The sequence below is a fragment of the Lissotriton vulgaris genome, chromosome 11 (genome assembly GCF_964263255.1).
Source record: "Lissotriton vulgaris chromosome 11, aLisVul1.2, whole genome shotgun sequence".
NCBI lineage: Eukaryota > Metazoa > Chordata > Amphibia > Caudata > Salamandridae > Lissotriton > Lissotriton vulgaris.
In genome coordinates this window covers 502,345,412-502,417,500 of record NC_141699.1, presented here as the reverse complement: position 1 = coordinate 502,417,500, position 72,089 = coordinate 502,345,412, and positions in this window count along the sequence as shown.

The window sequence follows — 72,089 nt, the reverse complement described above, 5'->3', positions numbered from 1 at the left end:
TTTTCACTGGCATCGGTGAATAAAATTGTAGGTAGACCTGGCACAAATGCCTGAAGAGAGGGAGCCTTGTTCAATTCAGATTTAATCCCAACAAATTCAGATTTGCATTCATCAGACCACACATACTCCACATTCCTCGATGTCAACCTTCTCATAAACTGTGTTTTGTCTGCAAAATTAGGAATAAACTTTCCATAGAACTCCACCATACCAAGGAAGGAAATTAATTCCTCCTTATTCTCTGGATCTTTTATTTTGTTGATGGTGTCAACTAATTCTTTTTTTGGAAAGATGCCTTTGTCAGTTATTCTATGCCCTAAGTAGTTTACTTCCTTCACACCAAATTTACATTTATTCTTTTTTAGTGTCATACCTGCATCCTCCAAACGTTTAAGCACAGCACACACACGACCGAAATGTTCTTTTGAACTATTTCCATAAATAAGTAGGTCATCTTGGTAACATCTTACACCAGATATTCCCTTTAAAATTCTTGCCATAATCCTTTGAAAGACGGAAGCCGCTGACACAAGGACAAAGGGCATCCTTTTATACCTAAAAGTACCCATGGGGGTGATAAAGGCAGTTAAGTCCTGAGAATAATCATCTAATACAACCTGATGATAGGCTGAGGCAAGATCAAGTGTGGTGAAATATCTAGCACCTTCAAGGGTGCTAACCATTTCATCAATATTCGGAAGGGGAAATTTGTCCACAACTACTTCCTTATTTAATGCTCTTAAATCAACACAGAGCCTAATCTCACCAGTTGGCTTCTTAACTATGACAACGGGAGCCAACCACTCAGTAGCCTCCACTTGTTCAATGACATCATTCTTTAACAATTTGTCTATTTCTTCCTTTACCTTATCCTGTTCCATCAATGGTATTCTTCTAACTTTCGCTATGACAGGAACAGCATTCTCTCTTAATCTAATGTGATGCTTATAACCTTGCAAGCAACCTAAATTTTCTCTAAATACTTTTGGAAATTTATTAGCTAAATCCTCTCCCAATTCCTTATCCGACTCATTCCTCTCCACTATATCTACTTGATGAATTTGTACTTGCGGATCTGCATTAGGATCTAAAGTTACACCAAGTTGACCTTGATGAACCCAGCCCAACAAGATATCACCCTTCTTTGCCACATATATTTTTCCTACGATAATTCTACTCCCAAGTTCAATCTCCGCCATGAAACAACCAACCATTTTAATCGGGTTATCTGAATACCCAAGAGGCCTAACATCCGATCTCATTAGTCTTACTTTACCAGCAAAATGATTATTGAATAATTCTTCATCAATTAAGGTAATACGAGAACGTGAGTCGAATTTAAAATCTATCATTACATTTCCTACTTTTACAGGATGAATTGGATGATCCCCTTTTTCACATTTTATCTCGAATGTAACAGTTCTGACTTGTGGTTGGGACTGATTCCAACGTTTCCTAGACATATCAGGTCTAAACATTTTTGATCTGCAACATTTACCATAATGTCCCTTTTTGCCACACACATTACATATAATTCTTAATGCAGGACAAACTGGAGAATTAGCTAGATGGCCTACTTGGCCACATCTAAAACATGCAAATTTATTACTTTGTCCTGGAAAATTGTTTTGAGACATAGGATTTGTAGTAAAGTCATCTTTTCCTGAGATAGACTGAGTTTCATTCTTCTCATGTTTCTTGACTTGACATATTACTTCTTCAACTTTTGTGTCTTCTTTCTTTTCAACGATAGATATTTTATCTTTTTCTTTTTTTAATTCTCCAACGCACTTTGTCATGTGTTCCACTTGTTTAGCTATTGCTAAAACTTCTTCAAGGGGTGGTTCATCTTTTAACCAGAGTTCTTTTCTTATTTCGTCATGGGCACATCTGAGCACAAATTGATCCCTAATCCTTTCATCGAGTGTTAAACCGAAATTGCAAGAGGAAGCCAGTTTCCTTAATGAAGAAACATAGTCTTCTACAGTTTCATCTCTCTTTTGTTCCCTTAAGCCAAAGTGATAGCGTTCCATAATGGTACTAATTCTTGGAAGATAGTGTTTATCCAGTTGTGCAATTGCAATTTCATATTCATTTAGATTACGTTGTTCTCCAGCAGAGAGATCAGGGAGATGCTCTAAGACGTCTTGTCCTTCTCCTCCCAAATAATGTAAGAGAAGAGCTAGCTTCTTTTCTGCACTGAGGTTAGTTCCACAAACTCTTGCGTAGTTGGCAAAAATCTTTTTCCATTTTTTCCACTTAATATTGGGTTCTCCTGGAGTATTTAAAAAAAAATGCGGGTTGAGTTACATTTTGCATGTCGAAGAGCTTCCCTTTTTTTTTATTTGTTTGTAATTATGTTAAATTCTTTATTATTTTCCTTTTAAATAGGAGAATTAATTCTTCCTTTTTTTTTTTATGTAGAAAAGGAAGAATGTTCACAACAAGCAGACTTTGTTTTCAGAATTTTCCTTTCTCTTGCTGTGTTCTTTTCCTCTAGACTAAGCGATTGTTGAGTAAAAGAGGATCATGGAATCCTTCAACAATGGTTAGATTAGAATGAAGTTGTCTAGATTCTGTCTTCCTTTCTTATACACATAGTTTAATTATATGCAAGAGAAGGTTCTATTGATGACAATGTAAACGTTCTTTTATTTCAGCGCGTTGCGTTTTTTAAAACAGGACATCAGAGGGCGCTGTTTCATCACAATAGCACGGGCCAAGTAGCGCGAGCAAAGGAATTCAAGCGCGTGTATTGCTCGTTGTGTCAATTTCACATATGCGCGAGCAAAGCAATTTAAGCGGCTCGTTTTGTCAATTTCCCAAAAGACTATTCTTTTTGTTTTAATTAAATTATTCTCCTCGAGAAGCCTCCCGCCTTACTCCTCACCGCTTTTAATTGTACCGGCCGCTGGGAAGACTCCGCTTCCTTCTTCTTTATATTAACTGCCGCTGGAGGAGAAGGGGAGATCTTCTTCTTTTTTTTCTTTCTCTCTGTGTTGAGGTGGGGTGTGGGTTCACCCGATCGTCGCCATAAAAATGTGGTGTCCTTTGTATAAATAAAAGCTCAGGAACCAGGAACATAAGTCAGGAGGTATTTATTAAACCTCAGCCACAGGAGACAGCATAACAACTGACACAAGAGAGAACATAATCAAGGCATGGTTCCAGAACCACTACAGGAAAGGTTCTAGGTACATTAAAGGTACAGTAACTGAATAAGTAAGCACCATCACAATAGGCATCATAAACATATATGTGAGGCCTTTAGATATAATGTCACTTCTGGTGATGCCACGTCCTGTAAATGTGTTACTTCTGATGCCACTTTCTATGATATCAATTTCTGTGATGGCATGTGTGATGGGATGTGTGATGTTGCACAGCGTGATGCTGCGTGTCGTGATGTCACTTCCATAATGCCTAACTAGATTAGTCCCCCCACGTCTTTTTTTGGGACTTGTTCCCTGCACTACTGTCTGCCCTGCTGACTGATAAGTGTTGGACTCGTTAGCCATATCCAAACCATCCCTGTCCCATCCTTTGGCTGATTGCTGTAATGTTGAATGACCCGGTGAGTATTCAAAGGACGTGGGAGCCGAATCCAAACCGAGCCTTATGCACCCATTGGCTGTTGGTCATCATTGTGACAGACAAGCGTTTAGTCTCTGAATCATGTGCAATCCAAATTGGTTACCGTCCATCACTAATGTATCAAACTCAATAGTGCACCGATGCATACATTTTGAACGTCGAGGTAGGCGAGTGCGATTCTAGCAATGTTATGGATTGGACAAATTTGGATCATGTGAACAACTCGGACATATCTTTTTGAACGCATGGAACTGAGTACACCTCTGCTGCACAGATATAAGTCTGTCTGTCCCCTAAAGACTTCACTGGCCTGCACTACCTGCAACTTTCCAGCACTTCCCTATCTGTCAGCTGCTGTCACCACATCCTCTGGGAGCTACCATGGCACGTACTGTGGAGAGAGCACCTGCATTCACTGAAGAGGAGAACCTGTCCCTGCTGGACAACCTCCTTCCACAGTACAGGCAGCTGTATGGAAAACCAGGGGAGCAGGTGAGTGGTGATTAAAAGGCCTTCTTATTGGCCATGTGTAGAAACAAAATGCACTACTACCAATGGAATTCTCAAGGACAAGCATGCAAACATAGTTAATGTAAGTCATACAGTGTGTAGAATTGGATTCTGGAAAGGTACAGTGATGTATAAGTGTTTGTACTGGGTTTGACTTATCAGCACTGTTCCTATGGCAATTGAGGGACAATTGCACATAGGACAACTGCACATGATGACACTTGCCTGCCCTTTAGATATATTTGCCATTCTTACCATGACCTATGTCTACATGTGTGTAACCCTGAAACATGCAGCATGTGGACTAATGGTGTGTCACCAAGTCATACTTACAGGTTCACTCCTTTCAGAGGTATGGCAGACCATCTTCTGAGCAGTACAACCTGTGGGGGATCTTCAGACGCTGCGTCCGCCACTGCCAGGAGAGGTGACAGGACCTCGGTGGCTGGACCCAGAGGATTGCAAGCGTCCAGCTGAAGCTGTCACCTCCTCGTAAGAAGGGTGGATGACAGACCCTGACCCTCCACATGCTCACACATACTGGCAGTGGTCTTCCCTGACCTAGATGGGCAGTTGAAGGCCAGACAGCAGCAAGGAGGGGGTGAGCATGTGCGATGTTGGAGAACTATGTTTAACATGCGTGTTACACTCCCTCAGCCTGCTAACCCTCTCACAGGTCGTCAGTCTGCCAAAACAACACTTTTGTCTCCAAATTTAACTATGCCCCAAGCTCATTTGATTCCCAGATCTGTCCCTTACAGTCTGTGCCATGTGTGTCACTTAGGTCCTGTGTATTGGCTGTAGTCAAATGTTAATATGATCAGCACAATACACAACATGTGCATGGAGTTGACCATCTTGAGTGGTGTAATTGCCTGCCATGTGTCATCACATTTATTGATGTATGACCTGTACGTAGTGTGGTACAAACATATATGTGCAGAAGTTTGCTATTGGTGCACACAGGTGAGCGTAAACAATGCTATACATCTAGGCAGCAGGTGAGACCAATGGGGATGCCTCAGCGAGTTTTTATTGATCTTTTTTTTTTTTTTTTTGGTCCTCATATTGCAAAGCTTTATGTGGTCGGAGTTTCAGGTATCTACCTCTAGATTTTTTTGTTCCGTTCCGTTTCTGCCCCTTGGTCTCTCTTGTCTGGGGAGTGTAGAGGAGTATCTTTGAAACATCACATAATTTAAACTTCGGTTTCGAGACGTGAGGGAGCTAGCTATTATAGCTACTCCACAAGTACCATACTTGTTAACCAGAAGTTGTTTCGCCTTAATCATAGGACTGATGTTTCTACTCTGTGCTAGGATTTAGATGTTTTTCAAAACTTTCCCAATACTTAAATCTTTTGCTATTGTTTCCTTTTCTATTTAACTTGTTTATTCTTACTGCTGAGTTCATCCACTCTCCGTGTGTTGGTGGAGAGGCTCCTACCCATTTAATGCAAATTTCCCTTCTTTCAAGTACAATTAATACAAAGAGCAGGTTTTCTTGACATTTGTTTAGACCCCCTCTATTAACTGTGTCTTCAATCCCAAAAAGAGTAAGATTCGTACTTACAGTTATTTCTCTCTTCATGATTTTGCTCAGTGTCTTACCAACTCCATTCCAGAAATCCTTTAATATGGGGCAGCTTCTGAACATGTGGATGTCGTCTGCCTTTTCTTTGCCGCATTTCGGGCATTTCTTTATTCCTGCATTTTTGAATTTCGAGAGTTTTTTCGGGGTCCAGTATGCTCGGTGTATTGTATATAAGTGATTCCTTTTTAATGACGCAGATTTTATTGTCGACCAGCATTTCTCCACTGATTTTTCCCAAATTAAGTCAAAGTCAGCTGTGAATAAGTCTTTCCCCCAGATTTGATCTTCAATGTTTTGGTTCCTGTCTCCGGCAGTTATTAACGCCCAGTACCATTTTGCCACTTCTTTTGGTATTAATATGTTTTTTACCATTTCTTTTTCAAGTTTTTCATTTTCTTTGTTATATGTGGGTATTGTTTTGGACCAACTTAGAATCTGATAGTATTTAAATTTGGAGATTGAGTTACTAGTGATATTTTGAAGTTCTGCCCATGTTCTCAGAGTTGAGCCATTCAATAACTGTCCCCAGTAGTTCACGTTAGCCAGTTTTAGTGGAGTTGCCAGAGTGTCCTTTAGGCATTCAGGAGTCCCTGGTGAGCACCAAATAGGTGCTTTTTTCGCTATAGTACGGGATATTTAAGACTCCTCTTATTTGTGTCCAAACTTTTGCTGCCTCCCTTAAAATCTTCAGTTTTATCTTTTTGAAGTACTTGGGGTGTCCAAATTTGAATAAGAAGTGATCAACTGAATCTGTCATTACTTGTAAGTGTAATGGGTAATTTTCATAACTTTTAAATAGCACTCAGATGTTTTTAAAGTAGAAAGCCCTGTGATACTCCACTAGATCCGGGCTAGCCAGTCCTCCGTCTTGCTTTCTCCTTCGAAGTTTTTTTTGTGAAATTCTTATGCCTTTCAAGGCCCATATGAAACTTGCAATTTCACTTTGTGGCTTATTCAGCAATGATTTCGTGAATTCAAAAGGGATTGAATTGAACAAAAATGTATATTTTGGTACAATTGACATCTTGATAATGTTAGATCTTCCTATTAAGCTAAGTGGTAAGGTGGACCATATCTTAAGCAGTTTTCTCACCTCAACTGCCACTTTGTTTGTATTGCGTTGCGTAATTTTATTTAGATCATGATTTATTAAGATTCCCAAATATCTTATTTCTTTCTTTATATTTGAATTTTTAAATTGGGTGTTCCAAGTCGAAATTTCTGTTTTTGTATGGTTCACTAAGTAGCCTGAGACCTTTCCAAAGGCACTAATAGTTTCTTCGATCTTGGAGTTGGCTTTCGGATAGTTGTCCGTGAAAATCATTAAGTCGTCCGCATATAATGCAATTTTCTTCTCCCATGTTTGATATTTAAATGGAGTGATTTCTTTGGCTTTCCTTAGGTTATTCGCAAGCGGTTCAATGTATAAATTGAAAAGCAGGGGTGAAAGGGGACACCCCTGCCTTGTTCCTCTACCTATTTTCACATCATCCGTGAGAGAGCCATTGACTAGAATTTTGGATCTTGGTGTCTTGTATATTTGTTTTACCACATGCATAAAGGGCTGCCCTATGTTATTTTTAATCATGACTCTCTCTAAAAAAGCCCAGTTCACTCTGTCAAATGCTTTTGCGGCATCAACAGTTAATATAGTAAGGGGTACATTCTTTTGCACGGCTATGTCTATTGCAGTCAAAAGTTCTTGTGTGACTTCATGCAATTGTCTCCCCTTGACGAAACCTTTTTGATCTGTGTTTATAAGTTTCGGCAAAATTTTTCCCAATCGTGCCGCCATTATTTTAGTGAAGATTTTATAGTCTGTGTTTAACAGCGATATTGGGCGATAAGATTTGCATCAGGCAGGGTCCTTCCGGGTTTTAAGATTATGGTGATGACCGCATCATTCCAGGAATCTGGTATGCTACTTGCCTGCTTGAGAATCAAGTTTGCCAGGTCCGTGATGTGTGGGAGCAAAATATTTCTTAGTTCCATATAGAACTCGTTTGGTAGAGCGTCAGGTCCCGCTGCCTTTCCTTTCATCAAACTCTTAATGGCCTCTTCCACTTCGCTTGTTAGGATTTCCTTATTTAGTTCTTTCTTTTCTTCTTCTGTTAGTGCCAATGATGGAACATCTTCGAGATAGGAGTTAATCAGTGAATCTTGCGGATTTGTATCTTCCGTATATAGATTTTCGAAAAAGTTTCTGAATTCTTGTTTAATTGTCTCTTCATCTGTGCTTTGTATTGTTTGCACCTCCTGATGTATACTCCTTACTTTATTTTTTGCTAGGTCTGTTTTGAGTTTCCACGCCAACCACTTTCCACATCCCTCCCCATATTCATGATTTGCTAATTTGCTTGACTCCCATTTTTTCCGCACTCTCTCTTCAAGGATATCTTCTAGTTTTTCTTTCTCGTGCTGTCTTTCTTGCTGTATTTCTTCTTTTATACTTGTTTCTTGTTCCCTTGATATTAAGGAATCTAGAGTGGTGATGTTAATTTCCAGATCTGAGATTTCACGCTTTAGCTTTTTATTTTTGTAAGCTCCTATGCTCAATAACTTTCCCCTTACCACGGCTTTATACGTGTCCCAGATTATCTGTTTTGTAGTGCTAGTTTTGTTAAGTTCAAAGAAATTTAATGTCTCATTTTCTAATTCCTTTATTATTTGTTTATCTATATTGCCCTTTCCACTGTGAATCTTTTTATTGTTTCTGTTTTCTTAATCTGTAAGGTTAGTTGCACAGCCGAATGATCTGAAATATGAGCTGGTAGGTGTACTACACTTACCACACTATTGGATAATTCTCGATCAATAAGAAAATAGTCATTCCTTGACCTGTGTCCTAGTTTTTTGTTGTGTAGAGTGAACGGTTGTTTGGTTTCTCCTTTGTCTCTCCAGATATCAATCAGCTCAAGATCTTTTTTGTAAATGGCAATCCACTCTCTCATTTTGGGCAAGTTTGCCTGTCTTCCTGGTGGTGACCTGTCTAGTTTGGGGTCCATTACTAGATTAAAATCTCCTCCTAGGATAATAGGTGAGGTAGCTAATAAAAGCTGTGAATATAGTTTTTGTAGGGGGTCTGCGTCGTCTTGATTTGGACCGTAGTATCCTGCGATCGTAAGCGGTCTATTTTCAATCTTTATTTTAACTATTGCCCATCTCCCCTTGTTGTCCACTTCTACTAAATCAATAACAGCTTTTAGAGACTTTTTTATAATTATTATAATTCCTTTGATGTTACATTGTTGTGTAGTACAAGCATATGTATCTATCCAGCCTAAAGTTTTTGCTATTTGAGCCCATTCTTCTTTCAGGAGATGTTTCCTGCAGTATTATTATTTCGGATTCTGATGTTTTGATATATTCTAGTATTTTGTTCCTCCTACTCTTTGTCCTTAGCCCATTTACATTCCAAGAGAGTATCTTGATGTCTTTACTTATACTCCCCATTGTTCCATTTCTGTACGGAATTTACATTATTGTTTGAAAACTCCGTTTTGTATCTCCGGGGCAGGGAAGCACAGCGGGTTATGAAGATAACCAAAGGAAAAGAAGAAGGAGGCTTCCCCGGGGAGGGCAACACACAAATAGTAAAAAGAAAACACAAAAATATCACGAAAAGGAAAAAGGGTGGGGCGCAAAATAGGGAAAAAAAATCATCATCTTGTCAAATGTATTGCCTCAGACATAGTGCTCAGTGTAATAGCATGCATACATGGACCAAGGACAGGTATGCCAACTCAGGCCATCCAAGACCCCGGCACATCATATATTTGTGTGTCAGGCAACAGTTTTCCCATTCAAATGGAAGAATCCATGTGTCAGACTCTGTGACAGTAAGTACATGTGCCATTCTTTGAAAGACATAGGTGGTCAATCTTGCAAACCATGCCAAACATCACTTGAATATATTTTGTTTCACATACACAACAGTTGACATGTGTGTAACATCCCTTGACTGTACATACTGGTGGCTTGAACATCAATGTGTATGCTGCATTACTTTCAGCTTGAGAGATTTAAAATGTGCATGTAAACATATCTGTTAGTTCACATGCTCTGATGGCTAATTATAGCAATGTGAGCTTGCCAAAGGGTTAACATTGTGTCTAGCACGTAAGGTACATATATACTTGACATCTACAGATCTGGATTGAAGCAGTAAAGACAGGATTGTGACACAGTACTGATAGTGAACTTGAAATGTACAGGTCCTGTACCATTAGTCAGTATAGACAGTGCAGCCACACAGGCCAGTGTCATAGTATGCCACATGAAGGTTTGTGATGATGCAGTATTTGTACTTGCAAGTATATTGAGAACTTGTCACATTTGTATCTGGTGAGCTGGATACAATGTGCTTGAAATCTACAGTAATCACTCTAACATCCTTCATAGCTGAGACAAGACATTGGGCCATATAAGTCTCATCCTGGCTAGGCCTACAACCTTGGGGTATCCATATTATGATTCCGATGTCTGACCTGACTGTAGTGGACCAAAGACACTGGACACATGCACAAAATCACTGTTATCTGTGTGAAATAAGTCATGTTATGACTATGGAAGTTTGGTGTACTGCATGCAGACCATTTTACCATTGACATCCAAGACATAGGTGCACATCATGATGACTGGGGATGGAAGAATATTGACCATGTCCCATTTTAAATGTGTGCATTCCATTTACAGTGTCAGTTCAAGACTCCCTTGTAGGAGATGAGACAGGTATGTAATTACACAAGACCGTCAGGAGCATAACAGATCAGACCACCTCTACATAGTGTAGTAGTTGATATGGTGGTTGTTGAATTTGACATTGATCTAACTGATGTTGCTCATGACATCATGTGTCTAGGAAGCAAGGTTTACTGGCAGACTGACAAGTGCCATGTCCACATATGTGTAAGGAGTCTGCCATCAAAATGATGCATATACTTGCTCTGTGATGTGTTCTAATGATACTCATGTGTCAAGGCTATGCAGATGACAGATGTGAATCTCTTTCTCAACCTTGTTCACAGCCTCAGCAACAGCTTCAGAAGGAGAAAGTTCCACGGACCAAGGGGATGCAGCTAGACAGACTGGGTCCAGTGTGGAGGAGGATGAGGGACCCAGTGGCACAGAGGGTGAGGGGAGCTACACTGAGGGCAGGTCAGATACTTCAACAACAACAGAAGACCAATCCGGCTCCAGTGATGATTCCCTTGGGGTGGTGGATGTTCCCAGTTTGGATCCCACAACATCGGAGTCTGCCCCCACCACAATCTCCACCATCACAGCTGCTCCCATTCAGAGTGTCCATGGATACTCCTGTGTTCGGGAGCATGTCTCCTTCGGGCCAGGCACTGCACACATGCATAATTCTCCCCTGCTGCCCTGAGTGTGGAGGCAGTGGATTTACTCAAACAGATCCATGTGGGCAGACATTCATGCTGAATGTCCTCCATGCACATACCAGTCTTTTGACCCAATTGGTGTCATACTATCTGTCGGCCTACTACAACTCTTGCTATTATCCCTCCTGTGGCCCACGACGAATTCCTTACATTGAGTAAGAGGGTTAAATCTGGCTCCCCGATTGACCCCATGAAACCGGCCCAATTCAGAGACGCCTTATTTGTGCTGTTGCCACCTATGTGCCAGATTATAAACTCCTCCTTAAGTACAGGAGTGGTGCCCATGTTTCGTAAAACTGCTAGGGTGGTCCCTTTGTTGAAAAAACCTTCTCTGGACCCTGCTAAGCCAGAAAATGTTCGCCCCATATCACTACTACCCTGGGTCGCTAAAATTGCCGAAGCCCACGCTAATAAAATTATTTCCGGACATCTGAGCAACTCTGGCGCATTAGACCGCACCCAGAACGGGTACCACCCGGGCAATAGCACCGAGACTGCACTAATAGCAGTATGTGAACATCTTGGCACCTTCCTGGATGAGGGCCAGACTGCGGCGCTTATCCTGCTCGACCTCAGCGGGGCATTCGATACGGACTCCCATAAGATTCTCTTGCACCGCTTGGAAGAGGTGGGGGTGATAGGGCCTGGAGTGGTTCCGTTCTTTTCTTTCAGACCGAGCATTCCAGGTCATGGCCCCCCCTTCCTCTCCAATGCCCATGCCATTAAGCAGAGGGTTCCACAGGGCTCGGCTCTTAGCCCGGTCCTGTTCAACCTCTACGTTCAACCACTGGCGGCTGTAGCAAGAGACCATGATTTGTCCATGATTTCGTACGCTGACGATACTCAGCTGGTGGTGGCCCTTTCCGAAGACTACACTCGGGCTGCCGCTCAGTTCCAGGCTGGTCTTGCAGCAGTCGCGCAGTGGATGACCACAAACTGCTTACAACTCAATGTCAACAAATCAGAGGTACTATTGGTAGGGAAAGATAAGGGATTGTGGAGCAAACACTGGTGGCCTAATTCCATGGGTGGTGCCCCCACTCCTAAATCGGCAGTGAAAAACCTGGGGATCTGGTTTGATACCAAGCTGGATTTTCAAGAACATACCAAGAAGATCGCAGGTTCTTGCTTCGGTCTTCTCCGAGGTCTTTGCCCCATACTTGGTTTCTTTCACCCTCGCACCCGCCAGCTGATAGTCCAAGCTACTATCTTGTCCAGGATAGACTATGCCAACTCACTTCTACTGGGAGCAAATAAGGCGGAAGTCACGCGCCTCTCAAGAGTGCAGAACGCAGCTGCTTGTGTTCTCTTGCGACTCCCTAGAAATTGCTCTGTGACAGATGCTTTGCGACGGCTGCACTGGCTGCCTGTGCCTCGGAGGATTCAGTTCAAAACCCTATGTTTAACCTTCAAAATTATAAAAAAATCTTCCCCTGAGACTCTGCCCAACTTACTGATCCCCTATGTTCCTTCATGCCAGCTACGCTCGGTCGAGCACTGCCTTGTCACGGTGCCCCGGGTAAAGCGACTAAGAGCTTGGGGTCAGTCCTTTCGCTACCTTGCTGCCAAATTATGTAACTCTCTTCCTGTGCATATCCGCCGCTTAGACTGTCTTTTGTCTTTTCATAAAGCTATTAAAACTTTTCTATTTCCCGGGAACTAGTTTCTACTCTCGGGCCTAGCTTCTGCACTCTGTTGGCTTGACTTGAAGCGCCGGGACGCCCCTTTGCTGAGGCATCTGTTGTGCTATATAACATTTCCAAATAAATAAATAAATACATGGAAGGCATCTCCTCAGACATGTCTGCACTACAGTGATCTAATCAGGGCATGGCCTCCTCACTGATGGCCGCAGTGTCTCTCCTGCATCAGTCTCTCACCCCTCCTTCCTCTGCCCTATCCACAGTCCCCACCACCCTACCTGATCCAAGCACACTCGAACAGGCACGTGCACACACAGTATCAGACACATGCAGCATACTACCACCCAAACAAAAGTCCAAACACACACACATGCACACTCAGGGGACTAACATCACACACACCGGGGTGAGGGCAAAAAAAGACAAACACATATCCACTGCCACTCCACATTCCACAGCTACCTCTCCCGCCAAAACCTCTACCCTTGACTGTCCAGAAACCCCATCTTTCCAGCTGGTCTTCCTCTGTGACCACGATCTCTTCCGCACTGAGCCCTCAGACCACACTCGCAAGGGAAAGAGGATAGCCCCAGCACAGAGAGTAAATCCACACCTGCACACACACCCTCAACCTAAGAGGAAGACCACAGTTCGGGCTGGACTGTTCCCATGAGGCACAGGGTCAGACTGATTTGCATATGGCCATGTCTGAACTGGGGTGGTGTGGAGTGCAAAAAAACTATAGATTTAGGCCCAGATCTCTGTACTGGGGTGAATGTATGACATTGTTCTGCATTCTGTCCATCAACTGTGGTTTTTGCATTCGTTCCCCCCGAGTGGGATGGGTATGCTCAGACGTGAGTCCCATGCTCTTCACACCACTGGATTCAAGCAAGCTGGGCTGAAGACGGCTGAAATGCCATAAACCGGTCCTCGGAAGCTTGTTTCCGGTCCAGGGAAGGCATGGCTTGGCAGTTCGGGCTGGACTGTTCCCATGAGGCACAGGGTCAGACTGATTTGCATATGGCCATGTCTGAACTGGGGTGGTGTGGAGTGCAAAAAAATTATGGATTTAGGCCCAGATCTCTGTACTGGGGTGAATATATGACATTGTTCTTCATTCTTGTCTACCCCCCCTGGCCCCTCGAAGCAGTTTCACGGTAACCTGCCGTTATGTGTGGCCGAACGAGTTAGTACCATGTCCAACTTTACTCTGCTTGAAGATCTCAACTTGCATTTTGACTCCTCACTGGACCACATAGCTGTTACCTTAGCAGACGATCTAGCAGCCCTGCAACTTACCCAACGTGTTACAACCCCTACCCACGTTAAGGGTCACCTGCTGGACCCTGTTTTCAGGAATTGCCCTGATCTCCTAGTCGGCCCATCTATTCCCCTGACATGGACATACTACTTCATGGTTCTCATCAGCTGGACCACGGTTAAACCTCCATCGACTGTACCCACTACCAAGCTCATGCAAGCTTGGTCCCGCCTTGCGGTGGATAACTGGGCTACCAAACTTGCTAGTACTCTACCCTGTGATCACGAGGACCCTGGCCTAGCCAACCAGGCCTACGTCAACTGGATCACACAAACCCTAGACACAACACTCCCAGTAAGGAAGACTACGCTGAAACGCCCTCACAAAACTGCCCCCTGGTACACGGACTCTCTCAGGGACAAAAAACGTCTATGCAGAAGATTGGAAAGACGTTAGCGCTCAGATTACGCGGCGGACAATAAAACCTGCTACCGAGAATCCATCAGAGAATACAAAACGCAAGTAAAAACAGCCCTGGCCACATATTTCTCCGATAGAATAGTGATGGCCAAATCGAAACCGAAGGAGATTTTTCACATCGTAAAACAGTTAATGAAGCCTCCCCCCGCCGTGCAGGTCGAAAAGTCCACCACCCACTGCAATAACGTTGCTGAATTCTTCTACCAAAAAGTAAACATCATCTACTCAGCCTTTCCCCCCATCAAAAACATCACCTCCTCTATCCAACCCAATAAATCCCCAGCACTATACCCCCCCTACTTCCGCAATCCACTTTGACTCACTTCCCCCTACTGGACCTTACAACTCTTGAATCCTTAGCGAAGAGAGTCAAATCCGGGTCTCCTGACGACCGAGCCCCGCCAGACATAATAATGGCCGCCTCCCAGGTCATCCTGCCTATAATTAGGGAGGTACTAAATGCATCAATCACCTCTTGCATGGTTCCGGTCGTCTGGAAGCAGGCCAAGGTCAGAGCTCTACTAAAAAAGCCTAATCTAGACCCAACTGACCTGGGCAACTATCGACCCATCTCCCTGCTCCCCTGGGTGAGCAAGATCTTAGAAAAACATGTAAATCATCATCTAGTAAACTTTTTGGAAAGTTTTCACTTACTAGACTCCACACAGACGGGCTTCAGACCGAAACATGGGACCGAGACCGCCCTCCTCATGGTCACCGAGGAAGCTAGAATAATCCTGGATCAAGGAGGATCAGTGGCAGTGATCCTCCTCGACCTAAGCGCAGCTTTCGATACGGTCAGTCATGACACTCTGCTGTACCGTATGTCCTGTGCCGGGATTGAGGACAAAGCCTGGTCATGGTTCAAGTCCTTTCTAGAGGATAGATCCTTTAGAGTCTTTGAGGGTGAGTCCGTCTCCTCCAGCAGACCTCTGAAGTGTGGAGTCCCCCAGGGTTCCTCTCTGAGCCCCGTACTCTTCAATCTATACATGAGGCCACTGGCTGAGGTCGTCCGTCCTTTCGGGATTAAGATCATCTTGTATGCGGACGACACGCAGCTGGTGGTCTCACTGACGCAGAATGACAACCTACCGGCGTCAGGCGGGCTCAGAGAGTGTCTAGAAGAGGTGAAGACTTGGATGTCCTCTTCATCCCTCAAGCTGAATGGGGACAAAACGGAGCTGATGCTCCTAGGCCCCCCAGATCTCCGCCTCCCCGATGCCCTATGGCCCCCGTGTCTGGGTCTTCCACCAACTTTCAAAGACAGTATCAAGAGCCTCGGAGTCTGGTTGGACACATCCCTATCGTTCAATATGCAAGCCACAAAACTGTCAGCCACCTGTTTTGGCATCATGAGGATGCTAAAGAAAATCTTCCCCCTCCTTCCCATGGAAGCCAAACAGGTGGCTATACAAGGGCTTATACAATCACGCCTTGATTTTAACAATGTGTTCTATCTCGGCGCCCCAGACTACACTCTGCGCAAGCTGCAGATAGTGCAGAACTGCGCAGCCCGCTTACTGCTGGAGATCCCTCGCAGACATTCAGTGAGGGCCGGACTGGCTAGCCTCCATTGGCTACCAGTCCGCCAAAGAATTCTTTTTAAAGCAATGTGCATTGCCCATCAAGCCTTCTGGGACACTGGTCCGAGTATTACTCGCAACCTAGTCACTCACTACACGCCCAACAGAAGTCTCCGCTCCAGCCAGACCTTTGTAGTTTGACTCCTAGAATAAAAAGATCCAGGTCCGGCGGCAGGTCCTTCGCCTACAATGCCTCCAGGACGTGGAATGCCCTTCCACTTCACCTCAGAGCCAACTCTAATCTCACCTCGTTTCGCAAACAGCTCAAAACCTTCCTTTTTAACTCACCTCCTTAACTTCAACCCCCTCCTCTGTCTCTCCGGTAGGTTTGGTTATTACTAGCGCTTGGACGCCTCAGGGCAGCAATTCGTGCTCTACAAATTCACATTCAATTCAATTCAATTCAATTCTGTCCATCAACTGTGGTTTATGCATTTGTCCCCCCGAGTGGGATAGGTATGCTCAGACGTGAGTCCCATGCTCTCCACACCACTGATTCAAGCAAGCCGGGCCGAAGACAGCTGAAATGCCGGAAACCGGTCCTCGGAAGCTTGTTTCCGGTCCAGGGAAGGCATGGCTTGGCAGTTCGGGCTGGACTGTTCCCATGAGGCACAGGGTCAGACTGATTTGCATATGGCATGTCTGAACTGGGGTGGTGTGGAGTGCAAGAAAACAATGGATTTAGGCCCAGATCTCTGTACTGGGGTGAATGTATGACATTGTTCTGCATTCTGTCCATCAACTGTGGTTTTTGCATTTGTCACCACAAGAGGATACTCCAGCACATAAGAGCAAAGAAAAATGGTGATCAAGCTTACTCCGTTGCCAGGCACTTTGAAGAGCTTCATGACAAAGATGTTGGTGTCCTCAGGTATTTTGTGGTGGTCACAATCCCCCCTATGAGACGAGGAGGTGACTGTGAAGCTCTCCTTAGACAATTTGAGACAAGGTATATACTGGAGTTAGATGGCAAAATATCTTATGGTCTTAACTCAAGTGAGGATTTTTATACTTGTCTGTAATTTCCAAGTTGTGATCAAACAATTTTACATAATACTGTTTCCGCTGCCTCGTCATCTGTTTTTAACATCAACTAAATATTATTTGCATTGTTCGCACATTTGTAATTCTAATTGGCACTTTATTGGGCACATGCACTTTTTTTTTAGAGATTAGGTAGTGAAGGTCATATAATGGCCTACTTGGGCATTATTGATTTATCATCATAGCACAATTGTGGTCAGGCATTGATTAGATGAAAATGTCCACTTTTAAGAAGGATTTTTATTTAAAGAACTTTTTAGTGTACAGTCTACCATGTGGGCTGTTCCATCGTACTTTTTACTATTCCAGTGGTAGATTTTGTATTTAACGGTTTTTAACAGCATATGCCCTTAGTTAAGATATAATTACTTTTTATTTTTGCATTTTTAGTGATATTTATCAAGCTGTTTTCATGTGTATTTTACAGTCATTAAATTACCATTATTTGTAGTCCATCTGTGTTGATGTATTTACTGACTTTTCTATGTCTATCAGTAGTCCAGTCACGAGGTGTATGCACTGACACTTTAAATGTAATGGAAGGAAGCTGAAGCGCGTCATGTGATCAAGGTCTCTGGAAGACCGAAACGCATAATGGCGGTTGGTGCAGAGCACTTTATTGAATAATAAAAAATAGCACCAGCAAATTGGGTCCGCATCGTTTGTTTCCCTAGACCAGGGACGTTGTTCAAGGCGAGAAAGTTGGAATACATATATATATATATATATATATATATATATATATATATATATATATATATATGTATGTATATGTATATGTATATGTATATGTATATGTATATATGTATATGTATATATATTACCTACTGGCGGTCGCCAGTAGGTAGTTATAGTTAGGACCTAGTTTCCATCGGAAATCCTCAACATTCTATTTGGAATAACTTTGGCCCTGGTGGATGAATCTTTGCGAATTTCTCAAAGAAGATGGCTCGGTCCGTTGCGCTCCTTCCCTGAAAGTTTGGGGGGGATTGGTCAAGTGGGGGCTGAGATAAAAGGGGGGTCCCAAAACGTGTTTTCTCCATGTTATTTTCCATAGGACCTTTAGACTCGGCTACAGTTCGAACGGGTGAATGAATTTATAAGAAATTTGCCAAAACTGTAGAGTCTTGTTCGCAGATTACGCTTTTTTTGGAATGGTGTAAATCCGTTCAGTAGTTGTTGAGAAAATTAAAGTTAAAGTCAATTATATATCTATAGGCGCGCACACGTGCGCGCACCCAAGCGGCTGCGCGTGAGCGGTATTTTTTTTGTTGCGTGACGTCTGTTAACGTTCGATTCGAAGGAAATCAGGAAGTTTTGTCCGCCATTTTGTTACTGCGAGTAATTATATTGTTCATTTCAAAGCGTTGAAACATGGAAAGGGGAGAAGGTAGAGATTGTCTTCCTGCGTAGGTTTTCTCAGGGTGTGCAGTAAGGCCCTTAAACGCGAAAAGATATAATTTTTCCCCGAAAAAAAATACGGGGTGCGCGCACCCGGTCGCGCACACCTATTTACAAGAGTGTGAAAATGGAGGTAAATCAGAAGTTTGAGTGCTTAGATATAAGGTGGCTCTGAAAAGAGCCCTTGTGTTAATTGAGTGTTTTCTGCATTTATAAGTAAGTACCGATGCAGAGCCTGATGTTGCAGAGGAAGATTCTGTTTCCCTCATTCGTGAAATGAACACCGTCTCTCCTATAGAAGTCTTGCATGTGGTATCGCAAGTTGTTGTGGTAAATAGAACCCATGCTATAATCTCTGAGGAACGCAGAAACAGATTTATTTACACGTCTCCTTGCTTTCTCAAATTGTGCACAATGGTGATTGGACCAATTCCATTTCTGTCTTTGGCATATATTGGAATATACCAAGGCAGATCGCGGAAAAAGTGTCATCAATTGTCGAAAGGTGTCTTTTAGAAGCATTTCCAGACCTACCCCAGTGATTGTGCCTAGATCGTTCCCACCACAGTGCACAATTATAAGGTCTGGTTCTGGGAGATGCATAAAAGTTTTCACCAATGGAATCAATTGGTGACATTTCAATCCTCTTTTGGAAATCCATGTTATGTGTACATTTGGTAAGCTGAGGTTGCAAATTCGTCTGCTTACTGCATATTTTTCACTCCAGTGAATATAACTGTGTCCTATTAGCCAGACCTTCATTTTCAAGGGATTTGTAGTCGTCCTCCGATCGGTTCTGGAAGTGGAATGGTAGTTAGAAGTTGAAATTTTAAATAAAGAAAAAGGAAGAGGCTGGGTGTGGTTAAAAAAATAAAAATGATTGGTTGATTGTAACAAGTGGAGAGTGAACAGGTCAATGTTTATGTTAAACGAAAAGTACTATTGGGTGTGAAAAAACAAGACATGTAACAGAGTTGTGGATTGGCAGGTGTTTCTGGAGGGAAAATAGTGTTCTTAGTTTGCTGTAGAACGTAGAGACATGAACTTTTGACCTGTGCCTTCAGCAAGGTGCAGAATGAGGTGTAACCATGGAAACAGCCGGAGATGGCAGTTGGTGATGGGTTCACTCTTTGGTGCCTCTGCATCTGAGTCTGTTCTCTGGTAGCTGGCGGACAACTGTTTGTTATTGTGGAGATGAAAGGGTGATAAGGAGAGAAATACGACATAGCGTCTGGCCTGTAGAAGCGTGGGAGCAGTGATTAACTCTGAGTAAAGCGGAACTGTGTCCGTGCTTAGTAACAGTAAAAAAAAATGTTAACAGTGGTATAAATGTCTTTACGGTGCGCGACCTACTAAGAAAGAGTTCACGGGCCGTATTTGGCTTGCAGGTTCTAGTATCAGTAAGTGAGGTCGAGAAAAGAAAATATTCAGGACTTTATTTATGAAGGCCTTGCGCCACCGGTGCGTTACTTTTTCCCATTTTAAAAAATGAGGCACTGGCGGCGGAAGGTCTTCATAAATAAGGTCCTCAGTGTCTACAGTTAAGGTTATGTGGAACCCATGAATAGTTTTTCAATATGAAATCATTTCAGTTGAGATTATGGATTAAAAGAGAAACCGTGAATATTTGAAATGTTTATTTAGAAATGTACTGTATTAAAGGCAAATCATTATGTAATATGAGTACAGAAATTGCAAAAAACACAGTAATTGGTATTGTCAGTAGTACATGGAATACAAACGCTATAGTTGAAGAAAAATGAATATAGTTGGAAAAAAACATTGTACACTCTTATAAGGAAGTATATTATATTTTAATAAATGGAAGAAGGTCTCTGGCCTTTCAGTTTAGGAACGATATATGAAAATGCAAGTGGTTATACATCATTACTTTATGAATCAGCTGTCAAACAACACGAAATCATAATGTCCACTGTTAGTAAAGCCAATAGGTCTGTTCTTCAAAAGAAAATATGAAAAAGAACGTGAAGAATATAGAAAACCAAAAGGAAAGGAGGACGTCAATGGCTTGTATAAGAGTTATTGAAGCATTGTTTAGGCAAAATAGGTAGCTTCTGCTTGTAACAGGAAATCACTGTTATCATCTGAAAACATGTCAGCCATCCAATTGAGAAGATGAACGGAGCATTCATGATCTGTCATTATTGGAGCGTCTTTTACCATCATAGGGCAGCTCGGTGGGTTTTCGATGTAGCTCTCTGTTAGGAAATCTTGCGCCGCTGCGAATATATTCCAATGACCCAGAAGTCCTTGCATCGCTGCAAAGGCCATAAACCTTCCGTTGTAACAAAGCTGTTCATGATCAAGTAACGGATTCATGAGGTGATTGTAATTCGGTTCAGGAGGTACCAAATTGCAGAGACATAAATCCAGGGCCCACGTGAAATCACAGCTCAGGCAATGAAATACAGGCTGCACACAGGTGAAATACGAATATCGAAATGATAATCGATATGAAGTATTCAAAGTTGAGAGTGGTAAGGTGCCGTAGTATAGGAGCATTCTCTGTCGAAATAGTTCTAAGTGGCCCGGCTCGTTTGCGAAGGCAGGAGGGACATCCATTTTGAATTTCCCAAGATGGTACAGGAAACGGCGCAGCACCGCTGGTTGTATAGCAACTCCACAGAATTAGGTCGCCGGCTATGCAGTGGAGAGGAGCAGAATGACTTGATACATTTTGTAGGAGTCTAGTCACTTATATATTGCTTAGTGGTTATTAAAAAAGTAGCTTTTTTTGAACTGGAGGATGCGTTAAAAAATAAGGGAGTGATTTGAGGGAGTTGTAAAGCAAGGTCAATTTTTTTTACATCAATGCTGTTTTCTGTGAATGTTAGCTTAGTGAAAGATATGTGTGTGAGCAGATGCAACGTTCAGTTTTAAATGTGACAATGGCGGTCTTGTTCATGTCTTCCGATTCAAGGTCGGTATTCGCTGCCAAATACAAAGATTAAGAAACGCATGCGTGGGGTACATAGTGTGCATTCTTAAAGGAAAGCAAATGAAGGGTTATTTTTACCGCGTTAACATTGTCGTTTAAAAAGTTATAGTGATTTCTATTATATGTGAAGAAAGTGTCACTGATGAAGACTGAAAATAAATGCTTATAAATGATACGGACTGGTGTATTTTAGAAAAGGTGTGTAACATTACATGTATTGTGGAAAAAAAATAATGTAATTGAAAGTGTATGGTTTGAAAATGAAAAGTAGAGGTTTATAGTTCACGTTTTGAAAGCAGTTCTAGAGGGTCAGATGAAAGTGTATGGTTTGAAAATGAAAAGTAGAGGTTTATAGTTCACGTTTTGAAAGCAGTTCTAGAGGGTCAGATGCATGATAGATTTATTAAAAATAGAACATGTTTTTAAATAGTATTTTGGAAAAAATATGTGCCTTTATGTACTATTTACATTATGTGCCTGTTGCGTATTGTTTGAGTTTTAGTAATCCTGTGTCTTATAAGTTTTCTAGGGGCGGTTTGAGGTTCATGGTGGGTTTGGGCAGGGAGGGTAGGTTGGGGGTTTGTAATAGGGGGTTCGGCTGGGGTGGAGTGCGGAGTTTAGTGAAAAGTGAGGGGGGCGGGGAGTTACGGTGTTTGGTAATGGAGCAGAGTCAGAGGACGCCATATTTGTGTTATGGGGTGCCACGGAAATATGTATTTATTCTCAGAGGTTTATTATATTAAGGATATATATCAACATGGTGGCTCTTGTCATTTTGTGGTTCTGTGTATGTTTATAATGCTGGCTCTGTAGTTTTTGTTTATGGACCTTATTGCGACACACAGGGGACCTACGTTGCACAGTTGGAGATCAGAGACTTAGGAAATAAAACTTTATAATTGTAAGGGCTGTAAGCGATAGAAATCGCCCGTTCTCGGTGTAAAAAATATCACCGCTATTGGTGGTATTTTCTACGGTGTTAGTACTCGAAGGAGAATAGTAACATATATGTGAAATAAAATTATGTAATAGGCTCAGCATTTTACATTATCTTGGAAAACAAAAGTTGCTTTTACATAGCAATAAGTCTCTTATAATTAAGGGACGGAGTGTATATAGTGCTATTTAGTACTCTGCTATGTGATTGATGTCGAATATTTCATAAGAGGAGGCTTTAAAAGTTTTACGATAAACTGGTTTTCTAGGGAAGTGGGTGGAGTGTTCCGTGTAAATTGCAGAATAGAAACTAGTAAGAACCAATTGGAAGTGTTGTTTTAAAGTCACATGACTGCACATGCGTGTCTCGACGCGATAGGTGGGTGCGCGCACCCGGTCGCGCACTATAAGAAAGCGGCGAGAAAATATCAGCTAATATGCTCTTCAAGCTTGTTTTGGTACAAAGAGTTAGTTCTGAAAAGAACTTTTTTTTTTTTTTTTTTTTGGAAACAAGTGTTATGATGCTTTTGATTTCTTAAAGTTGCAACGACATTTTTCAGTATGTCATACTATCCAAATAAAGTGAAGAAATTTAACTTTTCTTGGAGCATTTATGACTCTCAATTATTTGTTTAATTAGAGTGAAGCTTTGCTCTCCGTATACAAGAAGTTCTCCACAGTTCGTGCATTTCATGTGCACGTTCGCCAGATATGGTCTCAAGTCCATCTCAGCACTCGATGGAGATACAGGTCGTCCACCGGAAGATGTGTTGATTACTTCTGATGGTAATAGCGTGGCCTCCGTTTTTCTTGTCAAAGGTGGTCGCTCATTTTCATCAGATTCGGAAGATGAATGCGGAACAGTAGCCATTGTACCGAAGTCTTTTTGGGGAAGATGTTCGACGTTGTTGTCTCTTGAGAGTAGAAAAGAAAGTGATGGTAGTGGGTGGAGTGCTGCGTGTAAATTCCAGAATAGAAACTACCAAGAAGCAATTAGAAGTGTTGTTTAGAAGTCACATGACTTCACATGAGAGTGTCAGGTCCTGTACGCTATAGAAGGGTGCGCGCACCCGGTCTCGCACTAAAATAAAGCGGCGAAAAAACATCCTATAATATGCTCTTCGAGCATGTTTTGGTGGAAAGAGTTAGTTCTGAAAAGAACTTTTTTTTTTTTTTTTTTGGAAACAAGTGTTTTGATGCATTTGATTTCTTAAAGTTACTACGATATTTTTCAGAATGTCATACTATCCAAATAAAGTGAAGAAATTTAACTTTTCTTGGAGCATTTATGACTCTCAATTTTGTGTTTAATTAGAGTAAAGCTTTGCTCTCCGTATACAAGAAGTTCTCCACAGTTGTTGCATTTTATGTGCACCTTCGCCAGACATGGTTTCAAGTCCATTTTAGCACTCGATGGAGATACAGGTCGTCCACCGGAAGATGTGCTGATTACTTCTGATGGTAGTAGCGTGGCCTCCGTTTTTCTTGTCAAAGGTGGTCGCTCATTTTCATCAGATTCGGAAGATGAATGCGGAACGGTAGCCATTGTACCGAAGTCTTCGGGAAGATGTTCGACGTTGTTGTCTCTTGAGAGTAGAAAAGAAAGTGATGGAAGTGGGTGGAGTGCTGCGTGTAAATTCCAGAATAGAAACTACCAAGAACCAATTAGAAGTGTTGTTTAGAAGTCACATGACTTCACATGCAAGTGTCAGGTCCTGTACGCGATAGGAGGGTGCCCGCACCCGGTCTCGCACTAAAATAAAGCGGCGAAAAAATATCTCATAATATGCTCTTAGAGCACGTTTTGGTAGAAAGAGTTAGTTCTGAAAATAACTTTTTTTTTTTTTTTTGGGGGGGAAAGAAGTGTTATAATGCTTTCGATTTCTTAAAGTTGCTACTACATTTTTCAGTATGTAATAGTTTGAAAATGAAGTGAAGAAATTTATCTTTTCTTGGGGCATTTGTGACTGTCAATTTTGAGTTTTATAAGAACGAGGCTCTGCTCTCCATACAAAAGAATTTGTCCACACTTGTTGCATTTCATATGCACCTTCGCAAGATATGGTCTCAAGTCCATCTCAACACTCGATGGAGATACAGGTCGTACACCAGAAGATGTGCTGGCCACCTCTGATGGTAATAGCGTGGCCAGGGCTCTTGTGGATGCTTTTGCATAATGCTCAGGATGCCTTTGTTTAACATGCCGCTGCATGGTGTGTGCAGAAAAGGAATATTTTTTTACTTGTATTTCCCCTTGAGAGCTCCGAATTGCATATCGTGCAGGTTACTTTTGGCGCATTCACTTTCTTTTGATCTTCAGGATAAGTGAAAAATTGCCAAATGAAAGATTCCTTTTTTCTTCTTAACGGTGGTCGCTCATTTCCTTCAGATTCGGAAGATGAATCTGGTAGGGTAGCCATTTCAGCAAAGTCTTCCAGAAGATGCTCGACGTTGTTGTCTCTTGAGAGTAGAAAAGATTGTGAGGAAAGTGGGTGGAGTGCTTCGTGTATATTCCAGAACAGAAACTACTAATAACCAATTGGAAGTTTTGTTTTCAAGTCACATGACTTTACATGCGCTTCTCAGGACGTGTAGGCGGTGACACTATGTAGTTACGAACGTGATTACATACTTAGGAACTAGCATCCAAAAAAACTATGAAATTCACTGAAAAAACCATAGGTTTTACACACGTTATAGTTAGGAAGTAGCATTTGAAAAACCTATGAAATTAACGGAAAAAACCATAGGTTTGACACCAGTTATAGTTAGCTGGAAATTTTACTGACATAAAACCAATGAAATTCCACGTTATAGTTAGTTGGACTCACTATAACTTGCGCGTGTAATGCACTGCTGATGACATTACATATTACCTCACTCATGACATGGTCAGTGACATCACTTATGACACCATCCAGTGAATGTGTGTCTTTCTAAAAAATAAATATGTTTTATATATGTATATGTAAAGGTCGAGGGAAGAATAAATGTTTAAATTATTGTCTTAATGAATGTTTTTTTCAAAAAGAAATGATTGGATAACTGGCTTATTAAGTGTACCTTAGTGAATACATATATTAGCGAGTAATGTTTAAATATTTGAATATATGTATCAGTGTTTCACTTTATGAATAACTGGGTGCATGGATTGATGAGTACCTACATGTGTAGGTATTTGGGTTCTTAGATGTTTTTTTGTATCAGTATGAGTGTTTCTATGGTTTTATGGGGGTATTACTAATCACATAGATGCATGAATGACTAACTCTCTCTTTGTATGTGTTTAGAAGACACCATATGTGCAGGACTGTATGGGTGGTTGAGTGTGTATAGTTTTATATGCAAATAAATGGATGTTCAATAGTTTATTTGCATGTGTGAGTATGTGTGTGAGTAACTTTTGGATGATTGTCGGTGTGTTGCAGGATGTATAGGTGTATCACTACATATGATGAGTGAGTATATGTATGAGTGACTATATAGAACTGTTGGTAAATGAGAGAATGTGTATATAGATGGTGGAATTATTCATTTGGTTGTTGTAACTGGTATGGGTATCTCCATTTTTTTGAAAATGTTAATTTCTATTTTCCAATATGTGTTTTAAGGGTTACATAACACTTAAAGGAGGTCTGTCATCAGTGATGTCATAAGTGATGTCACTGACCATGTCATGAGTGATGTAATATGTAATGTCATCAGCAGTGCATTACACGCGCAAGTTATAGTGAGTCCAACTAACTATAACGTGGAATTTCATTGGTTTTATGTCAGTAAAATTTCCAGCTAACTATAACTGGTGTCAAACCTATGGTTTTTTCAGTGAATATATATATATATATATATATATATATGTGTATATATATATATATATATATGTGTATATATATAATTACCTACTGGCGGTCACCAGTAGGTAGTTATAGTTAGGACCTAGTATCCATAGGAAATCTGCAACATTCTATTTGGTATAACTTTGGGGCCGGTGGACGAATCTTTGCGAAATTTGCCAAGAAGATGGCCTGCTCTGCTCCGGTCCTTCCCTTAAAGTTTGGGTATGATTTGTGAAGCAGGGACCGAGAAAAAAGGAAGCCCCAAAATGTGTTTTCCCCATGCAATTTTCCATTCGTACCTTTTAAGACGGGCTTAACGGAATTTCACCAGATTTGGCAAAAGGGTAGAGTTTGGTTTACAGATGACGCTTTTTGTTAAATAGTGTAAATTATTTTTGTAGTAGTGGACAAAATCAAAAGTAAAATCGTAGATAAATCTATAGACGAAGTACCCTCCGAGGATTATACGCGAACCTTTACGAGCACGAGCTGCATGCTAATTAGCTGTCAACTGTCTGTCAACACTCCAAACCAGGAAATGTTGGCAGCCATCTTGTGTCTTGGTAGAATCGAGGCACAAGAAAACTGAAAAACAAGTGCGCAAAAGACGCAAAGAGGGCAGGATAGAAACACTCTGAACCCCTAGGCCAGCTCAGGGGGTCCCACAAGGAACCCCTAAGGTGAAAAATTATTATTATTATTTTTTTTATCGTGGGATTATGAGTCGTGCTTCCAGGGCATGCACAGCAGGGGTTCGCACTGAGCTGGGTGCGCAACTTTTACTTTTTCTGCTACAAAATAACCCCTAATATTCCTGGGGATCATATCACCCGGGTCTTATAAAAAATGTTGGGGACCGTGAGGGGAGCCACTATGGTCCGGCCGGCTTCCCGCGTTCTTCGGGAGCAGGCATTGCTTTCACACATGGGGAGATGCTAACTTGCATGTGGAAATGTAATCTTGTTTGGCTTTTGTAAGTGAGAACAGATTTCACTGCTCTTTCTTTCAAAATGCAAGCAAAGTTTGCTATGGGAGGGCGTGAGCCGCAAGACTTCCGCCTTCTTGTAGCAAACAGCAGTGTCCCGGGGGTAGGCACTCCGGGGCACTGCAGGAGCCGGCTGTGGGCGTGGTATTCTCCAGGGTTCTCGAGGGCACCAGGCGGAGGGCCACACAGCCCCCTTCACACAATACAGAAATCTCCGGGGAGTGGTTATTCCCGGGGTTTGAAGGGTGTCATTGAGGCCCACACACCTTTTTTTTGTAGGGCGGGGCCTTGCATGTGAAAGTGGCGTAAGGGGGTTGTAAATCTGGTACACATTGTTTTGTTTTACTTTGCTTTCCTTTCTGTGTTGTAGAGGATCCAGGGTAAATGTAACGTTTTTTGTACAACCAGTACTTTTCAACCCTACCTCCAAACGGCTTTCTGCCTGTTACCATAGTACTTCAAATTATAAATAGTATTTCTATTTTGGACTGCTACCCCCCCAAAAAAAAGACGTATATACTTTTTTTAATTACATTTTATTAAAACAACAATAAATAACTGGAAACGTGACTTAAAGATAACAATACAATAAAGAACTAGAAACATAACTTTAATAAAACAATATAATAAACAAAATGTGATGTGGATGCCAATAGACGTACGGTAGGTATTCTGCAAAACAACAAAGAAAATTAGGGCCCGATGTAGGTGGCCCAATACAGATCGGTAACGGCCGAAAATACCGATTTTCGGCCCTTACCGAGCGGTATCCAGCCATCGGGATGTAGGACGCTGAAATCCGTCTGATTCGGTGTTTATACCGAATCGGTATAGGTACCGAATCGGTAATAAACCGAATCTGAAATACACCGATTCGGTAAAAGAACGAATCGCTAACATACCGATTCGGTATATATACCGAATCGGACCATGTACCGAATCGGTAGATATACCGAATCGGTAAATAGTCCGATTCGGACCATCTACCAAATCGGTAGAGTCACCGAATCGGTAAATAGTCCGAATCGGACAGGCCAAAACTCTGATAGAGATGTAGGGAAGCACAGAAATACCGATGTTGCCTCAAAAACGGTATTTCAAATTCGGTATTTACCATGGATTCCAATCAGGTGGTAACCAACTGCAACCTATAAAAAGAGACCCAAAATGCAACGCAACTTGCAGGATAGCGGCATTTTATGTCCTTGCAAGGCGGCTACGGCTACAGCAGGAAGGAGAGAGGGAATGGCAAAGAGAGGACCAGGTCTAGAGACAGAGGATCACCCTGTTCATGCTCACAGAGGCAGAGATCCTACAGAGATACAGGCTGGACTCATACACCATTCTGGAGCTCATCAGGGAACTTAAACCACTGTTGGACCACCCCACCCCAAGGGCACACGCCATCCCAACGCCTCACGTGCAGGTGCTATGCAGCCTACACCTGCTTGCGTCTGACAGCTATCAAAGTGGAGTCGCTGCGGTAGGAGGGGTGACCCAGAGCAGCCTGTCAAGGTTTTTCAACAAATTCCTTGACGCCATGATACAGAGGATGGACCAATACATTTATTTCCCTGCAACCCATGCGGAACTGGTACAAACAAAAGCAGACTTTTACCAGATGGCACGATTCCCCCACATCATCGGCTGCATTGAAGGCACGCACATTCCGATTTGCCCCCCTGCTGCCACAGAATACATATACCGCAATAGGAAGTCTACGCACACCATCAATGTGCAGGTGATCTGCAATGCTAAGTGCACCATCACAGACCTGGTAGCAAAATTTCCAGGGAGTACCCACGACTCGTACATTTTCCAAAACAGCAGCATCTATGCACGGCTGACGGCTGGGGAATTTGGTGAAGGATACCTGCTAGGTGAGACACATCATCAGACCCCCATAACAAAAAGTAGCAATGTAAAGTACATGTTTTCTTGTGAGTAATGTTACCCCTTTTCCTTCTAGGCGACAGTGCATATGCCCTCCGCTCATTCATACTCACCCCCTACCTCAACCCCTCTACATCCAGCCAAAGAAGGTATAACCGGGCCCACAAAAGCACAAGGAATGTAGTAGAACGGACCTTTGGCATCTGGAAAAGCAGGTTCAGATGCTTGCACAAGAGTGGAGGTGCAAGGCAGTATACCCCCATCACCTGCTGCAAGATCATAGCTGTCTGTGCAATGTTGCACAACCTTGCGGTGAAGAAGGGCACTGAGGTGGAGTTGTCAGACTACGAGGACCATGACGATGACGTTGCTGTGCCACAAACACAACCTGCTGGGGTGTCTACACCAAGTGATGGCAGATACAGACGTGAGGAGATAACAGAAAACTATTTCTGAGTGAGTACAGATGCACAGACAGGTTATGGATGTGAACAGAAAGAAATTTAATAATGTTGGCACAACGTTACAGCACTGATGTGCAACAAATTAAATAAGTACAGTAAAGGTGGGGAATGTAAATGGGCCGGGTTGCCTCACCCACCCTGGCAGTCTCACTTCTTGCTGCGCTTTGCTGACCCACTTGGATGTGGCTCCCCCCCTTCTGCATGTCCCGCTGCCTCAGCGGAGCGCCTGGTGCTCCGGGGCGGCTCAGATACAGCACTGGCTGGGCTGCTGCGGCTGCTGCTGTCCCCAGCCTCGGCCACGTCCAGTGCAGGATTCACCACCGTGTTTGAGATTATGAGTGCCTCCATGGCAGTGGTGATGCGGGCCATGCCCCTGGTCACCTCTGCAGTGTTCTGAGTGAGGAAGTCCTCCATGTTTTCTCCTCGGCGGCATAGCAGGGCGGTTGCTGCGGCAAGCCGGCTGATTGCCCGGTTTTGTAGGCGGGCATCCCTGCGCCTACTGTGCTCATGCTCCTCCATCTTGCCACACAGCTGTGTTATGGCAGTTGTCATACGCCCCAGTCCTGTTGCTATGTCCCTGTTACTGTCAACGAAATTCACAAATCCCTTGGTCATCCCCCCCCATCTGCAGGTTGTGTTCCCGCAATTGGCGCTGGCAAGCCAGGATGGACTTGGCCTGCATCCGCTGTATCCGCACCATGCTCCCCTCCAGCCCTTGGAATACGGTGCCCTCCCTTGCTGGTAAAGCACTGCTGGAAGTGCGTGGCAGGCGCCGATTGCTGCTGCCCTGCTGGGTGGGCTGCTGTGCCACAGGTGTTGCAGGTGTGGGTGCTGGTGCCTGACCCGCTGCTCCCTCCATGATGGTCAATGGGGCGACAATGATCCTCCTGGCAGGAGATGTAGCAGGTGCTGGCTGGGTCTGAGTGGGTGAGTTCTCCGGTGAGAACTGCAATGGGGGAGTTAGTGACAGTAGGGGGGAGTGGGGAAATGAGAGGTTATGTCCTGTGTCATCCTCATTGGCCACGGCACTGCTGTCCTCCTCCTCCTCCTGTGAAGGAACCATGCGGCTTGGCCCTGCCACCGCACTGTCCGATGGTGCTGGAGCTTGTGGAGCTGCTGCTCAACTGTCTGATGGTGCCCCTAGGTGTAAAGAAGCATTTGTGAACTGAGTGCAAATGTGTTACAGTCACTACAATAAAAGCATTGCACATCTCATTTTCAATACTCTGATTCTGTTTTTAGGTGCATTTCAGTTCAATGTGCACTGGCATTTGTTACTACATTAGCTGACTACATTTACCATGATGCATTGCTCATGTATGTTGCTAGCAGTACTGGGCTGGGGTTTGGCTGTGCATTGGGGCTACAGGGGCGGTGTCTGGTAGGGTGTGTCATGCTGCGCATGCTTCTTACCTTTTGATGTAGCTCTGGCTGAGCTGTCCAGGTCCCCAACTCCAACCACACTCTGGGTCTCACCAGTTCCTCCAGTTCTGTGAGGGGTGGCGCGGTGTTCCTGCCTCCACCTGTTAGACCTGCCTGCTTGTGCAGCTCAGCCAATTTCCTCTTGGTGAGGCTGCATATGTCATAAAACCTCTTCTTGAGGTCGTCCAGGCTCCTGGGGGTGACACCAACTGCATTCACCCGCTCACCGATGCCACTCCACAGCTTCCTCTTGGTGGACTCAGGGACTGTGAGGGACAGCCTCCCAAACAGCTGCCTGTGGACCCTCACCACCTCCTCCACCAATACTTGCAGCTCCATGCTGCTGAACTTGACCTTGCGTTTGCGCTCAGCCTTCTGGCTCTCAGAGCTGCTTGCCACTTCAACAGTGATCAGGATTGTGCTACCACTCTCTCTGCTGCTCACTCTGAATGCTCAGCTCAGGCTGCCTCTCCAGAAAGTTCTAATGAGTTGCACCTGCCTGGGTAGCCACTCCCTGCTAGGGTGGGGGAGGGTGGTTCAACCTCATTGGCTGTTGTCATTAGTTTCACTTTAACTTGCTCGCCGATTCCGTATTTACCGAATCGGTATTTACCGATTCGGTATTTACCGATTCGGCTAATACCGAATCGGTAAATACCGATTCGGTATTTACAATGCATTCCTATGGGCCTTTTGGCCCATTGGGTTGTATTGCCATTACGTATTCGGTATTTACCGATTCTGTATTTCCCGATTCGGTATTTACCGATTCGGTGAATACCGATTCGGTAAGTATCGAAACACGATACCGATTGTTTCCGAATCAGTATTTTACCGATTTTTTTTTTTTCCTACATCTCATTTTCCGATTTCAAAATACCGATTCGGTAAAAATCAGTATTTTAAATTCGGTAAATGACTTTTACCTACATCGGGCCCTAATGTTTAAAATTAGATCGATGTGGCTAAATGATTTCAAACATTACAAGTCAAGGTAACACTAGGATTTTACGTGTGCAGTGTGCCTGGTACATTTCACTTGTGTTATAGGCCTGCTTTAAAGCAGTGTCTGTATGGAAGTGCCTACTGCGTTAGTGACGCAAAAGTGGCACAACGGGATTGTAAATAGGTTCTTTTATTTCTAATGCATTTAATTGGAGGCATTGTATATCTAGGCCGCTCTGCTTACCTTGTGTAAACACTGTGACCAGCAGAGTTCACAACTTCAACTCAGATTTAGTTCTACACGTCAGAGTAGACAGCAGCATCCATAACTGTAAAAGAGGAAGAGAAATGATGTGAGTGAGAGTGAGAGATAAAGAGAGAAAACGATCTTAAAACTGTGAGAGAAAGTTATAGATGCAGCAGTTAACACCTGAAAAAATACTCTAATATTTTAATTTTTCCTCAGATTGTTGTAACCTATCAAGTCTCACTGCTTGGAAGTAATTGTATATTTCTATGCAGTCAAGCTGCTGCACACTACCCACTCTCTCTTTTCACAGATAACTTGTTGTTGTTTCGGAAACAAGTTTCTTTGCTCACCTAGTGCCATTAGCGTGATTCAAAGAGATTAAAACTGTGAGAGAAAGTTATAGATAGAGCAGTTAATACTGGAGAAAATACTCATAGCTCACCTTTTGTCTCCGTTGTGTGTCCAAGCACGAGCTGCTTCAGCATGCACCCTCCATTTTAGTGATCTGAAAGATAGTGTAAAGAGTTAGTAATAGCATAGTCCATACAACTGCACACATATATTTTTGCTTCATTTTTTTTTACAGTCAGGTAAATATATTTTATCAAGTTCCAATGTAAGGAGGTGTCTGTGCTCTGTTTTTCTTCGAAATGTAGTATATCCCATGCACTCCCACTGCATAGCAGTAAGTTCTCAATATTGTGTCCCTAGACTGTTGCACCCCATTGACTCGCAGAGTCTGGAGGTGAGTGTTTTTTTTAGATGTCAGAGGCAGATTTACAAGCTCCTTGCACCACTTTTCCCATGTTAAAAGTGACACAAAAGTGGCGCATGAAGCTTGTAGATCTGTTCTTCAGACTGTTATAACCTATCTATTCTCACTGCCCGAGGTAATTGTATATTTCTATGCAGTGTAAGCTGCTGCACACCAGGCGGGCAACTAGAGCCAAATTTCAGGGGGGGGGGCTGAAAATATTTGGGGGGGGACTAACCATAGACAGAGTGGCTGTGAGAAGGGGTGAACACACAACAAAAGCCTCATTTACAAGTAAATAGTCTTTTAAAGACCTGTTAAGTACTCGGTGCGGCTTAAATTAGATGCTCGCCAGTCCGCAAATCTGTCTTCGCCCGGGCCAATGGGTGTTGCGCGCCTGCTGCACACTACCCACTCTCTCCTTTCACAGATAACTTGTTGTTGTTTTGGAAACAAGCTTCTTTGCTCAGCTTGTGCCATTGGCGTGACTCAAAGGGGGTGCACCACATGTCGAAGCAGCCTTCTCAGTCATTGTTACAGTGGCCACGCATCATCGCAGAATACTCAAACGTAGAGCTTGGTAGGTTTTTTTTGAGGGGGGTAACTCCAATATGTGAACCACAACCTGTAAGATAAAAAGGAAGTTAACATTGTGTGTAATTTTTTATCAAAGGAAAGAGGAAGTGAGAGAGTGACTGCAAAGAATATTTGCTGCTCAACTTTCTATCACCAGTGTGTTTTTCTTCCAAAGAAGTATCAGCCTGATTCATCAATCATATTTGCGCTCGCAAAGGGACAGATTCTGAGAATCTGGCCCTTTGCGAGTGCAATTTTTGCATTTGGGATTCATCATCCCAAATGCAAAAACGCTATTTAGAAACTCGCAAATTTGCGAGGAATAGCATTTAAGGAATCTCTATTAGAGATTCCTTAAATGCTATTCTTGAAACATTTTAAAATTGCGAATTCGCAAATTTCGGCCGCTATTTACCGCGAGGTCAAACCTCGTGGTAAATAGCGAAAACTTAGAAAAATGCTTTTAAAAGCATTTTTTTTTCTAAGTTGCATGTTACACACACACATGTCCGTAGGACATGTGTGTGTGCAACACCTGTTGAAATATGCATTTAAGGGGTGCTACAGGGCGTCCTTTGGACACCCCTGGCACCCTTCAAATCGCTATCTTATTTGCGATTAGCAAATTGCTAATCGCAAATAAGGAATACTCCCCATTCATTCCTATGGGCCTTTGGCCCATAGGAATGAATGGGGAGTTATTCCTTATTTGCGATTAGCAATTTGCTAATCGCAAATAAGGAATCTGTAGGAGTCGCATTTAATTTTGCGATTCCTACATGAATCCCGTTTTGCGAGTCTGTAATAGCGATTCCTTATGAATCGCTAATTCAGACTCGCAAAACGGGTCTTTCATGAATCTGGCCGTATATCCCATGCACTTTCACTGCATAGCGGTGAGTTCTCAATATTGCGTACCTAGACTGTTGCACCCCATTGACTCGCAGAGTCTGGAGATGAGTGTTTTTTTGTGAAGTCAGAGGCAGATTTACAAGCTCTTTGTGCCACTTTTTCCATGTTAAAAGTGACACAAATGTGGTGTAGAAAGCTTCTAGATCATGTTCCTCAGACTGTTGTAACCTATCTATTCTCACTGCCCGAGGTAATTGTATATTTCTACGCAGTGAAGCTGCTGCACAGTGCACACTACCCACTCTCTCCTTTCACAGATAACTTGTCGTTGTTTTGGAAACAAGCTTCTTTGCTCACCTTGTGCCATAGGCGTGATTCAAAGTGGGTGCACCACGTGTCGAAGCACCCTTCTCAGTCATTGTTACAGTGGCCACTCATCATCGCAGAATACTCGAACGTGAAGCTTTGTAGGTTTTTTTTGGAGGGGTAACTCCAATTTGTGAAACACAACCTGTATGATAAAAAGGAAGTTAACATTGTGTGTAATTTTTTTATCAAAGGAGAGAGGAAGTGAGAGAGTGACTCCAAAGAATATTCGCAGCTCAATTTTCTGTCACTAGTGTGTTTTTCACTACGTGCCGGGACATAATGCACCCTGAAGCTCTACATCTTAAAGATAGTAAACGAAAGATGTTATGATTGGTAATTGTTACTATCTTAATGTGGAGTTGAATAACATCGCCCTTTCGCTCACGTTCCTTCTCATATTTAAAATAACTATTTGAATAGTTTATATTCCGGACGTTTGAGCGATTATAAAAACATTCCTGCTATTGGAAAAAATGTATATACGTGTAATTTGAAACACTATATAGGACTGCGTTCGTCTAAATCGCTGCGTCGCTTTTTTGTATCCAGTCTGCCTCGGCTCTTTGACTCACTCCGATGCACACCCAGGCCTCACTGCTCACCTTTTCATGGACAGGACACCTTCTGCATCATGTAGTCTCGATCTGCCACCAAGAAATGTGAAGTATGGCACAGAGTCTTCATATCGGTATGGCTAACGACGTACTTGTGCTCCCATCATCATCGCAGGTTCTTCCCCCGCTCAGTGCTTCGGGTACTACTAACTCAGTGACCAAAGAGGCCAGGCACGTGGTAGTGGGCCCCTTTGTTCTGTAGTTTGGGCCTACATGAGGCGTCCGAACCACTAGGATGGACCATCACAGCGGTGCGGATTGGAGCAACTCTAAAATGGCGTAGAGCACGTGCACCCCGTCTTTTTTATAGGTAGGGTCACGTGTGTTGCGACCCATGTGCTGGATGGGTGTGGTGTGGGTGTATACCAGGCATGAGGGAGTGTGTGTGCTGTTCTGACAACTAGACCTGGAACCAAGAAATCACTACAATGAAATCTGGACCATGTAGTGTTGTTGTGTTTTCCTGGTAGCGTAAGCGTAGTGAGCTGGCCAGATGTACACTAGTGCTGCGTAAGGCTCTGAAGCATGATTCCGGAGCTATGGGCGTGATCCTGTTGTGAGCCATATGAAAAATCATGTGATTCGGGTGTCCGTTTTGTAGTGCTGATGTCACCCGGGTCTTAAAAGTAGATGTTTCATTATATCTGTAAAGTTCTACAACTTGGCCAACACGGAAGGAACGGGGTATCACTGACTTTATATTCGTTTATAGTTACACACATAAAATATGGTGGACCTGATGTATTTCTGCGATCATGAATGTTTATTGTACATTCAGTGGAGTGTTGTAGTCTTAGTAATTTAGGGCTGTGAAAGGTTTAAGTTGTAGTTTTTGGCACATGAAGGGCAGCTAATTTTTATACGTATGTTCTCAGTGTCAAAAAAGTCTTTATTTCGATTTACATCATAAAAGACATGCTAGCAACCATATGAAATCGACATCAAGTGAATCAATACAGTCATAATATCACCATAAAATCAATACAATAAAAAATTCAATGCTAGAAATGTATGTATTGCTAAAATTATTAAATGTATATACAGCGCTAAAAAAAAATATTAAATACAATGAAAAGACTTGACAGTTTATACAATATAAAAGAACCAAGATATGGGAGACAATAATGCTAAATAAGGGCATGTACTCCTCCCAAAAGACTAGGGAGTAACGGTCAGCCCATTTCCACATAGCTAAACAGCGGTCAATGAGGTCAGGCACGGAGAACTCCTACCCCGAATGATCCAAGCCCAGCTGATGAATTTGGCTACCCCAGTAACAACTAGGTTAGAAGTATCAGTTTTCAAAATTCTGCTAGCTGTTTGGGCAGATCTTGTGCCCAACAGTCTACAAACTGGGCGCAACCACTTTCGCCTCAGGGCACAATACTGGGGGCAAACAAAGAGGAAGTGATCTAATGTTTCCTCCTGATCCAGACAGAACAAGCAATTACTACAGTTCCCACTTCCCCAAGACTTGGTTAAACCCCTTACAGACAATGAACCAGCTCTAAATTGGTGAAAGGGCTTGCGATCCAAAGTCTTGGATATTATGCCCCAATAATCCTCTTGAAAACATATATATTTAGCATTGAGGAAGTTTGCAGTGAGAGAACCAACTGCCACCATCGAGTGGCGTCTACTAATTACCCAATTCCAGTATAATTCTTTCAAGGCACTTTTAGAGGGGAATGTTGCTGTTGCAGGATTATACCACAACTCACCCAACTCCAAGTCCAATAACAATGATTTGATTCCATCAAGCCACACAATCCTGTGGGAGCTCCTTGGGTTTAAGATCTCTAACAGACCCTTTGCATACAGGGACAATTCGGGTACAGTCCACACGCGTCGCCAGAACGCCAGCGGTCTGTACCGGATTATGTCTTCAACAGGCTGGCAACCCAAAGGTATGTTCTCATTCAGGTACACTGTACAACTTGATGCTGGAAATCAGTGTTCGAGTCTCAGAGATGCATGCACATCTTGTTATTGTAGAGTAATCACATAATTTATGTGTACCCCGTGAAAAAGAAAAAAAAATGAAGCCCGCTTTATTGTTAATTAGCCCCAACCAGGAGGCCAAATCCCCGGGGCAATGTACTTATTTATAATGGGGGGGGCAAGGGGCCCTGCAGCCCCGGGGACCGCCACCCCCGGGGCTTCTTTTTTTAAAAAAATTAAAAAAAATACATGTGTGTGGGGGCTCAAGCCACCCCACACGTTCCGGGGACTGCCAACTCCCCAGGGCACTACATTTTTAAATTGGGGAGTCCGTGATGGACCCCCCATCCCCGGGGACCACCACTCCCCAGGGCTTTTAAATGTTGGGATGGGGGCTGCGCGGCACCACTCCGGGAGGTTCTGGGTGGCCCTGGGGACCTCTTGTGTGCACGCGTTAGGTACGCGTACCATACCCCGTATGCTACCTGGATTATAAGGCGTCCTGTACACGTATGCAAGAAAGAAATAGAGAAATATTGTTCAGATATTTATCAAGCTTATGTGTTTAGATGTTGAGTGGCTCTAAAAAGAGCCCTTGTGTTTATTGGGAGATTTTAGTACCTACAAGTAAGTACCGATGCAGAGTCAAAAGTTCAAGAGGAAATCTCTGTTCCCTTCATCTGTAAAATGTACACCTATGGATGCCATGCATATTGAAACGCAGATTGTTGTGGTAAATGGACCCCATTCTATAGTGTCAGAGAAAAGCAGAAACAGATGTATTCACATGTTTCCTAGCTTTCTCAATCTGTGGACTATATTGGTTGGACCAGTTCCATTTCTGCCTTTGGCATATATTAGTATAGACAAAGGCAGTTTGGGGGAAAAGTGCCATTAATTCTCCAAAGGAGTCCTTCATAAGCATTTCCAGATCTACCCCCGTCAAAATGCTTGTGTCATTGCCACCACAGTACACAATTATGAGGTCAGGGTGTTGGAGATGTAAAAAGAATTTAACTAATGGTATCAATTGTTGCCATTTTAACCCTCTCTGTCCAATCCATTTAATGTCTACATTTGGTAAACCTAGGTCTTTGTGAATTCCTTTCTGTTCTGCGTACCTTTGGCTCCAAAAAATATAGTTGTGTCCCACAATCCACACTCTAAGCATGTTGAAGAGAGGTCTAGATGCACTCAGATGGTCTCTGAAAATGAAATGGCAGTTTGAAAACTAAGATTTTTCTAAAATGGTGGATAAGATACAGTTTTGTACAAAGATAAGAAATGATTGCTTGTTTGAGAACATTGTACACTGAAAATTAGAAGCATGTTTCTGTTTTTTAAAAGCATGTTTCTTATTGGTTAAAAAAAACTGAATGAAAGGTACATTACATAAGATAAGGTGATATGTTGAAAAGTCAAGCATACTTGCTGTTTTGATTAGTAACATTGTGTGATGAACTTTTGACCTGTGTGCTCAGTTAAGTGTTTCTATGGTAACAGGCAGAAGGCAGAATGAGGTAGGGTTCAAAGTTATGTCAACTAGATAGGGTTCAAAGTTCGACCAATAGAAATGTGTGTTTTCTTTTGAATTAATGTGGGAAGAAATGTGATTTGTTAATTACATGTATATGTGAGTAGTATGAGAGGGAAACCTTGCCATTTTCTGATTTTCTTAAGAACAGTGAAATACAGAGATTCTGTATAGGAATATCTGCTGTGTGACTGACATGCTTCTTAATCTACAAATCAATTTGAAAGGTGAGTAGTTAACTTGTAAGGAGATGTATGTGGTGCATTTTGTTTTTAATAAGAGTAATGTGTTTATCGTTGTAAACTGCAAGGAGTAGTTTAGTTGTGTGGAATCACATTCTGAGTTTGTCTGCATTTCGATAACCATTGTGATAAAAGCATTTGGTAAGTTACTGTGATTGGTAAGTCACCTTGTACAGCAAAGTGCAGTACTAAAAAATGTAGAATGTGTGCAGTTACTTTTCCAGTTGAAGGGTCGTTTAGCAGCCTGCATCTTCTGGTTGGGCTATGCACCCATGTGCTTTTCTGGGCATAGTGTTTCTAACTTACATGGGCCGTTCAGCACCCTGCATCTTTTGGCTGTATCTGGTTTAAATGCTCTGGTTTGTTTTGTTTGGTCTAAGGTTTTTGTAAGGCACATAGGGTTACATTTCCATAGTGTTTAATTGATGTTGTTACAGATCCATAGTGTAGTGGCCCAGTTGGTGGCAGTTGAAGCAGAGCCTAGCTATCTATTTTACTCTTCTCAGCAGTGTCTAAATATCTTTCTTTGGAGCCCCATTACAACGTGTGACATCAAGTGCTTGAGAGTGACAGATGATGCTGGATACGGAAGTTTACAGATGACAGATGCAGCGTGGATGAATGAGGGATGGATGGATGTGTGAAAAGGTGGATGAATGATGGATGGATGGTTGGAATGGTGGATGGGTGAAGGATAGATGTATGGATGTATACATGGAAGGATGAAAGGGGGGGATGGATGAAGGATGTATGTAAGGATGGAAGGATGAAAGGGTGGATGAATGAAGGATGGATGGATGTAAGGATGGGTGAATGATGTAGGTAGGGATGGAAGGATGAAAGGGTGTATGGATGAATTATCGATGTATGGATGGAAGGACGAAAGCGTGGATGGATGAAGGATGGATGTGTGAAAGGGTGGATGGATGAATGATAGGTAGATGGATGGATGAAAGGATGGATGGATGAAGAATGTATGCATGGATGGAAGGATGAAAGGGTGGGTGGATGAAAGATGGATGGAAGGATGCAAAGGTGGATGGATGAAGGATGGATGTATAGATGAGGTATTGGATGGATGTAGGGATGACGCATTGGCTATCTTAATGCACATTCAAATATTTGCACTGTGCAGGATAAGTCCCTCTTTATGAGTTTATAAGAAAAATGAAGTATTCATATAATTATATACACTGCAATTTTTTAGCTTTTCTGTGCCTATCCTCAAGACGCTGTTTCTGAGTTGGGAAACATTATTTGCTGGAATCAAATCGTTGACTGCAAGAACTGCAACTGATATTACATAGAGATGTTGCGTGACAATGACAGATTGCCATGTACTTTTCATCTCTAGCGATTGGGCTGAGGAAGAGTTTAGTCTAGGACACTTTGCTGAAAGAGGTTGAAAATATCCATAAACTGTCACATGGAAATCATGGTAGCAAACGTATTTGCACACTTTCCTTCCCCACAAATCTCTTTCGTTGGTCAAACTGAACAAATTATTTAACCTTCGCTCTCCTTCGCTTGCCGTAAAAGCCTTTGAAGGATTGCACTCAAATTATGGACATTAAATTAATTTATGTTTATGCTGCTCTAGCCTATACTAGTGTCCCAACCTAATCTGCACAAGATCAAACTTACATCGATGCTTGTATGACAGGTGCGTGTAGAAGATGTTTCATAGTTCATGGAAATATGCTGCTTTTCAGTCTGACTGATCAAACGGCGAACACCTATTACTGCGGAGTGTGTATTTTCGAGTAAGGTACTAATTAAGGGTTTAGGAGTACGGGTTTAGGGGGACGAGCGTAGGGGATGTGCTCATGCTGGGGGTAGTGTGTGTTATTTTAGGGGAAAATATGTTGCGATGTTAAAGCATGCGGGGTGTTTGTGTGCGTAGTGGTTGTGTTTTATATTCATTTCAATGGTGGAGCTAAGTAATGGGTTGCGTTGTGTCAGCGTGCTTTGTGAATGTCTGTGCGATGTAAAGACGGCAATGTGAATATTTGCGATGAAAACATGTGCGGTGTAGCATTCTACATCCACCGTTTCTAGACTAGTAAATGTGTTTTGGTAAAATGCAAGGTCTAATATTTTTTGTCTAGAATTTCACTGTGCATCTGTGTGCATTTAGGAATTATTCTGAGAGAAGCATTTTTGTATGTTTTTTGTTTGCAGACATGTTACTGCCTAAAAATCTATCCTTTTTTCAAGTTTTGATAGAATTAGAAACCAGTTATTGCTTTTGTATTTGGAAAATGACTTATGGTTGTACAGTAAAATGCAGTATTTATATTTCTGGAATGTGTGCATTCATATTAGCCCTTCAAGAGTAATTAATAGTGTTGCTTGTCTAGAATCAGACTTCTGTTTCAAATCTATAATTTCTCAGTTAGTATACATACACTGCTGCATACACTCTGCAGTAGATTTACAAGCCCCTTGTGCCTCTTTGTTGTTCTATTGTGTCACTTTTTTGATGTAATGTTCGCGCCAATAATGCAGCAAATTAGTTATGCATTTTCAAAATGAATCAGGATTGTATAGTAAAATGCAGCAGTCATATATATAGAATGTGTTTACTCACTTTACTGTTTCTAAACTAGTAAATGTGTTTTGGTAAAATACAAGGTCTAATATTTGTTGTCTAGAATCACACTGTGAGTCTATGTGCATTTACAAATTATTCTGAGAGAAGGATTTTTGTATGTTTTGTGTTTCCAGACACGTAACTGCTTAAAAATCTATCCTTTTTTCAAGTTTTGATAGAATTAGAAACCAGTTATTGGTTTTGTATTTGGAAAATGACTCATGGTTGGGGACATAAACGCTGCAAAAGTTACTTACCGGAGGCTGCTGGACACTTGCCACGCCGGATAGTCCTGGGACCCTGACGCTGTTGGTATCCCCTGCTGCCACCGCAAGTCCCACGGCGGGGCCACAGAGGGGGGAGACTACAGCTCCCAGGCTCCTTTGCACGCGATGCCCACTTCCGCTGGACAGCGCGCCCGGAGGCGCATAAAGATCTGGAGCTCCCACTGAGGAGCGGGGGGACATAAACGCTGCAAAAGTTACTTACCAGAGGCTGCTGGACACTCACCACGCCGGACACTCCTGGGGCCCTGACGCTGTTGGTCCCCCCTGCCGCCACCGCAGTTCCACCGCGGGGCCGCAGAGGGGGAAGACTACAGCTCCCAGGCTCCTTTGCACGCGACGCCCACCTACGCCGGACAGCGCGCCCGGAGGCGCATAAAGATCTGGAGCTTCCTCCGAGTTGTGGACACGCGCGGGCGGCGCCGGGCTAAGCCCGGGCAAAGGGCGGGCCGTCTGAGGCCATCTGAGGACTGAAGAGGCCGGGCTCGGCCAACCCTCTGATATCTGCCATGGGGAAGAGAAAGCAGCTTTGTCGCGGTGAACATGAAGGTAAACATGCCAAAATTCCCAGAAAATCGGAGTCAATTATTTCTTCTTTAACTTCTGCTGTGGGGGTATTGACTAAGGAAATTGCAGGGGCGGAAAAGGAACTGGGGTTGGCTACAGCTTCTATCGACCTGGCGCTAGACCCTGCTCATACCCCGAGTTTTCCACTCGAACCCACTATCTTTATAACAAATCCCCCTCCCACAGATAAGGCGATGGATGTTCCCCATAGTTCGCCTCACACTTCCACTAATCTTAAGGTCTTAACCCCCGTGATCCCCCCACCCAGTCTATTCGATAGAGAAGGACAACTACAAAATCGTCTAGGAGGAAAAATCCACCGGGGATGGCTACCCAGCAGGATGGCAACCTAAGGGGCCTTGTCACTAATTTTGTATAGGACCTATTTACCACTAGACTGGAGCCCGCCTTGGTGGCCATTGCAAAAGACATTGTGGACACACTGAATGAATGCGTAGCGGGGATGTTGGACAAATGCGAGAAAATGTATGCTTTTCTTAAACAACAGGCTGATCGAAAGTCGAATATGGTCATCTCTCAGAACTCAATCGCTACTGACCCCTGTGATAATACTAGGAACAAGTATCTGGAATTTTTATCGGGGTAAAAGTCCGGTCAGTGCGGGGGTCTTGTGTGGAGGGGGGTTAACAAGGGAGGGGAGCAGGAGTTCTAACTCCGGAGCCAGTAATAGGAGAGATAACAGTAGAGATGGTTTCAGGCAGGGCCTCCATAGGTACCGTCACCTTGAGTTACCTCCAGAGGCTGCACCGTTAGTGGCCGTTTTCACAGGGGGTCCCGCTGCAACGACGGGCCACAACAAAACAACCCATTATGTTATGTTACTGGCTATACAATGGTGTTCGCAGTTTTGCAGTGGTGGCACAGACATCACAAGTAGTGTGATTATGGCAAGAAGGGTTAGTTGGGTTGGGTGGCGCCCAAAATGCATTCCAGGGGATTGTGTGTTGGTCAATTTTAATGATCAGGCCAGCGCTCAAAGACTGTTCTGGGATGCCTCCGATTTGACGAATAAGGGCATTAGACCTCTCCCTCTTGGGTTCTTCTATCCCCCAACCAGGTTCTCTGGACCACTTCGCCGTCCCCTGGTGTAATACCAGGAGGGGCCCACCAGCACTATACAGCAGTTGCCGCGTCACCAGCCAAATAATATTGTACAGAGGCCTTTATGGGAGCACTCTGGGAGGGTGGTTAGGGGTCCAGCGAGTATACCTTCCAATGCACAGCAGGGCGGTCCACCCTTAGCACAGATAAGTCTTACTAATAGTTTCTCTCCGTTGTCTCCAATGGAGTCGAACGATTGACTACCTCCCTGTTTGGCAGAGATGAGGACTGAGATAGGAGAACAGAGGTATATTTGTAAATTTCTGGCCTGGAATGTGGCGGGAATTAGATAAAAAATACATGACCCTATATGGCTGGAGTTTATTAGGCACCACAAGATCATTGCCCTCCAAGAAACCTGGGATATATTGCACAGTGTTTCACTGGATGGTTATGTTAGCTTTGCTGTCCCCGCTGCTCAGGGGTCAGCAGGAAGACCTAAAGGGGTGCTACTTCTACTCCTTTCCCTAAACCTTGTAGGGACTTTTAGAAAATTAGATACTGATTCCGTGAATTTCCAAATTATTGAATGGACTGTCTCTGTCCAGCATACATTTTTAATAATTAATTTGGATAACTCGAGGGAGAGCTCTTTACAGAACGAGCACCTTATTAATTAAGAGCAATTTTTGTCAGTATATATACAGGAACAATCCCCTGCCCCAGAGTTGGTGCTCTTGAGTGATTTTAACATACATCCTTGCCCCTGGGAGTGCTACAATGATGTTCATGGTGGGCTACCACCCGAGGGGGTACCCCATTTCGAGCACAGAAAAGAGGGAGAGGCCCACCAAGCACTTCTCGACAATATGCATTTATTTGAACTAGGAGTTGGCAATGGAGAGGTGAGAGTCCCCACCTTTATAGGGCGAGGAGCAAACTCGGTTATTGACTACATCTTTTTATCTCCTGGTCCTTTGGACAAAATCTCAGCCTACGGTGCAGTGATCTCAACTTTCAGCGACCATAACCCGGTCTTGCTGGCAGTTGACCTCGGCATCGGTAAGCTCGGGAAGGAGCTAAGGGGAGGGGCACCAAAGGATCTGTCATCCACTAACCAAGGGAGACGTATAAAATGGAACATGGTTGTCCCAGTGACTTTCTTTGAGGAGTAAGCGAGTAAAACTGAGCCCAATCTGGCGGTCTGCTTGGATGACACCACTCCAGGAGCCGACGTTGTTGTGCTTATGTAGAGGTGTGCAAGCAGATCGCCAGGGATCTAGAGGGTGGTAAAAGCAGACATATTAGAAGGGCCCACAAATGGTTCGATAAAAACTGCTCTAGGACCCATGGTGCTCTGCTTGAGGCATTAAAACATAGGCTGAGGAATAGGGCACTAGTGGCACAACTTCGCAAGGAGTACAAAACTGCCATTGCAACGCGCAAACGACAAATCAAGGAGGAAGCCTGGGAAAATTTGCAATCCATGGATGTGTTGAGGGACAGTAGAAAGTTTTGGTCTATTAAAAACCAGCCTATCTTCTCGGACCAGGAGATTCTGGACACGGATTGTGTTATCCCCGATGATAGTTGGCTTTTACATTTCAGAGGCATCTATGACATTGATCAGGAGGGCCCCTCACTGGGTGGAGAAGCTCCTTTTGGGAATGACACACCAGTTAGGTTTCACCTGGATGAGGTAGAAAAGGTGATAAGAGAGACCACTAAACACAAGGCTCCTGGCCCGGATGGGTCCCCCCAGATTTGTACATCTTGTATCCACAATTTTGGGCTAAAATCCTGACCAATGTGTTTAATGCGGTGTCCACCGCTGGTTTCCCACCATACTGGACCTCATCTGTCATAGTCCCTATTTTCAAGAAGGGGTGTAGAGGCAACCCGGCCTGTTATAGGCCAATGTCACTGCTCGACTCTGCCGTTAAGATCATGGGCAAAGTCATACTCAAGAGAGTGGGGGATTGGCTGGCAGGAGAGGGGGTCCTCTCTAACCTCCAGTACGGGTTTAGAGAACACCGGGGCACCATGGACCAATGCTTAAATTTGCACCTCCTTATAAGCAAATATACAGTTGCAAAGTACGGTTATTTATATCTGGGTTTTATGGACCTTTCTTCGGCGTTTGACTTAGTCAATCGCTCTAAACTATGGAGGATTTTACGTGAGCTAGGCCTGGATGGAGCTTTTGTTAACTTTCTAGGCTTCCTTCACCAGGACCTGTCGGCTTCTGTCAGGGTTACGAGGGAAGGACGGTGTACTGGGAAATTTAGCTCCAGAAGGGGGGTAAGACAATGTTGTATACTGGCCCCCCTTCTCTTTACTATCTATATCAATGCCCTCGAAAAATCCTTGGGTATGGCTACACTGGACACACCGCGTATAGGTGGATCGGGCATCCCAGGCCTCCTGTATGCGGATGATGCCTTTCTACTGGCATGCACAGGCCTGGGCCTACAGAGGCTGCTGGACCATTTTGGCAACTTCATGGAGGACCTCGATTTAAAAGTTAACACCATTAAATCCCATGTAATGGTGGCCGGAGCGCGGAGTAAGAACATGAAGGAGAAAAGCTTTAGGTGCAATGGAACGGTCTTGACGAGGGTGCCTTCTTTCCCCTATCTGGGAGTTCTTTTCGATGAGAAGGGTAACTGGGGCCCGCAGATGAAGCTAAGGAGCAATGTAGTTGTAAGATCTACTACAGCGCTCTTGAACTTCTCCAAGAGACTGGGAGCAAGACCCATGGAGGCTATACTTAAGATTTATAAATCAAGGTGCCTAGAGATAGCATCCTATGGAGCGCCAATTTGCGGTTATGTAGCTATGACCAACATACAAATCGCAGAAAATAGGTTTTTTAGATCTCTTCTATTACTCCCGCAACCATCCCCCACATTTTCAATACATTCCGAACTGGGCCAGGGTTATATCTCGGACCAAATAAAGATGGCGCCGTTGATCTGTTGGGCTAAAACTTGGCTGAATGAGGAGCTCACTCTTAACCACCTAATTCTGAAGGATTGTGTTGCCCTGGAGAAGGCGGAGAGGGTCCCATGGCTGTCATATGATAGAGCGGCATGCATCAGGTTGGGGCGACCCGATCTGTTTTCTTCGCCGCAGGACATCAAGAAGGAGGACATAGGGTGGATTAAACCAATTCTGCAGCAAATTGGATTCATACAAGTAAGTTCTGCCCTTATGCACCTACAAATGCTTAGCTATGTCCGGGTCACATACAGTGTAGCTAGCCTCTTGGTGGCCGCAGGCCGGATAAATAAAAGAAGACCCCTTGAGGGATTATCATGGTTTATGGCTACAAATGTTTACATTGTATGATGCACTTTATACTGTCCAAATGCCATTGAACAAGGGATCCTTTTAAAACATTTTTTATATTTTTAAATGTTGTTAGTGTACATGACTTATTTTAAAAGAAACCCATTTTTGTGCATACATATGAATTTTAAGAACTGAATCTGTGCTGTCATTTTATATTTTATATTTTTATCGTGCGGAGGATTGTCTTTTATGATTTTTATCAATCGAAATAAAGAATTCTTGACTGACTGACTGATTGACTCATGGTTGTACAGTAAAATGCAGTATTTATATTTCTTGAATGTGTGCAGGCATATTAGCCCTTCAAGAGTAATTAATAGTGTTGTTTGTCTAGAATCAGACTTGTGTTTCAAATCTACAATTCCCCAGTCAGTATACATACACTGCAGCAGACACTCTGGGGCAGATTTACAAGCCCCCTGCGCCTCTTTGTGGTTGTATTGTGTCATTTTGTGATGTAATATTGGTGCAAAAAGTGCATCAAATTGCTTATGTATTTGTAAAATGAGTTAGGGTTGTACCCTAAAATGCAGTAGTTAGATAGATAGTATGCCTTAGGGCATGGACTGCTTCAAACCCCCTATGCACGATATATATGAAGTCTTGTATCTACCTGCACACTTGTCTTTCACACCTTCAATTCCCCAGTCTGTATCCTTGCACTTCCACCAAACACTCTGTTGCTGCTGTTGTACTGTAGCAGTGACCCATTCAGCAGTATTTGCTAATCCATTTACTGAGCTAAAACTCAAGCACTCAGTCAGAATTGTAATCATTCAGTCAGTACCTAAGTACTCATGCAGCGAAGTAGGCCTTAGGGCATTAACTGCTTCAAAGCGCTATGCACTATGCTTATAGTCTTCTATCTCCCTGCACACTTGTCTATTATACCTTTAATTCCCTAGTCTTCATCGTTACACTTCCATCAAGCAGTCTGTCACTACTGTTGCACTGTTGTAGTGACGCATTCAGCAGTTTGTTCTAATCCATTCACTGCACTAAAACTCAAGCACTTATAAATTCAGTCAGGCACTGTCCTTGCAGAATTGTAATCATTCAGTCAGTACCTAAGTACTCATGCAGCAAAGTAGGCCTTAGGGCATGAACTGCTTCAAAGCGCTATGCACTATGCTTGTATTCTTCTATCTACCTGCACACTTGTCTTTTATACCTTCAATTTAATAGTCTGTATCCTTACATTTCTACCAAGCAGTGTGTAGCTGCTCTTGCACTGTTGTAGTGATCCATTCAGCAGTTTGTTCTAATCAATTCACTGCACTAAAACTCAACCACTTATAAATTCAGTCAGGCGCTTTCCTTGCTAAACTGTAATCATTCATCCAGTACCCAAGTACTCATGCGGCAAAGTAGGCCTTAGGGCATGAACTGCTTCAAACCCCTATACACTATGTATGCAGTCTTCTTTCCATGTGCACACTTGTCTTTCATATCTTTCATTCCCCACTCTCTATCCTTACACTTACACCAACAGTCAGTCTGTCACTGCTGTTGCACTGTTGTAGTGACCCATTCAGCAGTTTGTTCTAATCCATTCACTGCACTAAAACTCAAGCAATTATAAATTCAGTCAGGCACTGTTCCTGCAGAACCGTAATCATTCAGTCAGCATCCAAGTACTCAGGCAGCAAAGTAGGCCTTAGGGCATGAACTACTTCAAACTGCTATGCACTATGCTTGTAGTCTTCTATCTACCTGCACTCTTGTATTTTATACCTTCAATTCCCTAGTCTGTATCCTTACATTTCCACCAAGTAGTCTGTCACTGCTGTTGCACTGTTGTAGTGACCCATTCAGCAGTTTGTTCTAATCCATTCACTGTATAAAACTGAAGCACTTATACATTCAGTCAGTCACTCTCCTTGCAGGACTGTAGTCATTCAGTCAGTTCCCAAGTACTGATGCAGTGAAGTAGGCCTGAGGACATGGACTGCTTCAAAGCCATATGCACTATGCATGCAGTCTTGTATCTAGCTGCACACTTGTCTTTCACACCTTCAATTCCCCAGTCTGTTTCCTTACACTTCCACCAAACACTCTGTCACTGCTGTTGCACTATTGTAGTGACCCATTCAGTAGTATGTGCTTATCCATTCACTGCACTAAAAGTAAGGCACTTATAAATTCAGTCAGGCACTCTCCTTGCAGAACTGTAATCATTCAGTGAGTACCCAAGTACTCATGCAGCTAAGTAGGCCTTAGGGCATGGACTGCTTCAAATCCCTATGCAATATGCATGCAGTCTTGTATCTATCCATACACTTGTCTTTTATACCTTCAATTCCCCAGTCTGTATCCTCACACTTCCACCAAGTATTATGTCACTGCTGTTGCACTGTTGTAGTGACCCCTTCAGCAGTTTGTTCTAATCCATTCACTGCGCTAAAACTGAAGCACTTACAAATTCAGTTAAGCACTCTCTGCAGAACTGTGATGATTCAGTCAGTACCTAAGTACGTATGCAGTAAAGTAGGCCTTAGGGCATGGACTGTTTCAAATCCCTATGCACTATGCATGCAGTGTTGTATGTACATAAACACCTGTCTTTTATACCTTCAATTCCCCAGTATGTATCCTTACACTTCTACCAAATACTCTGTCACTGCTGTTCCACTATTGTAGTGGCACATTCAGCAGTATGTACTAATCCATTCAATGTGCTAAAACTGAAGCACTTATATAAATTCAGTCAGGCACTCTCTTTGCAGGACTGTAGTCATTTAGTCAGTACCCTAGTACTGATGCAGTGAAGTAGGCCTTAGGACATGGATGGCTTCAAAGCCCTATGCACTATGCATGCAGTCTTGTATCTACCTGCACACTTGTCTTTCACACCTTCAATTCCCCAGTCTGTATCCTTACACTTCCAGTAAACACTCTGTCATTGCTCTTGCACTGTTGTAGTGACCCATTTAGCGGTATGTACTGTTTATTCTGTGCACTGGAACTCAAACACTTATATATTCACTCAGACACTCTCCTTACAGTACTGTAATTATTCATTCGGTACCCAAGTACTCATGTATCGAAGTAGGCCTCAGGACAAGGACTACTTCAAACCCGTATGCTGTATGCATGCACTCTTCAATTCAATGCGCATTTGTCTTCCATACCTTGAATTCCCCAGTTAGTTACCATGATGTTGCAGCAAATACTCTGTGTCTCACCTTGTACTGTTCTAGTGATGCATTGAGCACCATGTACTAATCCATTCACTGTTCCAAAATCCAACCATTTATAAATTCATTTAGGCACTCTCTTGCAGATGTAGTTCTTGAAACTCATATGCAGTATGTATGCACTTCTGTTATCAGTTTCACATTTGTTTTTTATACTTAGTCATTGTAGATTGTGTATGGCCGGGATGCCCGTCACCCCCTCCCAACACAATCCCCAAGGATGGGAAGTCAGACGCAGGCTTGAACTTTTGGAAGGCGGGAGGGAGTCACCCTCCCGGCCGTATTTATTAAAATATGAAACAAAATTTAAAACATTAAATAAAAGTTTCATAATCATGTACAATTTTACATTTATTACATTTCGATGAAGACATGTTCTTTGGCTAACCTTAACAGATCTCTAATACAAAGGTTTCCTAACCGAGTCTAACATCCTGCAAATGCATACATTCTAAATTAAAATTGTACATCCTAGCATTAAGGGCCAACGGCAAGGTCTTAACCGGTGTCAGATCCCTACTACCAAAACTCTCGCCCTCACGGTGTGAGTGGCGCATGCGCAGAGGACTGTACCCTCATTGCCAACTGTAATTTCCCTTGTCGTGGTGGGGGCCCCCTTTCCACTCGACGCCATCTTAAAGGTCGTCCGAGTTCCCGTGTGAGGTATCTGTAGGAAGGACAGCGTGGATTCCCCCCCATCCCCACACTCTCTATCCGCCGTCGCGGATATCCGGCCCCCGGGAAATTCGTAGGAAGGGCATATAGCCGCCTCCACCCCTGGGAGGGGCCTATGGCCGTCTCCCCTTAGGCGACCCATCCTTAGTGGGTGCCGCCTCCCCGTGGGAGGGGCCAATGGCCGCCTCCCCCCGGGCGCTCCCATCCATTCTGTGTGGCGCCCCCCTCTAGGGACCTTGAAATTACTGCTCACCGATCATGACCTTACCGCCCGACCAAAAAATAAATACGACAGTTGTTCACCTACTAAGGAAGGAAAAATTCAGCATGCCTAATTGTATCAAGACTGTTTACTCCTGAAAAGAAAAAACTGTATCCTACAGACAGAAGTCACATCCTCAACCTAGACATTCCTTTACTTTCCTACAAAGGAAAAAAAGGGGGTTAACTCAGCAAACTTTATTACAAAACAAACATTGCCATAAGGGGCTGGTGGGTGGGTCAAAATTGCTGCTTGTTCCGTCGAGGGCTCACGAGCAACGAGTGGGTGCAGCCTTCAGAGCACAGGAACAAGAGGACGCTTCTTTGGATTCCCGCTCTATTTATTCTTCTGCGGGAGGGCATGTACCCTCCACCGGTACGCCTACTGGGCGTGGTCATCGGTGTAGGTGTCTAGGACAACCCCTCTTGGGCGGGAAAAGGCGCGCCCCGGCTACGCCGCTTCGGGCATACCAGCCAAGACACGCCCCCGCCCAAAATGGTTTCCCGGGAGGATCGGGGCACCCAACCATACGTTCGGGGGGACCGAGTGGTCGCCCCTTTCCATATGGCCGGGATGCCCGTCACCCCCTCCCAACACAATCCCCAAGGATGGGAATTCGGACGCAGGCTTGAACTTTTGGAAGGCGGGAGGGAGTCACCCTCCCGGCCGTATTTATTAAAATATGAAACAAAATTTAAAACATTAAATAAAAGTTTCATAATCATGTACAATTTTACATTTATTACATTTCGATGAAGACATGTTCTTTGGCTAACCTTAACAGATCTCGAATACAAAGGTTTCCTAGCTGAGTCTAACATCCTGCAAATGCATACTGTTAGACCTGTCTGGCTTGTTGGCGAAGTCCCTCCTAATTTTTATTTATTTTGTCCCCTTTTTTTGCCCCTCATACCCTTATTAATTTTTGTGTCTACTGACTTTTTGTAGGTGTTGGCCAGGGGGATAGGTGTCCTCTCTCCCCCTCATAGTCTTTTACCTCAGGCCCAGAGGCCTGTTCTGACAGGAAAGTTGGCACCACCTAAAATGGTGGCCACCAACTGCCCCAACTGTCACCAACAGAACTTGGCCATAGCCTAACATAGGGCATTCCAGAACCTTCTGGTCCATTCTGGACCACTGAAGGGCAGCCTATATAAGGCGGAATGCGGGGCAGCCATTTTGTCTACCTGTGGAAGTCAGCTGGAGGACAGGTGGTAGCTGAGGGTGGGAAGAGGTTAGACTTAGGGTTGACTTCCTGGACTGGGAAACTGCCTTATTGGTCCAACCCACTACTCCCCTGTTGGTTACTTGTCCTGGCCCCGCTGTGGGAAGTTACTGGAGACCCTGGGCGCCTAGCTGGCCCCTTGTCTAAAATTATACAGGGACAGCTTCAGGAGAAGGAGACTGCAGCGCTGCGGTGTGCAGTCCTCTGCCCAGCATAAAGAGTCCAGAGACTGGTAAATTGTCCTAGACTGTCCCCTAATTTGTGAACCCCTGGAGCGTTATCTCTCACCTGCTGTGGTGGAGCGCCACTGAGGAGAGTAGCAGAAGCCAGGAGGAAACGGCCTGGGTTGGAGCCTGGAACACTGGCCCAACCCGCTGCTAAGAAGGGACAGACCCGGAGACAGAGAAAGCCTGCTCCGGCTTCCACACCCCATAAGACAGATCGGCCACCTGTGGTGGTGGACCAGGAGTCCGTGGAGGGGGAAGTAGACTCTCTGGAGGATTTACCCATCCCTGCGGAGTGGCATGTGGAGGGAGGTCCTACCAGAGAGGAATTCTGTAAGGGGCAGAGGGAGTGCCCCACCCTTGAGGGACTGAGGCGACAGGCTGAAGCCCAAGCAGCAGGTGATGTTACGGGACATTACCATGTTTACTGGGAGGATGGACTCCTCTACAGTGAACCCAAGGTACCCTCGCCTGGTTCATCGAGGGCCTTGGTAGTCCCGCAACAGTACCGAGCCTTTCTTTTGGAATTGGCTCATGCCATACCCCTGGCAGGACACTTAGGCCAGGATAAGACCTTTGCACGGCTTGTCCTCCACTTTTACTGGCCTCAGATGAAAGTGGCGTCCAACACATACTGTAGGACATGTGTAACCTGCCAGGCCAGTGGGAAAACAGGGGTGAAGCTAAAAGCTCCCCTGGAACCACTTCCAGTCGTTAGCACCCCCTTTGAGAGGGTGGGCATCGACATTGTAGGGCCTTTGGATCCACCAACAGCAGCTGGTCACAGGTTTATCCTGGTACTGGTGGATCATGCCACACGGTACCCGGAGGCAATACCTCTGAGGACAGTCACTGCACCTGTAGTGGCAAGAGCCCTAATGGGAATCTTTACCCGAGTGGGATTTCCCAAGGAAGTTGTGTCCGACAGGGGGACCAACTTCCTGTCAGCTTACATGCGGGCCATGTGGAAGGAGTGTGGAGTGACCTACCGGTTCACCACTCCTTATCACCCCCAGTCGAATGGACTGGTTGAGAGGTTTAATAAGACCTTGAAGGGCATGATCAGAAGTCTGCCCGAGAGCCTGCGGAGGAAATGGGATGTCCTCCTACCCTGTTTACTCTTTTCCTACAGGGAAGTGCCCCAGAAGGGAGTGGGCTTCAGCCCCTTTGTGCTTCTGTATGGGCACCCTGTACGCGGTCCTCTCAGCCTGGTGAAGGATGGTTGGGAGAAATCTCCCAGGAAACCCCCCCAGGATGTGGTGAGCTACATGCTGGCCTTCAGGAGCCAAATGGCGAAGTTGTGGAAGCAAGCTTCTGACAACTTGGAGGCCAGCCAGGCAGTCATGAAGGAGTGGTATGACCACAATGCTCACCAGGTGGAATTGGAGCCTGGACAGAAAGTGTGGGTGATGGAGCCTGGAGAGCTTAGTGCCCTCCAGGATCGCTGGACAGGCCCCTTTGAGGTGTTGGAGAAGAAGGGTAAGGCCACATACCTGGTGGACCTTAAGACCCCTCGACAGCCCCTTCGGGTGCTGCATGCCAACCGACTCAAGCCCCACCATGAGAGGCCCGAAGTCATGCTGATGATGGTGACTGACGGGGAAGAGGAAGCGGAAAGCGAACCTCTCCCAGATCTCTTTTCGTCCCAAGAGAAGGATGGGTCAGTGGAGGGAGTGATTCTCTCTCCTACTCTAACTCCTGAGCAACGGGAGGACTGCCGCCAGATCCTGGAGCAGTACTCTTCGTTGTTCTCCCTTGTCCTGGGAAGGACCCACCTGTGTACCCATGATGTGGACACAGGAGACAGCCCACCAGTGAAGTCCAAGACCTACCGGCAGTCTGACAAGGTGAAGGCTAGCATCCATGGAGAAGTTGCCAAGATGCTAGAGCTGGGAGTAATTGAACCTTCCAACAGCCCTTGGTCCAGTCCGGTGGTGCTCGTGCCAAAAGCCGCACCCCCAGGCACCACACCTGAACTCAGGTTCTGTGTGGATTACCGAGGACTGAATTCAGTGACAAGGACTGATGCTCATCCGATCCCTAGGGCGGATGAATTGATTGACCGGTTAGGAGCTGCCCAATATCTGAGTACCTTTGACCTCACTTCAGGGTACTTGCAGATCTCCTTGACAGATGGAGCAAGGGAAAGGTCAGCCTTCTCCACGCCTGAGGGACACTACCAGTTCTGTGTGATGCCCTTTGGGCTCAAGAACGCCCCCGCCACATTTCAGCGGCTGGTGAACCAGGTCCTCTCTGGAATGGAGAGTTTCTCTGCTGCTTACTTGGATGACATTGCTGTCTTCAGTAGCAGTTGGGAGGACCATCTGCAGCATTTGCAGGCCGTTCTCCAGGCCCTGAGACAAGCTGGATTGACCATCAAAGCCAGCAAATGCCAGATTGGGCAGGGGTCGGTTGTGTACCTTGGACACTTGGTGGGTAGGGGGACTGTGCAGCCCCTGCAGGCGAAGATTGAGGCAATCATGGCCTGGGAACCCCCCAAGACACAGACTGAGGTCCGAGCTTTCCTGGGCCTCACAGGATACTACCGTCGCTTTGTGAAGGGGTATGGCACTATTGTAGCGCCCCTCACAGAGCTCACCTCCAAGAAACAACCTCGACGGGTAGTTTGGACAAAGGCTTGTCAGCAAGCCTTTGAAAAGTTGAAACAGGCAATGTGTGTGGCACCGGTCCTGAGGGCCCCAGACTTCTCCAAGGAGTTCATTGTCCAAACAGATGCATCAGAACATGGCATTGGGGCAGTGTTATCGCAACTGAATGAAGAGGGCCTGGATCAACCCGTAGTCTTCTTATCCAGGAGACTGCTTCCCCGGGAACAGAAGTGGAGTGCCATTGAGAGGGAAGCTTTTGCGGTGGTGTGGGCTCTGAAGAAGCTGCGGCCATACCTCTTTGGCTCGCACTTCCTGGTTCAGACTGACCACCGACCCCTTCGTTGGCTGATGCAGATGAAGGGGGAAAATCCCAAGTTGTTGAGGTGGTCCATCTCCCTACAGGGAATGGACTTCCGGGTGGAACATCGGCCTGGAGTGGACCACGCCAATGCAGACGGTCTCTCCAGGTATTTCCGCCTTAGTGATGAGGACTCCCAAGGGGTTGGGTAGTTCTCCCCACTTTCAGCTGGGGGGGACGCGTGTTAGACCTGTCTGGCTTGTTGGCGAAGTCCCTCCTAATTTTTATTTATTTTGTCCCCTTTTTTTGCCCCTCATACCCTTATTAATTTTTGTGTCTACTGACTTTTTGTAGGTGTTGGCCAGGGGGATAGGTGTCCTCTCTCCCCCTCATAGTCTTTTACCTCAGGCCCAGAGGCCTGTTCTGACAGGAAAGTTGGCACCACCTAAAATGGTGGCCACCAACTGCCCCAACTGTCACCAACAGAACTTGGCCATAGCCTAACATAGGGCATTCCAGAACCTTCTGGTCCATTCTGGACCACTGAAGGGCAGCCTATATAAGGCGGAATGCGGGGCAGCCATTTTGTCTACCTGTGGAAGTCAGCTGGAGGACAAGTGGTAGCTGAGGGTGGGAAGAGGTTAGACTTAGGGTTGACTTCCTGGACTGGGAAACTGCCTTATTGGTCCAACCCACTACTCCCCTGTTGGTTACTTGTCCTGGCCCCGCTGTGGGAAGTTACTGGAGACCCTGGGCGCCTAGCTGGCCCCTTGTCTAAAATTATACAGGGACAGCTTCAGGAGAAGGAGACTGCAGCGCTGCGGTGTGCAGTCCTCTGCCCAGCATAAAGAGTCCAGAGACTGGTAAATTGTCCTAGACTGTCCCCTAATTTGTGAACCTCTGGAGCGTTATCTCTCACCTGCTGTGGTGGAGCGCCACTGAGGAGAGTAGCAGAAGCCAGGAGGAAACGGGCTGTCCTGCCTTTCAACCCCCCAATCTGGTGCAGGGCGAGCGGCGCCGTTCTGGTGCTGAAATCGTGTGCCCCGAGGTGAGGAGCGGAGCCGGGGAAGTCTTTGGCAGCTTTTAAAGTGTGCTGGGAGGAGAGAGCAGCATCGGAAACACAGCGCGGTCTCCAGCGGTGAGACACTGATCCCTCGCGCATGCTTCGTGGCGCCGCCGGGCTCCGTGAGGTGGAGCCGGATCAGTGAAGGCGGGAGCAACTGCTGAGGAGCGAGGAGCGCATTGCGCATGTCCCCGTGAGTAGCGCGTCCCCGGCCAGGGAGTGTGAGGCTTCGTTTTCCCCCTTCGCTCAGGCGCTTCAGGAAGGAGCTGGCGCGAGCGGAAAGGGGGCCTTGAGGGTGCGCTCTTCACTGTTCCTCTGCCCCAGCATCAAGGAGTCGAGTGGTGGAAGGGAGCTTCCGGCGTGTGCGCTTCACCATTCCCCCGCCCCAGCATTAAACAAGCAGCTGGCTCGGCGGGAGGGAGTGGAGGGAGGCCGGTGGGACCTCGAAGGAGCCTTAAAGTGACAGCGACGCGTGGAGACTGGGACAACATCGTCTCCACGCTACAGTAAGGAGGTCATCTGGAGGGAGAAGGTGGCGCTAGAGCCTGCAATCAATTGGTGACCCATTAATGGTTGTTGCTTTTCTCCTCTACTGTAATTCATAAAGTGGTGGGGAACCTGAGGAAACCCTCTTTGAGTGTGGGCTAGAAAGAGGAAGTTACTGGTACTGCATATTAACCATATCCAGTGACTTCTGGAGTCTAATTAATTGCACTGTCAATGTTGATGATTAATTTAATATCTCTGAAAGTGCTATTACTGATTTAGGTGATTCAGATGCTGTCTGGCCAAAGGTTAATGTAATGCTGTGTTTAGGGTTGATATAAAGTAAGCGGAGCACAGTAAATGCTTAACTGAGTAAAAGGAAGAATAAGGGCTACCTGCCAATTCTTGGTTAAAGGATCTATCTATTCTATAAATGACTCTGCTAGAAAGAATGCTAATACTGTGATGATATTTGCTTTTGCCTTTAGTGAGTCGTAGTTCTCTCCCAAGATTCTAGTGGAGTAATATCTAGCCTGATTGATTCTAAGGTACAGTTTATCCTAATGCAAAAGTGTGATAGGAGTTCAAGAATATAGTAACTGCTTTAAAGACAACGTGATAATCTGCTAGTAATTTAAAAAGTGTAACTACTGATCCTAAAAGTGACTGGAAATGTTTTGAGCTATTTATATGTGAGCTACTTATATTTGACAACAAAGAGAATATTATTTTTATATAAAGCAGTTCGTATTTTCATACAATTTTGGTGTAGTGTTTTCTTTTGAGTGCTATTGCGTGGAATTACTTTTGGGTGGTCTGCAACCTTTACACTGTGCCTCTGTTATGCTAGTCTTGCCCTAGGCCAGGCTACCTAATTCCAACACATACATTCTAAATTAAAATTGTACATCCTAGCATTAAGGGCCAACGGCAAGGTCTTAACCAGTGTCAGATCCCTACTACCAAAACTCTCGCCCTCACGGTGTGAGTGGCGCATGCGCAGAGGACTGTACCCTCATTGCCAACTGTAATTTCCCTTGTCGTGGTGGGGGCCCCCTTTCCACTCGACGCCATCTTAAAGGTCGTCCGAGTTCCCGTGTGAGGTATCTGTAGGAAGGACAGCGTGGACTCCCCCCCCATCCCCACACTCTATCCGCCGTCGCGGATATCCGGCCCCCGGGAAATTCGTAGGAGGGGCATATAGCCGCCTCCTCCCCTGGGAGGGGCCTATGGCCGTCTCCCCTTAGGCGACCCATCCTTAGTGGGTGCTGCCTCCCCGTGGGAGGGGCCAATGGCCGCCTCCTCCCGGGCGCTCCCATCCATTCTGGGTGGCGCCCCCCTCTAGGGACCTTGAAATTACTGCTCACCGATCATGACCTTACCGCCACAGGCCGGATAGTTGACCGACTATCCTGCCCCCCCAACTCCTCCTAAAGGTCATGCTTCCTCAAACCCCTTAGCAATGCTATGAAGTCTCCTATGAGTAAAACATTCCCCTCCCGGGACAGGTGAACCCCATCATACAGATACATGTGATCACCCCGAATACACCCATGAGGAATGCTATGCAACTGCGCGGAGCGAAACAATCTACCAATTTTATTGTTTACCCTCTTCACCGAATGGTTCAGTGTTGACACCGAAAGGCACCCCCGCCATACTTTCCTGGGAATCATGTGGGACCAGGCAATCGTGCACCCCGGGATTCTTTTTGCCACCCAGCTAACCGCAGACAAAACTTGTTCAAACAACACTCGTCTACCCAGTGTCACCAAGTCATTGCCCCCCAGGTGTACTATGACTACAGTCGGCGGTGACCTTTGCCGCCCTAAGAGACCCTCAACAAATGACTCGAATTGGTCAAAACAGAGCCCGCCCTTCCCATGGAAGGTCACTCTGTACCCGTATTCCCCAGCAGCGCGAGTCGCGTCACCTGCTTTGAATACGTCCCCGGCGCGCCTCACGTATGAGTGGCCCACGACCCATACCACTCTCTCTCTAGACGGTGATCCATGACCGCTGGTCTCCTGGTACTGGGTAGACTGCAAATTCCGCCCCGCATGACAGGCTCGCGAAACTGTAATTCAAACAAAAGACAAGAAGCGTGAGTGCATGTCAATTGACTTTACAACATGTGCAATCGCACATACCTTCTGAAGCAATTCGAGGACCATCGTCCCAACTGTTTCACTTCATCCACACTCTGACCCCTGGCTGTAGCCTCAGTAGCAGCCCCTATCCTAAAGGAGTGGGTCCCAAAATCGCACGGGTCCATGCCCGCAGCAGCGATTGTCAGTGCTAGCACCCTCTGGAACTGAAACCTCGTCAGTGGGGTGCCATCATTGTGCCTCAGCAAACTCCCCCCCATGTAGCCGCCCTCAGTGCCAAGTATTCCTCTATACACCTTATCGGGCATGTGGGGGACCCTTGCACGCGCTGCACAACAACACTATTTCCTGTAGCCCCCTGGTCGGTCTTGGACCTGGCTATATCGTGACTACCATCGAATCACCCCTGATCACCCCTGATGTGATCCCTGCACAAGCCTCCCTCAACGTCTTTCATATTCCTTGCGACAAGTTCGCTTACCCGCATAGCCCCATGGAATGCTAATGCGAAAGCTGCCCGGAACAGAACTGCTTCGAATTGGGAGGAGCATACCAGCCAAGACACGCCCCCGCCCAAAATGGTTTCCCGGGAGGATCGGGGCACCCAACCATACGTTCGGGGGGACCGAGTGGTCGCCCCTTTCCATTTGTTTGGTAATAGAATAGTATATTTTATAGATTTATTTGTATAACATTATATATATATATTTTTATAACAGATTCTATTTATCAACACTAAGAGAAATTCATCATGCCTAGAAAAAGTAAAAAGAGGAAAAACCTTAATATAGCTTATTATTTCAAGAGAAGTCATCCACAATATTTACCTGAACAACAGTCTGTGGTGAAAAAGAAAAAATCTCCTGGTAAGAGAACTAAGGATTTTCTAAAAAAAAAAACTATTAAACACTAGGAATAGTGTGGAGAATGTGAACAATAAAAAGAATGTATCGGCAAGAAAAAAGAAAAGCAAGAAAAAAAATATAAATGATGGGAAATCATGTTCTAAAGAAACTATGTGTAGTAAAAGGAGGAAGAATTAATTTCAGGAAATTAGAAAAAGAATGTTTTACAATAGAGTTGTCTTAAACTTATTAAAGGATATGGAAAAATGTAAAAGAAAATCAGCATTTTACAAGAAGAAGAAACATATTGAAAGGCTTTTGAATTAAAAAAATATATATTTATGTTAGTAATCAATAGAATTTGATCACTAGATAAACCAATCCATTTAATAGAGCCCAAAAGTAAGTGGAGAAGACTAATTAACAGAACACATTTTTCAGATTTAGTTTTTTGGGTGAATGGAAACAGTTCAAGTTCTGAGCCTTTTTTTAATGAAGAGAGATATCTTCAGAGTAATGATTTGTTGCATAAAGTTGACACCAGTATTCGAGCTTATGAGGTTAGAAATGGTTGTCCTATTAAAAAAGAGAACATTGTTCCCAGAAATGCAGTAGAGGTGTTAGCTGATGAAGTTTTAGGAAGACGTCCTAAAGCTCCAATGTACACTTGCAATTGCAGTAGTATTTGTAGTGTACGATAGGAATCTATTGATTTTTATGCAATTTCTTATGTAACTATACTAATAAAAGTGTTAAACAAAAGATTAAGATGTTGCAAAGACTAGACCCTTGCAGAGTGAGAGAAAATACTGGTTTTCAAGGTCATTCTCTTGCTTGTCTTTCTAAAAAAGTATGTCAAAGTGTTTTTCACCATTTCAGGATGTTAGCAGTACATCATACTCAAATGAGGAAATTAGTCAGGACATTGTATTATGCAAAAAGCCCAGCAGTAATGTTAAAAAAGTTGAACAGTGATCTTTTGCGTGGATCAGTATCAGATGTAATGAACGTTTGTGAAGAAATTGAGTTTAGTTACTTTGGTGGTGAGAAAGGCAGTGCAGAAACTGATACATTAATAGAAGGAAATGTGGAAGAGAATGTACAACATTCTAGTACATAAAAATTTGAGCAAGAACTTACAAAGTTTAAGGTGAATTCAGGTGAAAGGCCAAATTATTCTTGCAACTGTTGTAAACTAACTCATTATAAAAATCAGACTAGGACGTTTGATCTTTATTTAAAAAGTGAGAAAGAAAATAATAATGAGTGCAAGGAATTTGCAACTTATTTGTTGGTAGAGAATTGTTTTGATTTGGGTTCTGATCAACCTATTTGTAAATATTCTTATAACAAATTAGATGAGAACAAAATGCGTGCTAGAGCTGTGCATAATAATTTTGAGTTGGTAAAAATGCCTTCTGAACTGATGGATTTAAATACCTATGAGTCTATTCTTATTCAATTTGCGCATCCATTTCAGGCTATTGTTCGTATGGAGCCTAGGACAGGGAAATTGCCTCCTTCAGATTAACAGAGAGGATTAAAGGGAAGAGTTGTATATTTGCCTCTAGATTTAAAGAAAAATATTGAAACAATTGGTGTTGAAAATGTAGAAGATGCACCTCTAGTTAATTTAGTTAATGGCGTTCCTACTAAAAGGAAGAAAATCTGGCAAGAATTAGTGGATGTTAGTATCTGGTAAAAAATTATCAGTACTCTAAAAATGTGTATGTGGGAGAAGAATATGTAACTTTAGAAGAAGATACTGACTTGTCAACTGGACAAATTGAAAAAGTGGATATGTGCAAAACTGAAGAAATCAATGAACATTACAGTGTTCATCCACTTCATTCTAAAGAAGTGATGGGGAATACTATTGAGTTATTCCAAATGAAAGAAGCAAAGGGAAGTCCCATAAGCGTATGGGAAGAAAGTTTGGAAGGTCGTTGTTTCCCTCAGTTTTTTTCCAACAGGAAAAGGAGGACGATATGATGAACGACCTGTGCAGATTCCTGCATCTGAATACCAGACATCAAGATTGGATGCAGAAGATCCAAGATTTCGACAATGTATTCCGTATTTGTTTCATCTTTTGTTTGAGAGTGACTCGTCTGGACTTTCTTACGCAGTCAACCATATATTGAAAACAGGTGTACATCTGCAAAATGTTTCGGCAACGGAATTTATGGATAATGTACACCAGAAAGATAATGTTTTGGAATCTCAGCTGATTAATCTCATGGCATGTCAGTGTGGTACTAATGAGTACTGGTGCCATCGTCATGCAGAACTTAAATGTATGCTAAGGAACTTAGGAACTCCTACATGTTTCCTTACTCTAAGCTGTGCTGAGTACGCTTGGGATGATTTTCTAGAATTTCTTTGAGAGGCAAATCTAAATATAGTAAATGTTGAATGCAAGACGCCTGGAGAATTGTGCTCTTTGGATCCAGTTAATGTATGCAGATATTTCAATCATAGATTTGAGCTATGATGTCTTTTATCACCAATAAAAAAATCCTCCTCTTGGAGAGGTTGTGGATTTCTTTTGGAGAAAGGAGCATCAAGCTAGAGGAGCTCCTCACATTCATATGCTATTATGGATTAAATATGCTCCCAAATTCGGAACATATTCTGATGATACTGTGTTGTCTTTTATTGAAGAATATGCTACATGTGCTATATCCAAAAGCACAGAAAAAAAGAACTTAAGACAACAAGTCTTACGAATACAATGCCATCGCTGTGAGAAATACTGTTGTTGAAGGTACAAGTCAAAAGAAAAGTTTTATACCAAATGTCGTTTTGGGTTTCCACGTCCTGTAATATCCAAAGGAAGAGTAGTCAGTTTTATATCAGCTATGCGACATACCTTGACAAGAAAGTCTCCAAAGAATACCTATAATTTGAGAAGAAGTGAAGAGTCAAAATATATAAATGATTATAATCCAGTGATTCTGTCCATGTGTAATGCTAACATGGATAATCAATACGTTGCGGACAATTCCATTGCTTTTTCTCGATATGTAATATCCTACATAACAAAATCAGAAAAAACGGAATTGAAGGAAATGTAGGAAGAGATTTCCAATGAGAAGAGTCTAACTAAGAAAATATACAGTTACAGTTTGAAGATGTTCTCTCATCGAGAAATCGGAGCGTATAAATGCTCAGGTCGTTTATCATCTGCAAGTCTATACTCCAAATCTAGAAGAATCATTTGAGTGAGTCTAGGTCTTGCTGCAACACAAAATCGAGTACTTAAATCTGTACAAGAAATTGAATATTTAGCTGAAAATGAGCCAGAAAGTACAGATATTGTGAAAACAAATATGTTGGATACATATTATCCAAATAGAAGTCATCAGCTTGAGAACATTTGTCTTTATGAAATGCTGCAAAACTATACTTTTAAACGGAATATTACAGAAAACATCAATAATGGAATATATGCTGTGATTGCTTCTGAAGGATGTTTGGTGAAACAAAGAAAAGGAAATTTGATTAATCATCGAAAACTGAGTTGCGATTCTCCTGACAAATGGGAATTTTACTATTTAGCTCTTTTGCAACTCTTCAAGCCGTGGCATTCAGAATTGGAATTACTTGGAGATTTTCAGAGCTACAAAGATTCGTTCAACACTACTACTAAAGATACTATAGAATGTTCTGTTTTTGCTAAATATATAAAAATGTTGAACGACGAAATTGAGCAAGAAGCTACAATTGCAGCTGAGATTGCTAGAGACAGTTCTTCAGACAGTCAAATGTCTACTCCGTTGAGTCAGGATCCGCTAGGAGAACCAATTGTTCAAAATGAATCCGCAATTGCCATAGATGAGGTGGAAACAGCAATGTATCAAGCTCAAGAAGATGTAACAAACTTAGGAAACTTGGAAGAACAACTAAATGTAGAGCAAAATCAAATATATGAGCAAGTGAGAGAACAGATTGACCATGGATTACTTCATGAAAAGAAAGAGTGCTCATGCACGTCATTTCAACCTATCCGAATGTACGTGAGTGGACAAGCTGGAACAGGAAAAGGTTTTTAATTAAAGTAATTTCAGCTTATCTACAGAAAAGAACTGAGTCGCATTTGTCTTGTGTTGTCACTTCTCCAATTGGCTTGGCAGCACACAATATTGAAGGAATTACTTTACATTTTTACTAATGCTACCAGCAGAGCATGAAAACAAATTGGAACACCACACGCTATCTGGAGAAGCTTGTTGTGAAGTTTCAAGAGTCTTAAAGAAAATGTAACTTCTTAATATTGATGAGGTAAGCATGGTATCAAACTTAATGCTTGCCTTTGTGCATTCAAGAATGCAGCATATTCTTAAAACTGAGTACGATGTGTTATTTGGATGAAAACACATCATAGTTCTTCTACAACTTACTCCTGTAAAATGACAACCAGTGTTTAAAACTCTTGCACATGAAGATACCAGAAAGTCTTCGGGTAGCATTGGAAATGTTAACATTTGCTCATATTTTGAAAATAAGGAACTCATAACAAATATGCGACAGGCAAATAATGCTGATTATGGAACTATTCTTCAAGATATAAGAATTGGAAAAGTGACTGAACAATGCAAACAAGCTTTACAGAGACACTTACTTTCCAATTTATTTCCAAATGAAAATAACGATGCTGAGAAAATATATATGAGAATTGCAGAAAACAAATCAGTAATCTGCTTAATGCCAACACTGCGTGAATGTTCTATATTCAATGAAGACATTTTAAAGTTGGAAAATGAAGAAATTATACAATTGGAAGCTATTGATAAAATAGAGCCTGAAGGAATCACTATTATTTTGACAGAAAAGTTGAAGAGAAAATTGGATTCTTTAGAGAAATCGATATCTAAAACTGTTGGTTTAGAAAAGAATCTATATGCATGTAGAAACTGTCAGTTAATTTTACAATGTAATTTGAATGTGGAAAAAGGTTTAGTAAATGGAGCAATGGGTAAAGTTGTTGATTTTGTCAATGATCTAAATAGAGATGGTATTGAATTTTTGAAAATCAGATTTGATCAAATTGAAGAAGTACAACAATTTAGTCATTGTTCAGCTCGGTTTTTGCTTGTTAAAGATTTGTATGTTGGCAGAAAACAGTTTCCTGTTTCTTTGGCGTATGCGGTGACCATTCATAAATCTCAAGGTTTAGGTGTAGGTAATGCTTTGGTGAATATTGGAAGTACCGTGTTTAAAGAGGGTATGGCATATGTTGCTTTGTCTCGGGTCAGAACTTTATCCGGATTGTACTTGATTGATTTTGATGAGAGAAAGATTAGTGCAGATGCAAATTGTGTATAATAGGTTAAGAAGGGAATATGCTCCTAATTTAGGTCAATATCCAGTGTTTGGAAAGCGTGTGGTAGGTCGAAGAGAAGATATGAGAATATCTGTAGTGAAGTTATAGAGAAAGAAAAAAAAAAGTTACATTTGTAATTGGAAGCAAAAAGAAAAAGGACACTGTTGAAGAGATTGTTGGTTATCAGTTTGAAAATAGTTTGTTGTCAACTGCTATGCTAATGTTGTTTTTTTTTTTGAAAGTTTGCAACAGCCAATCGTTGAGAATCTGAAAAAAAGATTTTGTTTGTTGTTGTATTCTATTTATGAGAAATGTAGTAGTGATAAAAGTAAAATACAAAGTGTTTCTGATATTCGAAATCTATTGGAAATGTGTTCTGGTTGTACTCAGTTTACGCAGAATATTCAGCAAGATTGTCAGGAATTTTTAATGTATATGCTTGTTGTATTGGACGATGAAGGTATAGATATTGAAAATCCTTTTGGCCTTTCTTATAAATGGGAACATAACTGTGACATTTTTTTTGTTTGCATGTAGCACTAACATAGACACTGAAAGATTTATTTATTTGACTTTACCAGACTGTGAATCCGTGTCTTTTAACAACCTAATTAGAGGAGCAACTCAAAACATGGACTGTAGGCAATGTAAATCAGAAATGTCATCAAGATTATTTATACAAAGGTATGCACAGTATATGATTTTAATGATGCAAAGTTGTACAGCTGATTAAAGAAAATTGAAAACTTTAATAAAAAATGTTGTAGCTACTCAAGTATCAATATCAGGAAGAACTTTTGTAGCTGTAGCAATTATTTTTCATGATGGTTCTTCAACAATATCTGGACAATACACTGCATATTTAAAATGTGATAATGGCTGGATACATTGCAATGATATTCAATTGTTTTTTAAACAACTTTTGCCTAAAGAATTACCAAATTGTTACCTAATAATATTAAAGCCAAAGTTTTAGGAACAAAATTTGTCCTTTCAGGATTACTATCGGACAACTTCCAAACAAAGGATTTGACGCATACTATTTGATCTTGAGGAAAAGTATCTAAAACAATTAAGGACTTTTTGTTGTATATTTTGTCAGCATATATTTCTAAAGAACATTATTTACAGTGTATGGACATTAATAATAATGTTTTGTTATTTTATCATTGTTTGAGTTGTTTCATATTTACGTAAGAAATTGCTCCAAGAAAAAAACATTTAACATGTTTTATTTCTATTTTTTAAATTGTTATTGAGAATGTTTAATGTTTTTTTTAAGATAATCTTATTGATTGTTTTTTTTGCCCGCTGTTATGTGATGAGTACAATTGAAATCAGTTTCTAGTGAAATTAAATATATTCTGAGAACAGCAAAAAAGCAAATGAAATGTTTCACAAAGTATTCTGTGTTGTAAAATATATATTGTAACTGTATTTTTTCTTGTCTTCCACAGATCCTAATTTTATAATATATCTTTTTTTATTATTTATTATTTTTAGGGTAAGTATAAGTAACTATAAAAAATGGTCAATGTGTTGTGCTTCTAAACAGCTGAAGAAACAAGAGATGGATGGAGTACATATCTGTTCAAAGATGGTTTGTATCTTTTAAAGATATATGATAAAGTTAATATGCATACTGAGTGTCCCTGGGGACCCACTATCTTAGTAGATATATTCAAAAAGTGCCAGCGAGTTTTATTACAGAGATGTATAAAATGGGTCAAGACTTCAGAACCGCTCTCTGCAACTCACCTGTATGATATTGAATAGAAAGATATGCTTGGCTAGTAGAGACCAGGGACTTTCAGGATTAAAAGAGACCAAATTAGGTTAACCTCTTCCATGATCATGACGGCTCCCGGCCTTCATGAGTCATGATGGGCGTGTGCTGATGACGGCCGGGAGCCGTCATGACCACGCCCGCGATTGAAATCTTCAGCACTGCGGTGGAATTTGCGCCGCAGCGATGAAGTTAAAAGGTGAGTACTGGATAGGTCTTTAAGGATTGATGTGTGTGAAAACACATGAAGTATTCAAAAACTAGTGTGAGATTGCTACCTAAATAAACACAGATTCACAGTGTTATTCTGGACAAACAACAGTATCCCTTGCATTTTACTAAAACACATTTACTAGTTTGTAAAGGGTAAGGTGAATACACATATTCTACATTTTTTAGTACTGCATTTTAGTATAAGAGCCTGAGTCATTTTCCATAGTCATAAGCAGTGACTGGTTTTGAATTTTTACGAAAAGTTATGTACAGTATATCTTTATAAACAATTATATTTATATAACCTTATGAAGTACTAAAACTCTACTGTTGGAATGGTATTAGACAATGGTGTTTATATAATATTTTTTGGGGACCAAAATAATCGATAAACCTACTTTTGTATTATGTACTAATAAAACTGTGAAAGTGAATTGTTTGTTTTTGTGCAAGGTCCTAGAACATAACAGATTCGTTATGGATGAAGAGGATAATATTACCGAAGACACATTGAAAATGAGCAACAGTTTAATTGAAGTACAAAATCTACCTATAACAGGCAGCAAGACTGAACCAGAGGACATCAGTACTGCAGATATCACCTGTGATTTTGAAATGAAAGCAATGATGCTGATGTTTTGCAAGCAGTGAATGACGTAGAGTCACTGGAAGCTATAAACTCTGAAATGGCAAACCAGTAGGATGATCTGGAAGAAGTACCAGATGAACTGCTTTTACAATCTGTGTTAAAATATGAGATGGCTGAAGAATAATTGTATTGTTTAATAATAATAAAGCATTGAGCACTATGTACTAATCCATTCACTGTACTAAGATTCAAGCACTTATAGACTCACTCACACACTCTCTTTACCGTATTCTATTGATTCAGTCAGTAGCCAGTACTTATGCAGCGAAGTAGGCCTTAGGACATAGACTGCTTCACACCCTTATACAGTATGCATGCAGTCTTGTATCTACCTGCACACTTGTATTTTATACCTTCAATTCCGCAGTCTGTATCCTTACACTTCTACCAAGCACTCTGTCACTGCTGTTCCGCTGTTGTAGTGACCCATTCAGCAGTATGTATTAATCCATTCACTGTGCTAAAACTGAAGCACTTATAAATTCAGTCAGGCACTCTCATTGCAGAACTGTTATGATTTAGTCAGTACCCAAGTACTCATGCAGTAAGGTAGGCCTTAGGGCATGAACTGCTTCAAACCCCTATTCACTATGCATACAGTCTTCTATCCACCTGCACACTTGTCTTTTACACCTTCAATTTTGCAGTCTGTATCGTTACACTTCTACCATGCACTCTGTCACTGCTGTTGCACTATTGCAGTGATCCATTCGGATGTATGTGCTTATCCATTCTCTGTGAAATCGCGGTAAAATCCTCGAATCAGCGGGACAAATTTTCGGCCAAGCACTTACAGGGTTACAGCAGCAGGTGCAAAAGTTGAAGCTACATTTTTGTAACCTTTTACAAAAGGGTTACAAAGAAATTAACTTCAACTTGGGCACCTGCTGCTGTAAGCCTGTAAGTGCTTCCTGGCGCCTCGTTGCCTACTTGCAACTATTCTCTGATCCTGCTCTGACCCTTGAAGCAGGGTCAGAGAATAGTTACAAGTAGGCAATGAGGCGCCTGTCACAAAAATTAAACCTCAACAGGAAGCACTGACAGATATAAAAACAAGCATTTGCAATGCAATAGTTCTCGCATTAGGAAAGTTTGAGCTATTGGTCTTGTAAATGACAATTTTTTTTATTTATGTGTTGGTTTTGAAAATAGCTAAATTAATAGCTTTGTCATTTACAATGCCAATAGTTACAACTTTCGCAAATGTGACACCTATAGCATTTGTAAAGCAACATGTTTTGTATCTACGTGACTTAGATGTATTGATATTGCAAATTACAATGGCTTTTAATTTTTTTAAATAATTAATACTTAAATAAAAGTATTTTTAATTTATAATGGCAATAGCTTAACTTTTTGTAAATAACTTTTGTGAAGATTATGTTCAGTGTATTTTATTGTGACGAAAATCCAAGAACATCTTTTTGTGACATTTGTAATAAAGCTTGAAACATTGAGAGAACATATTTGAACCAGTTGTGGTAGAATGGTTGCGCAGATTGATGCTGGGGTGGCGCTGAGTGGTGCTGTGGTGGTGCTGAGTGGTGCTGTGGCGATGCTGAGTGGTGCTGTGGTGGTGCTGAGTGATAATGTGGTGGTGCTGAGTGATGCTGTGGTGGTGCTGAGTGATGCTGTAGTGGTGGTGAGTGATGCTGTGGTGGTGCTGAGTTGTGCTGTGGTGGTGCTGAGTGATAATATGGTGGCACTGAGTGATGCTGTGGTGGCGCTGAGTGATGCTGTGGTGGCGCTGAGTGATGCTGTGGTGGCGCTGAGTGGTGCTGTGGTGATGCTGAGTGGTGCTGTGGTGGTGCTGAGTGATGCTGTGTTGGTGCTGAGTGGTGCTCTGGTGGTGCTGAGTGATGCTGTGGTGGTGCTGACTGATGCTGTGGTGGTGCTGAGTGGTGCTGTGTTGGTGCTGAGTGGTGCTGGGTAAGCACGGGCGAATTTTGCGAATTGGCAATTCGCGAATTTGTGAATTGGCAATCCGCAAAATTCGTGAATTCGCGCGAATTTTGCGGTTTCTTTCATTTTTGCGTGTTTGCGGGTGTTCGCGAGGCGCTTTGCGTGTTCGCGGGTGTTTGCGAGGAGCTTTGCAATTTCGCTGTTTTTTTTTTTGTCTGCTTAATCACGGCCACCCTCTTGTTTTTTATGCCCATCTGCCCTCTGTACCACTTGTTTCTGTGCCCTTCTGCCCTCTGCCTCACTCATTTTTTGTCCCCTTCTGCCCTCTGTCCCACTTTTGTGCCCTTCTGCCCTCAGCCCCACTTAGAATGGCGCCGGCAAGCTGCCAGCACCATTCTAAAATAGCTAGAAATAGCTTCAACAGGAAGCACTAATAGATAAAGTAAAGCAGGTGCTCCAGTTGAAGGTCAAATTAAGTTACACAATCATTAATCACCCCAAGTTTGGGAGTGATTAATGATTGTGTCACTGAATTTGAGCAACACCTGCTTTACTTTATCTATTAGAGCTTCCTGTTGAAGCTGACTTTTGTAACTATTTTAGAATGGCTCTGGCAGCTTGTTGGCGCCATTCTAAAAGAGTTACAAAAGTCAGCTTGAACTTTTGACCCAATCCCTGTTCGCGGATTTTCATTCGCAGATTTTGCGGGAAATTCGCGAATCTCGCGGATTGCGAATTTACCGGAAATCCGCGAAATCTGCGAGCGGAATGAATTTTCTGCCCATGCTTAGTGCTGTGGTGGTGCTGAGTGATAATGTGGTGGTGCTGAGTGATGCTGTGTTGGTGCTGAGTGGTGTTGAGGTGGTGCTGAGTGATAATGTGGTGGTGCTGAGTGATAATGTGGTGCTGCTGAGTGATGCTGGGGTAGCGCAGAGTGATGATGTGGTGATGCAGAGGGCAGAAAGGCACTAAAAGCAGTCTAACAAAGGGCAGAAGGGCAGAAAAACCAGGGAAAAACGAGTCTAACAGAGGGCAGAAGGGCACAAAAAACGAGTGTAACAGGGGGCAGAAAGGCACAAAAACGTGTCTAACAGAGGGCAGAAGGGTACAAAAAACAAATCTAATAGAGGGCAGAAAAACTAGGGAATAACAGAGGGCAGAAGTGCACAAAAACGAGTCTAACAGAGGGCAGAAGGGCAGAAAAACAAGGGAAAAATGAGTCTAACAGAGGGCAGAAGGGCAGAAAAACAAGGGAAAAATGAGTCTAAAAGAGGGCAAAAGGGCACAAAAAACGAGTCTAACAGGGGGCAGAAGGGCAGAAAAACAAGGGAAAACGAGTCTAACAGAGGGCAGAAGGGCAGAAAAACAAGGGAAAAACTAGTCTAACAGAGGGCAGAAGGGCACAGAAAACGAGTCTAACAGGGGGCAGAATGAATCCTGCCCTGAGTGTTTGTCCACGAAGATGCCACCATTTTGTGCAATACCTCTACTCAATTGGAGTACTTTCTACTGTCTAATAAGTAAGTTCTCCCTCGTTGGCTAAATGTATAGGGGCAGATTTACAATAACTGGTGCATCCCCAGGGATGCGCCAGTTATTGTGCGCCGCAGCTCCGCCACCCATGGTCTGCCAGATTTACAATGCGGCGCACCATGTGGCAAAAACGGCACAGATGCGTCACGCATATGTGCTGCAAAAGCAGCGCATTGCTGGAGCTGTGTCGCAAGTGCGACGCGGCTCCAGCAATGCTCTGGGGGGCCCTATCTCCCCAATGCTGCGTCAAGCCTTGCGCCTGCTTCAAGCATGCGCAGGGTTTTGATGCAGCATTGGCCTAAAAGTGACTGAGTGAAATCTTGTATATTTCACTCAGCCACATTTAGGAGGCGTTCCTGCCCAGGAACACCCTCTCCTGCGCCGGAACACCTCCTGATGGCGCAGGGCTTTACAACGTGATGCATCTCTCAGATGCGTCACGTTGTTAATACCCAGCACCATGGCGCATCTTTTGTGCTGCCACTGCGTCACAAAAGTGACGCAACTGCGGCGCAAAAGAGGCGCAAGCGGCTTGTAAATCTGCCCCATAATGCTTTTACTACACTGTAGCTGCGTAAAGGGCCAGAATATGTGTCTCCAGTGACCATGTGTGCCTGTGCCTGTGTTACAGGCACACATTGTCAGTTGAGAAACATCTTCTTGCCCTTTACGCAGCTACAGTGTAGTAAAAGCACTATACATTTACCCAATGAGGGAGCACTTACTGGATTAGCCAGTAGAAAGT